Raw genomic sequence first — 72089 nt, 5'->3', positions numbered from 1 at the left:
TAATGTTCTAATTGCAATGCTTTGTCCAAAGGCTCCAGTTGGGCCTCTTTCTCCTCCTTTTCCAGAAGCCCTTTCTACCCATGTTCCATGCCCTGAAGTTTCTCCTGGAGCTGGTTTCTGATGCACAGGGATGTCACTTCTTAACAAACTGCAGGCCTGGCTTGTTGGAAAATATGGGAGTATTGGCACCAAACTCATGCCAGTCCTGGGATAAAGAGAGTTCATAGTTGGAACTCTCAGGGTACCTCCCGTCCCACTGTCCAAAGAATGAGAAATTCATGTTTGGAACTGCTTTGTTCATTCAAAGTAGAGACGCCAAAGTCTTTTTGCCGCAGCTGACCACACTCGATGCAGGACAACCCTTTCCAAGTCCTACAGGAATTAGTTCCACAATGCACTATTACCTGTTCTGGGAGATATATAACGGTCTTCACTCTAATTCTGAGTATAAGATAGAGGTTCTGTCCAAACAAACAGCTTGAAAAACTGCATCTAATAGGAAATCTTTATTCTTAAACCTCTTCAAGGGAAAAAAAAAAAAACCTTACGAGAAAGCATGTTTGCCAATAGAGTCTAAAATGCTCCCACATTCCAGCCCACCAAGGCAACAAGAATCATCAGGCTTGGTGATAAGTGTGCCTAAAAAGCAAAGTAAAAAATTCACACATAGTCTAACCCTGGTTTCTTTCCAGCCTAGCAGGATTCCATCTTGCTGCCCAGGACTAAGTCTCAGGACTTCATGAACCACCCTATCTGTGATCTTGCTCCATAAACAGATGCATTCACCAAAGATTAGCAGGTGGTCCATGCAATGCCCAAACGCCAGCTGTGGTTCAAACCTATTCTATTCCCTTGGATTTTAAGTCATCACCTTTGATCTTAATTTTAGTCCTCGATAGTAACCATGGTTTCAGAATCCTTCTTTCCATTGCTCTGGGCAGTTACATAAAGATGTTGGGTTAATCTCTTAAGCCCCGTCTGAAATGTCCCACTGGTCTGGATAGAAGCTCACACACAAAGAGAAAGTCAGAGCCAGCCTTCAAAGGCACACAGTAGCTGTCCAAAGTACTGTGACAGTGACATAAGGCCTGAACAGCCTTTTCCCAGGTATGGAAATATCTCTCCTTGCCACAAGTAACTCCCCCCTCTCAGGACCCTTGTGACTGTTTTAACACCACTGTTCTTGTAAGAAAATCCATTTTCCAAGCCTGTTTCACCTGTGTCTTCCAGCTTCCCCTCATCTTCTGGCTCAGGCTTCATTTGTGATCATGACCTACCTTTCAAATGGCCAGCTCCTCCTATCGTCCTGGGGATCTTTTCTCTTTCTCCTTCTTCCACTTTCCACTCAGCCCAAGCCCCATCATACCCTGGCTACCATAGTCCAGAAGGATCCCTCCCTGATGGGAGTGATCCCTCTCTGTCTCTAATTCTCTATGTACTTCATTCAATTTCATTTTGCTATTTACACCAATTAGGACCAGTTTGCCAGTCCTTGTAACAAGTACCAGGTGCCAATTATTTTTACCTCAACCCACAGCATTCGCTCCATGAGGGTTTTCCTCCTTATTTGATTGATCTGGTCTTCCTGATGCCCTGATCCTGTCCATCCAAGTAAGAACAGACCAGGACTTCCTTTCCCTGAGATGTTTTCTCATATGAACTGCATCTTTATTTTTTCAGTGATCTTATCTTTCAACACAGTCTCTGAATCTCTTCTGAATCATTTTCTGAATTTCCTATAACACTTAAGTGCTTGTGTTTAGATAAATGGAATACTCTTTACTATATTGTTCCACACCCTCAATTTTCAGAGAGCCCTTGGGAAAATAATGGTGTGTATGTGCTGTGCATGTGTGTGCATGTGTGTGTGTGCGTGTGTGTATGCGTGCATCGTGTGTTCCTAACACTCCCCCACCCCTTTCCTTCTTTACTCATGACAGAAGCCTCCTCCTTCATGTATATTCTAATGCCATGAATGCTCCTCCCCACAGTCCCTCCTTGTGCCACACTGTCAACTGTCCTTTAAAATTCACCTTTGGCATACTCTTCTTTAGTAAAAACTCTATTCCAATACCAAGCACTAAGAGCAAGGCCTGGATATTTGAATTCAAATTTATCAAGCTGAAATATGGTTCCTTTCCAAAGCAGTTGTCCTGGATACATTTCAAGTATCCTATACACACACATGACTAGTGGCTTACCATTTTAGACAGTGCAGAACTACATGTTCACTAAATTTTTTAAGATGTACCTAGAGAAAGGGCTTAGAAGGCAAAAATGGACTGCCACTAAACCTAATGGTCTGAGTTTGGTCCCTGGGACCCACATGGTAGAAGCAGAGAACTAATCTCCACAAGTTGTCTTCTGACCTCCACACAGACACTGTGACATATACATACACACAAATAAAAATTTGACTAAACTTAAAAAAGAAAGAAAGAGATAGAATGATGATACTGACATGGACTAAGCAAGAAACAGAATGAGGAAATAGCAAGAAAGCAATATTGAGTCAGCAAAGACCACCCAATTCATTTCAGAAATGTATGTACCTAAAGTCCTCAGATAAGTAAGGCAGGTCTTCTTCCTGTTCTACCATTTTTAGGAAGAGTACTCTTACCACCCTCTGTGGAATCTATTACAATCAATATGGACAAGAAGCTGTACCTGGAGTCTAAGGCTTGTTTATAGAATTCCTTTGTGGATGGAGGTTTCTATCCCAACTGGTCCTGCAACAATTTGGTCCCAAATAAACACACAGAGGCTTCTATTTATTATAAACTGTTTGGCTGATGGCTCAGGCTTCTTATTGGCTAGCTCTCTCTTAATTATTAACCGATTTCTATTGATCAATGTATCTCCGCATGGTCTTGGCTTATCAGAGAATGCCTGGTCATCTGCCTTCCTGGCAGCTATATGTCGCCTCTCTGGCAACTCACTCTCTGTGTTCCTCTTCCCAGTATTCTCCTAGTCTGCTAGTCCTGCCAATATTTTCTGCTGGCTACATCCTGCCTGACCCAAACAGCTTTATTCATCAACCATTAAGCAAAACATATATTCACAGAACACAGAAGGACACCCCCATCATTACTTGCTTACAGAGAGCAGCTGACCCAAGATCTGTGCATCTTTGGATATCTTGATTATTTTAAACCAGGTGCTGCACATTTGGTTACATCACCTAACAGATACTTTTAAATACATAAGCCAGAGGTGAGCATGCCATCATAGACTTTAATTTATCAATAAAATATTCAGTGGTCCAAATTTGAGATATTCAAAAGTACCATAAGAGAGAAGCCTGAAGCAAAGCCAGAAGAACAAAGAAGACATTCTGAATCCTCTGCAATGTTGGTTCTTTGTGTGTTGACTTTGAGAGTTTGTTTGCTTTGGGTTTGTTTGTGTTTTGTTGATGATGATGATGTTGATGTTGCCATTTGAAAGTTTTCTCTCCCTCTCTCTCTCTGACTCTCTCTCCCTCTAATTTTAACAAAAAAGAAAGACTCTACATAAACTAAGATCTTTGCAATTCATCATTAACTATTCACTTTTTGGCTTTCTCCTCTTTTCATACCATCACCAACTTTGAGAATCTTCCTCCCATCGTTGGCCACATGGATAGAAGAAGTTGCCTGTATAATTTATAGCAATACAGAACTCTGAGAGAAAATATGTTATGGCCCCATCATCATTCATGATGTTGATGTTTATTTCACATGCATTAAGCAAAGCCCCAGAATCATTCCTAGAGTTACTAAATGGGTTTAAAATAACTTAATTTGATCTCTGTAAATGCAACCAAAATCTTTCATCTTGATCCTGGTAAGAAAAATAGTAAATCACACAAATGAAATGAATGTGTTTTCATTTCTATTAACAACACTAAAACAGATCGTACCTATTTACAACCATTGAAATTATTATTTCACCACTAGGAATTCACCAAGGCTCACCACTATTCACTTTCATGCAAAAATCTTATGTTGCCTTTATCCATCCCAAAAAGAATATATCCCAGGGCTGAGGAGATGGCGTGGTGATAATATGCTTGCTGTGCCTGCATCTTCACCTGAGTTCAGATCCCCAGCAACCACATAAAGAGCCAATGTAGAGGAGTGTGCCTGTTACCCCAGTCCTGAGAGGGTGAGACAGAGACCAGCAGATCCCGGGGATCTCTGACCAGCCAGTCTGTGAATTCCAGGTGCACTGGGAGACCAAAATTAAAGTGGAGAATGACAGAGGACAATGCCCAAGGTCAACTCTGTGCTTCCATGTGTGGCCACATGGGTGAGCATACCTGCACATGTGTGAACACACACACACATACTTTCACTACACTCACACTCACACACATTCTTACACACGCTCACACGGACACGTAGAATACTACATTCTTCTTAACCATTTAAATCTAGAAAAGGCAATGCTGCTCTCTCAACCACTTGCATTCAGCCTTGCTCAGCAGCCTCCCAACTGATTATACACACAAGTTCTGACCTTCCCTTCTGAATTATGTCTCAGTATCCCAAGAGTAAAAAGCCTGTGCCTTTGCTTTCTCAAAACAAACAAACAAAAACACCAGCAGCTGCATCTTTCTTGTAGTATATGTGTCTCAGCTCTCATGCCCCAAGTCCTGGCAGCCATATCAGATGCAGTTCACAGGGAAGCCCTTGCTGAAAAGCTATCACAACATTGAGGATTCCAGTCAACTATACGGGTGCCTGCTGTTATTTACATACTTTAATACAGACTCGGGCCATGTTTACAGACCCATCACTGCAGCTGTATTTTTAAGGGCACTTGGATAATTTCTCAAGGAACAAACAGTTGCAAATGTTATAGAAACCCATGGCTTAGCTACCAAAACAGCCCCTACTTCCACCAAGGTCCAATTGGATAGATCAAAATAATGCTGTTTTTTTTTTTTAATGAGCAAATTGTGACTTATTTTTGATGAGCAAGGAAGCTCCACGTCTGCTTTCTTGCTTGTATGTCCCTCACTTTGAACACTATATGTCTTGCAGAATTCTCTGCAGGAAAATGAGCTTGTGGGGACATTTGCACCTTCTCCCTCACACACATCTCGACTTGTTATATCTGAAAATTGGAAAATGAAAGTGCATTCACAGAGCATGCAAAATCTAGAAGTCCATTTATCATTCTCGTGAAAAAATTGTACAGGTGGCTTCTTCTGGGGGAAAAAAAAGCCAGTGAATGAAAGAGTGAGCCAAGTGGCGGTGCTGCTGCTCAGACTCTGAATGGTAGCAACGCCTCTCCGAGTTCTGATTAGAGAAAGCAAGATACACAAAATGTGAGCTGCATGCCAAAGATATGTTTTCATAAGCCAGCAACCACGCCTTGTCAATCAGACCAACATTACATGGGCAAGAGTGTCCAGCTGAGCTGAAGCCTGTGGTACAAACAATAAGCTGATGTCTGGGTGTTTCCCAGGATCCCAAGCAGCTCCTCATGCCCACCTTCCTCCAGTTCATAAGGAAATTGCAAAGGTCCAGCACGTACAGAAATGCAGCAGCGGCAGCTCCCACAAATACAGAGAGCACAGCTCGTTCACACCCAGCCAGGCTGAGCCTCTCTGCCTCGGTGATCACAGTTGTAGGGGACACTTAAACTCCACCCCAGGGAAAGAAGCAGAGACTTCCAGAGGATGGAGGAAATACCTTCCACTCCTTTAGAACAACCCCACTGCCTGGGAAAGAAAACGAGTAACAGAATAGTCTGTTGATTCTGAAATCCAGTCCTGAAGTGACCAGGTATATTTACCTCTGCTACTCTCCAGCAAGAGCTAAACCTTCAAGTCCCAGGAATAGAAATAAGTGAATGTATTCACCCAAAGTTCTAGAAAATGAAGATTGGCCCCTTTTAAAGGTATCTATGTGAGTGGGATGTTGAAGTATAGAAATCTGACATTGACCTGTGTTCCATCTCAGTTCATGGTTCTAAGTGCATTCACCATCTTTAAAAGTCCAAGGGGACAGGGCCAACTCTTCCAGAGTTGAGAAAGCCAGAGAAGACAGAGACTGAGCAGAATCACCAGTTCTTTCAGGTCCAAGTGAAACATATTTAAATACAAGAACCTACACAAAGAGGACATGGGCAAGACACTTCACAAACACAGAAGTGCTGGCAAATCTAGAGTCATGACTTAGTACATTACAAAATACAGAAGTCAGAGCCAGATGATGGTGGTGCACAACTTTAATCCCAGCACTCAGGAGGCAGAGGTAGGAAGATCTTTGTGAATTCAAGGCCAGGCTGGTCTACAGAGCGAGTTCCAGGTCAGCCAGAGCTACACCAAAAAACTCTGTCCCAAGAAACCAATATCTATATTGGTTTTTGGTCTTGGTACAAGTGGGTATCTGATGCAAGACATGCCAACTTACTATGATATGTTTATCAGGTACTAACAAAATCCATGAGATTTATCCCAGCTTTATTCTGAGCTTGTGCTACCAGGATTTTAAACCAGCTAATTTTCTTCGTGAGAGGTTTCCCTGTGCACTGTAAGGCGCTGAGTAGCATCCTTGTCCTCTGCCCACCAGTAGCAAGTATCGATTGTACCAACATAAAAGGTCCTTAGTCATTGCCCACTGTCCCCATAAAATTTCTCCTGGCTGATTACCAGAAAGGGGTCATTATTTTTCAAGGAAGGGGGGACTCATTCTAAAACACATGAAGATGGCTGTGTACCAGCAGCAACCTGCAGGACTCCTGTGATACCCCAAAACCAAGCAGACCTCAGCCTGGAGGAATCCCAGATGGGCCAGTGTTCCAGGACTCCTGTGACATCCCAAAACCAAGCAGACCTCAGCCTGGAGGAATCCCAGATGGGCCAGTGTTCCAGGACTCTTGTGACACCCCAAAACCAAGTAGACCTCAACCTGGAGGAATCCCTGTTGGGCCAGTGTTCAGCAAAGGGTTAAGGCAAAGAGAACAGAAAGGCAGAGGGCTTTAGTGTGAAGGTGATATTTAAGAGCAGGATAATAATATAGGCTTACACCTATATCTAGATCCATTTTCATTGTTCATTATCCCAGTGTCTACCTTATGGCTGGCTTTGAGTTACACCACACGAAGAACACAAAACCAGAGTGAAATGGGTTGGTTTCCTCAACCCCAGAAAACCACAGTTTACATGAAGAAGTCTTGTTAGATATGTCCAACATTAGAATTATAGTCTGTATTTGTATGTGATACACAGACATACAGGGTATGCACTAGCGTGCACTGTGGGATGCAGATAGGGCCCTGAGTACAGTGTGAAGAATGTTACTAGTGATGCCCGACCTTAAGATAAAGAAGAAATGGTTCATTCCAAATGGTTCCTATTATTGAAATGTTTACTACTATAGGTATCTTCTGTTTAAAGGGTTTGAAGGCCCTAGGGTCTGGGCCCAGTCTTGCTTTCATCCTCTTTATGTCAATTACATTCGCTAGACCTCAGCTTTTCTGTCTCTAAAATGAGAAGGCTGGGCAGGTGACTGCTAATGCCTTTCCAGCTGATCTATGACTCTGAGCACTTTGGTTGACTTCAAATGGTTGCATTTAGTGTAATAAGTGGTGTGAGGTCCCACCAACTCTGAGATTCATTTCCCATCCTATGATGTATTTATGCCCAGAATGTCTTATAGAAAATTATATTTCCAAGTTTGTAATAGCTTTGGCTTGAAATAGACATTCTGCTATAAAGATCACTACAAATTTATAAAGCAAAACTCAAAATGTTAAAGAGCCCATAAATGCTTTAAAATTAATTTGGTCTTGAGTGTGTCTGTGAATGAATGGGCTTGACATAAGCTGTTCAATTTTTCGCTCCATTTCAAAGAGCACACAAGTACAAACTATAAATCAACCTACATGATTGCTGATTGTGACCACTAAGCTGAAAAAGAAAGGGGGGAGAGAAAGAGACCTAATGAACTGTTCACACAAGATTTAGGAGCTTGAAAAGCACAGGGCCCCAACTGATGACTTGTCTCTCGTTTTCTTTGAATTAGTCTAGCCTTGGGACTCAGACGGCATGTAGTTTATCCATTTTCAGCAGACATATATGGATCTGAGAGAGGAAGGAAGGAGGGGGTGGGGTAGGGGGCAGAGAGACATAGAGACTGACCATGGAGGGACCTGGGACTGGGGTCAGAAGGATAAAACTAATATCTTTACTTCTCCCCACTCAAGATGGCTTTGGGCAATCAGAATCAGTGAGCCAACAGCTGCAAAATGCCCTTCCAGCAAAGAATCAGTGTTCCGAGTGCACAGGACCAGGAAGCAGTATTTTGATGGTCCTTCCCAGAAGGTGACACAAGCAGAGCTCCTTTGGAGGGCACAGCCAGGTGGTGTCCTGTCTCCCAGCTGCAGGGGTGTTGTGTGATGGTCCTTCAGAAAATCAGAGCAATAGAGAAGTCCACCAGATAAATGGTGGGTGTGGAAAGTACAGCCACTGCAGGCCCATATTCGGACTCAAGATTCAGACCATAGTTTAGTTCAACCCTGGTGCCAAAAAGTAAGCCTAGTTCTCATTCCCCAGGCAGATGGCACAGGATCACTAAAAGACTCACAAAGGGAGTCACTAGGGTCCATCACCAAAAAGAGGCAAAATTGGTGACTAAAAAAAAAGAGAGCAGAGAAAAAATTCAGTGGACTTATTTCTACTGTGGAGAGTGCCAAGGGATCTCGAGCCTTCTAGTCATGAACTGCTGGCTCTCATAAAACATAGAGGAGAAAGGGTGGCTTTCCTTTGGATAGACTGGATATTTTTCCTAGTTTACCTAGGACAGGCCAGGAACTGGTATGATTATTAATAGCACCTGCTTTTGTTCTCAGTTGTTCAAGAAACTTGATTGAACAACAAATGACATAGTGATGCTATTTTGGAAAAACACTATAAAGTGAAAAGAAGAAGTGACTTTTAAAAAAGTTTTCTCCTGTAACTCATGGGGGGGGGGTTAAATTATCTAAGCTATCTTAGGCAAAATAGTATACCACTGAGCCATGCTTTTATTCTTAATGAAAAATGCATTATCCATACATGATGCGAAACTGAAATTTGCTAGAGACTCTTTCCATGAAAGTGTGGTCTGTGCAGTTCTTTCCTCTGGTTGCTAGGAAATTTGATTCAGGAGTTCCAACTCCTGTAAAGAGAGAATGCCGTCAGTCATACACTCAAAACTTTTCTGTACTTAAAAGTATCCTTTTCCTTTAGAACAACAGAGCTTGTTTCTTCCATAAGAAAAAACAAACATGGTAAAAGACTAAGGGGGAAGCAGCATGTACAGCCTGGAGCGCTACGTCACCTTAGGTTTAACCATGTCCTCCGTTGGGAGAACTTTTTTCCACAGCAGGCCCTCAGCTCTCCCGACCCCCCAGCACCACTGCTCACTTTTTCCTCCCACATACCCAACTCCTACCTTCCTCATAAAATTGCCAAGTACCACAGGAGGACTTCCAGACTCTCTGAGGATCTCTTCACACAAGGTTTCTCAATGTAAAAATAAAGACGCCTACAAGATTCCCTGCTTCACAGAAAAGATGGTCAAGATGCAAGGAGCAATGCCTTATGAACACCTTACATCAGAAGATGCTTCCAATGGCATGGGTGGGGCATTAATAAAACACTGTTTGAATCTGAACCCTCACCAAAACTGGCTATGAGTTGGGTAGCCCTAGCTAGTGGACTGAACCACTTTGGGCTCACCGTTTTCATCTGTCAAAGAAGAGGTGATGGTATCTGCTTTCCGGGACATCACAGATGTGTTGACCATACAGGAGCCAACCTCCAGGCCCCCTCTTTGACTCTAAGCTATTGGAAGACTAATGACATAGCACTATATCCAATTTTCCAGCTGCTTCTTTTCTCCTGTTTTTTTTTCTTCACCATTTCAATGCATATTAATGAAACAAAGCTAAAAGAATAAAATAAGTTCAAATAAGTGAAATTCATAGAAATCAGAATTGTCCTTTGTTAATTTCAGCTCTCCTAAGAGAGCTTGATACCCAAATCTAGACTTGACTACTGGGAACACTTGAGATATAAACACACTTAGGTAATTGTCACCAACACTCTGTGGTAGAAAATCTAGCCAAGCAATGGTCACAGGGCACTTAGGAGGCAGAGGCAGGTGGGCCTCTGTGAATTTGAGGCCAGCCTGATCTACAAAATAAGTTCTGGGATAGTCAGGGCTACACAGAGAAACCTTACCTTAAAAAAACAAACAACAAAAAAAAAATCCCTGCACCTTACCTGGGCAGCACGGTAGAGCTAACCCTGTTGGTGGGGGCACAGGTAAGCCAATCCTGAGGGCGTGGCAATGAGAGAGCTGGTCCCATTCCCCCTCATCTGCCTTGTGGTGGTGTGGTAAGGGAAAGAGGCTCTCACCCCACCCCTGCCCCCTTCGTCGGGTGGGAGAGCTGGCCTCAAGGACATGAGAGCAGAAAAACTGGGTTTGCACATGGTGAACTAGCCAAGGCAATGCTTGAGAGTTCGCCCTGGTGGCAATGATAAGGGACAGCTGGTGTGCTGACCAATCCAGCTACCTGCCAGGCCCAGAACCAGGGCAATGAGTTGGCCCATCACAACATCCACCCCATCTATGATCTGCTGGAGCACATGAAGTGCGGGCCCTGCAGACCCAAAACTACAGGATCTCCACGACATGGGACAACAATAGGATATCCAAGAGGAGTCCCCTTGAGGGCTCAGTGTTGATAGTGTAGCAGAAGCCAGAGACATTGAGCCAGACCAATGACTCTTTGCAGTGAACACTTGCAAGTTAAGATGTTTGAACTAAAGTATATACTGTGTGACTCACTGAGCCGCACAACTTCCGTGATAGCATTCTTTTTCTTTTAAATTTTATTTTATTTATGGGCAGGGGCTTGCAAGGGCAGAGAGCAGATACAGAGATGGGAAGGTAAATGGGATTGGGATGCATGATGTGAAATCCACAAAGAATCGATAAAAGGTTACAAATATCTAAGGGTGTTTATATTGGCCATCATTCAAAGAGGAAGTGTTCCATCCATTGAACATAAAGAAAGAAACAACTATAAAAGGCCAACTTTTGGTAATGGGAACACACTCTGAGACCTTAATTTATAGCGCTTGAGTGAGTAAATTAAAAGAGATGGATTTCTCCACAAACAGTAGTCATTCTATCCAAATGCAATACAGATTAATACCCTGTAAAGCATGCTTAACTAGTGAATTAAATCCTAAAGCATTTTCTTCTCTGTTATTTCTCATATAGAAATAACATCCAGCTCAGACAGCTCTTTCCCTCCCGTGGCCCAACACTTTGCCTTAGGATCTTTCTGTTCAGTGCCTCTTGGTGAAAAGGTCAAACAAGACAGTAGGGATAACTCAATCAGCAAGTGGTCCTGACTCTAACAGAGCCCAGCCTCCAACTCCTTCTGAGTCACCCACTATCCCTCTCTTTTATGACTCCCATCCCCTGTTTCTTGACATTGGTATTACATAGCATCATTTACTTCTTGGCATTGTCTGTCTAGGTCTGTTAGACATCACTGGGGTCTGACTGAGCAGGGTGGCCAAGATAGCAAGTCAGACTGCCAGGCAAGAAACAACTTCTTGCAAGTGGGAGCTAAACAAAATCAGTCTTGAAACCTACACCATTCTACTGACTTACAGGTCAACTCACGTGTACATGATCCATTCAGCATGTCCTGGCTGGCCCTGCATGCAAAGAAGACAGCTTAATTCTGATGATAAATTGGATAGAACATGCCCAAGAAATTCCTGTATCAGAAATCTAGTGATGTAAAGTGTGTTCACCTCCATTGATGTTTTCCGGTCACTGAAGATCCCTGTGGCCTTGTGAAGACAGGGATAGATACCCTTTATTTTGATACTGGTAGGAGATACTTATAGCCTAATTAGTATCCTTACATATTCATTAAACATTTAGAGATTTTCATTTTCTTTTTGCCATTTGACCTACCTTGTATTTATTTTTTATTATTACAGCTCCCACTACGATTTCATATAGTAGTCGGCAGTGTAGTCTTTGGAGCCAGATTGCCTATGTTCAAAGCCTGGCTTTTCAATTTATTTGCTATGTGCAGTAGGCACTTAACCATTTAGACATCCACTTACTGATTCTCACTAACAAGAATGAGAACTGCTGCTCCTTAAGTAGTCTAATTTACCCACATTTTTTTCTGTGTGCTCTATCAGTGAAAGAGACTTTCTGGTTTTCTCTCCCTGATTCCCCACACATAGCTTTAGGCAGTTTCTAGCTAGAGCCTGAGAGACTCTACAGACTTGAACAGTACCAACAGGAAGGTAAGCACAGACTGTCTATGATTCTGGAGTGGCATGCACACATTCACTCATGAGTTCATTCATTCAGGTCAGTTCAGTAAATACTAAAACACATGCTATGTGCCAGACATGGTTCTAGAAAATGAGGAAAAAGTAGTGAACCAAATAAATAAACATCTTGTTTTACAGAAGTTTGTTGTCTAATGAGAGAGGCAGACAGTAAAAACATTTGAATGGCAAGGACATCTCTGAGAATGGAAAGTGCTGTGCAGAGACTCTAAGGCAGGTGGCACATCAGACAGTAACCACGTAGTTGCCCAGATTATACTCAGGGAAGACCTTTGAGGTGGCCTCCTTCATCTGAGCTTGACAAGTCAAACAGAAGGAACTCCAGGTAAATGGCAGAGCAAGTGTAACAGGGAAGAAAGAGGAAGGGGAAAAGGACAGTTGGACTGAACTTGGTGGTGAGTAGGAGGGAAAGGGGTGTGGAATGCAGCCAGAACTGGGTATGGGCTCAACACGAGACCATGGTTCAAAAGATAGCAGTTTAGTACCTCAGGACAAATGAAAATTCTACCAATTCTGATATTTGGGTTCTAAAAATGTGTCTGGAAATAACCCCATAGTTCAATGGTAGTAAGATAAACAAACATCTCTCCCAATACTTCTTGGTGCTGAAGATTTCTGTTGTCTGAGGGAATGTTTACTAAGTAGACAATGAACATTAGGTATGTAATCAGGAACCCCGGGGTTCTGACTTCAGCTCTTCAAACAATTGGTTTTGTTTACAGTTTGGAAAAGTACTTCAATTCTGCCAGATCTACTCATCTCTGAGAGAAGGCCCTTGGGCATTATCTTGAATCATTCTTAACCATCATATCTATCACTCTGATTTACTATCACTCTGATTTCCCAATCATCACTTGTAGGATAACAGGGCTGCAGACAGGGACATCTGCTCTACCCAGAGCTGGTCAAACCACACAGGGATTAAATATACACCTTTGGTTTCCTATAACTTCACTTTATTGCCAGTTAAATAAGTTCTTTCTGTAGTGAGGAGTATGGAGCAAGTAGATTTATCTTCTTCATTAAGTTAGACACTTTTTCTTTTGATGTTAGGTATCAAACCAGGTTCTCATGCCTGCTAAGTAAGTGAAATACACCCGAGTCCCTAAACATTCTTCAGGAATCACTAATTACTACAGTAAAATTGACTGTATTTCACATTGCATTTTATATCATTAAATCATCATAATCCATGAAATAAGTGCTAGTATTATCCCCAGTTTAATACAAGAAACTGAACTTTATCAACATTAAATAATTTGGTTCAGGACATCCAGGAAAAATACCAAATTTAGACTGAGGCCGACTACAAAGCCCCTATAATATTTTAGCTGCCACACTCTGAAATAGGCATCACAGTATTTGACAGACATTATTTGAAAACTAAGCAAGTGACATTTTTTGAAACAGGATCCTACTATGCTGGCCTAGAATGCACTATATAGGCAAGGCTAGCCTTGAACTCACAGAAATCCAACTGTCTCTACTTTCCAAGTATTAAAATTAAAGGTATGGACCACCATGTCCAGTTATGTGAGTGATTTTTTTTAATATATAGAATTTTGCCATATAGTCCAGGATGGTCTTAAACTCACAATCTTCCTGTATCTAAAGAAGTGATTCTAGAATAAATGAATGTTTACTCCTAACTTGCCTTCAGCACCTACCACACTGTTTTTTGAGAAGCCATGCAATCTTAATAACTAGAAGTCTTACCCATTCTACCAGCGTGGTGCAAAAATGCTTTTAAAAACAATCCAAGAAATCAGGGCTTAACCCATATAAAGTCTTAAGTTATTAACTTACCTAAACACCCCTTGTCTTTCAGCAATTGGCTGTCTTTCTGTTCTTTGCTGAAGGAGAGGGAAAGGGAGAGATGATACATAGACTCCATGTCTGAGTCTTTTCAATCTTCAGAAAAGCTCCCCATGCCATACTTTTGTTCCCCAATGAATCTCAGCCCTATCTAGATAGGAGAGGATATCTAGTTTGGCAGAGTTCCCAAGTATCCCAACCACATACACACCTCTTTGAGAAGAACCTCTGCTTTAGTGTAAGTCAGTTCTGGCTGTTTATTTAAACAAAGGCTGAACTCTTTGGCTCTCAATTAAGTGATGAGGCTCAATGGAGATGACACGGCCATAAAGATACTCAGAATCCTAAGCTTTGTTCTGGAAATAATTATCTTCTGCATTTTATGAAAGAATTGTGACATGTTCCTATTTCATTGTTCCTTTTTCAGAACTCAATTTAAAGGAATAATATCCATTTTACATTCTGATTTTATTAAAGTGCCATCAGTGTCTTAGAACAGCATTGCCCTGCAGACAATGAGGAAAATCTTCTATATCTAGTCTGCTTAATATACCCAGGACACATGCAACCCTTGAACAAATGACATGTGTCTAGAGAAACATAGGAACTAAAGTTTAAATGGACACATGTGGCTAATACCACACTATTAAAGAAAAAAAAACCCATGTGAAGACAGACATTCTTTCATGTTTTTAACCAAAATCATATAGTCCATTCTCTTTTCTAAAATTGCTTTTGAAAACAGCAATGCTGTAACCGCCCAGAAGAAATTCTAACACACTTGCATTTCCACCAGGAGATGAATTCTGACAGAAGTGCATCCTGACCCAGGAGGAGACAAAAGCAGTTAGCCAGGGAAGGGACATTCCCTCTGGGAGCTCCCTGGCAAGTTCCTAGTCAGCTGTGAGACACAGAACAGAAAGAGACTGTCAAGGAGAAAGAAATACCTCTCAGAGAAAACCTTAAATGTGTTTTGAGCCACATGTCACCCCAAAGAGAGGGCAGGATGGCAGTGTTAAATTGGTGAGATTGTAAAACAGGGAAGTTAACTAACCTGAGCCTGGTGAGATGTTTCAGGTGCATTTTAAGTGACACAATTTCATTCCCCAAACCCAGAGGGGGGTTCATGCCACCTAAATGATGAACTCTAAACCCAGACTCTTGTGTTTTATCGAGCTAACATTTTCATTAAAAACACCGCTTCATAAAGGCAGATGTATGCTGAATTTTCATTGTCAGTTAAATGTTACCATAATCACAAAGTAACCCAAGATTTGGAGTAGAATGGTGGAAACAGATATAGGCCAACAAGATGGCTCAGCATGTGAAAACGCTTGCTGAGCCAAGTCTCTTCCATCTGAAAACTAGGAGCAATGCCTGAAAACTGTACTCTGATCCTGACACATGTGTGTCATGGCACATGCACTCACAAACACACTCAGACATGCCAAGATTAATAAATAAGTGTGATTTTTCGTCTTCTTTATTTAAAAAGATTTCATTTCGTGTATCTGATCATGGTTTTCCCCTAAACTTTTTCTAGGTTTCTTTATCTTACTTTATGTTGATGAGTGTTTTGGGCCTATGTACATGTCTATGAGCCATGTGCATGCCTGGTGCCAGCAGAGGTCAGAAGACAGCATCAGAGCCCCTGGAACTGTAGTTATAGATGTTTATGAGCTACCTTGTGGGTGCTAAGAATTGACCTCAGGTCCTCTGAAAATGTAACAGTGCTCTCAAACACTGATGGTACTATCTGTCCAGCCCATACACGTAAATCTTAACATCAACCTTTAAATATGCAGGAATAGGCACTGTTATAAAAAATGTGAGCTGAACAAACCCATCCCATGTAAGAGAGGTGTCAACTAAAGGAAGAAGTTCACAGAAAAGAAAAGACAACAGAAACACATTCTAGCAAGGATGTGCTCTGGGGGAATAGAGGTGGGTGCATTTCTGTGAGTTCAAGGCCAGCCTGATCTACAGAGTAAGTTTCATGACAGGCTGCAAAGCTACAAAGAAATTTTGCTAGAACCCCCCACCCAAAAGAAAAAATAAAAAGAATGTTTTCTGTTTGGCTTTACTAATGATAAGAATAAAATATAGAGTTTATTTTTTAATGAAAATTCTCAGTTGAAAGTCAGGTAGAGAATAAGACTTTAGACTTGTAAAGTGAATGTTTTTCAAATGCAAGTTGAGAAAACTTAGCAAAGGACTCTAAAGAAGTCTCTTTTGTTCAGATTTTGAATGTGGTGATCTCAAATGTGTGGAGGGAACACCACTCTGCTTTATTTTACTGGAGAAGTTAAGTTTCCTAACTTTATTCTTAGCTTCCTTACAAAGAGAGGAAATCTTTGTAAACTCAGAGGGCAAGTGTGATGTATTTATTACTCATAGTACACAACTGGAACACCCTTACTGTAAATATCTCAAATCCTCCCAAATCTGACACTTGGGAGCGTCAGCTTGTGAAAAGTGGAAAATTCCAGACCAGACCTCTTGAGATGAGTCACAATCCAAACAGGCAAACTAAAAACTATTATGCCAGATTACCTTGGGTTATATGTACATGAAAAACAAATGCATTTTTTAAAGATTACCTTTTTAATTGCTGTATACAGTAATTCACACTTTCCAAGTAGGGAAGACAAACAAAAAAAAAAGTAGTGATCTTTTTAGAAGAGATGAATCAACAAGTCTCCAATTAATATATATAATATATATAATATATATATATAGGTTCATATTTTTCCTGGCCTCCACTCAAAAAACAAATGAATTTTGTGTTTAGAATTAAATTCCACCTCCAGATAGCTCATTATGTACATGGAAATATTCAAAAACAGAAAAATGCTAGTCCCCAGCATTTCTGTTATAGAGCTTTAACCTAGTTACCTGATTTGTATCATTGTTAAATGTTCTTCTACTGAAATTCGGGAAACATTGTGATAGGGAATCCTAGGTCCTAAATTAAGAAGTCTACGGATATCTCTGATCCCAAAAGGGTGTGTCACTTGACTGTCAGAGTTTGTTTCCCACTCTATAAAATAAAGAAAGTTGACAGGATAATTGGTGACCAAGATCTTGTCACACCCTAGGTAGGTCTCTTTAATTCTGGCATTAAATTATAGCACTACCTGTATTTCTTCCCTGAGGGGCCTCTCAACTGAAAACATGTTTCACTAAGATTTTATTTCATGTCTATTCTTTCCATGGCTCCTGTCCACCCGTGTTAACTGAAGGCTGGAGGCAAGGCATTTGAAGGAAAAAAAATTGGTCAACATGCAGCATTCCACCAATTATCTACCAACATCTGAAAAGTGGGAAATTAAACCAAACTCCTAGAGCATACTGTAACTCACCCACATAAAAAAATAAAAATACTCACATGCACCTTTAGGTACTTTTTCTAAAGTTTCAAATAAATAGGACAGCTACTCATTCAGGCTCATGTTAAATCAATGGAAGCATAACACCTGTCTTTTTAATGTCTTGGGTATTGTAAATGATGACATTTAATAAATAGAATTTCATAATGTTAATTGATCCACAACAGTAAGAGTAACTGTTATGTTTAGTGAATCATTTGACTAGAAAAGGGCTACCCGTAAGACAAACAAGACTGCCTGCAGTCTTCACTATGCCTTTTCTAAGAACAAACTAACAAAAACCACCATCTCTCATCTTCCATACTATAGAAAGACAGACAAAACTATATACAGCACTGCCTTTATCTTGGCTGGAACACAGGTGTCCTTAGGTTCGGTAATAAAAATAAAAGATATCTTTTTCAGTGAGAATTCTCAGTCATCTGAGAAATCACTTTCAAGGCCCAAATGGACATTGAAGTTTATTCTGAGGCCCAACCACACGGCTAAGGTAGAACCTTTCTCAGTGACTCTCCATGTACACGCAGCGTAAGCTAGATTCTAGTCAGCTTGCTTTGTCCATCTCAGGAGCATCATTTCTTGTGCCTCTCTTTGTGAATATGCAACAAAAGACTTCAAAAGAAATAGTATAAAGTAGAATGAGACCAACACTGACAGTGATTAATGTCTTTTGTTTGTTTGTTTGTTTGTTATGTTAGAACTGAATTTAATGTCAGAAGCTAATAATGTTTAGTAATAGTGGAGATCAAATCCAGGACCTCCCGTCTTCTTTCTTATAAGCACTGAGCTACAATCCCAGCCCTCTCTGAAGTCTAGTATGTATTGTGTATCGTGCATGCATGTGTTGCCTGCCATGCCATCAGGCAGGTGTTCCTGAGCTCTTAGGAGTCACCTTCCCCACGCAAATCTTCCTGTGTGCAGACCTCTCATTATTATCTTTCTCTGCCTATTCCACAATCTCACTGACCACTAGCTCAATACACTTTCCAGCTGCCTCTTATTGTTAGTGCTAATATAAGAGTGAAAAGATCTTTAAAATAATTTAAAATAACTTCCTATTCTAATTCAAAAGGGTAGTAAATAGGGTGTCTCATAGTCCTGAAAAAGAGTTACACTTTCTTGATGAGGTCCTTCTCTGTGCTATCATTAGAGCACAGGAAAACACTGTCATCGCTTCTGACATCAGAGAAAGCAAGACTTCAGATAAGAAAGGTCAGGTAGGGCTTCATCTATCATCCATCACAGGCAGAGGGATTGCTCCCAGCTCTGCCCTTCCCACATTTACCCTCCCTCTTTCCTCATCTCCTCAGTGGTCCTTCCCTTTTTCACCATGAATGTTTCATCTTTCCTACACTGTACCTTTACAGAGGACTAAGTGTGATCCGTTACTGTTCCCATCTGCCACCAACCACTAGTCCTCTTGGAACACACACACACACACACTCACGCACGCACGCATGCATGCACGCATGCACACGTGCAAATGCATGTGCGCATGTGCGCCTTAGAAGGTACTGAGTCATTATGGAACTGCAGAGATGCCTCGGAGATCTAGAGCATTTGCTACTCTCGCAAAGAATACAGTCAGTTTCTTGCACCCTTATGGCAGTTCTGATACCCTCTTCTGGTTCCATCAGGGTGGGGCACACATGTGGTACATATACATGCATGCAAGCAAAACAAGTATACACACAAAAAACCCTTTAAAAATAAAAAGTCAGCCATAAGACACAGAAGGACTCTCATGGTTACCCAGGCATCAGCACTCCTCTGGTGGTAGAACCTGTTCTATCATTTCCTTCATAGAAACACCCTATGCTAGTTTCTTTTCCAGTTGCTGTAATATTAACATGTGAAAGGAACCTGGCAAAGGCATCTTAAAGGAAAGAGGATTTATTTCAGCTCACAGTTCCAGGAAGTCATAGAGAGGAGGTCATATTGGCAGGAGCTGGAGAGAGATGTTCATATCACAGCCATCAGGAAGTGGCAATAATCAATGCATGGGTGTGTCTACTCGGTTCTCCTCCTCATTTATTCAGTCCAGGATCCCAGAAGAAAATGGTGCCACCCACAGTGTGTGGGTCTTCCTACCCCAATTATGTAATCGAGACAGTCCCCCAAGAGGCCCATCTCCATGAGAATCTGGGTTCTGTCAAGTTGACAGTAATACCTGGGAAGACTCTGACTTGCCTTGGGAATGGATTGCGACCCAGAGCAGAACTCAAAATGGCTACCATTGAACACTTTACTAAAATGTGCTTGGCATTGATTCCAAGAGTTGTCTTCACTGCATTAGGGGCTACAGATTTCCAGGTGTGCCCCTGTGAGCTAAGAAGCAAACTTGATACCACGCCCCCCCCCCCAGGATATGGGACTTATTTGTACCATCCACAAACAAAAGCTTACCTTTTGGCCAAAATAGTGAAAACAAAGGCAGGATGATGCTGCCAGATGAAAACTCCAAAGCACAATTGCTGCTGTCTTGGACTAATTCCCCTTGAAACTGCCTATAACCTAACTATAGCTTGACTAATTGCTTAATAATTCCATTCAAATGTCATCATTTCTGCAAACGTCAATTCATTAGGCCTGGTTTTCAGTTTGAAAAGTCCCTTTGCTTCTTTGAGTCTCCCCTGCCTCTTCTTCCCATGTGCCTGCTGCCTGAGCCATATTCTAATGACACAAATAGAATGCCTTCAAAAAGGTGTTCAGCAGATCAAGGTGTCTCTTTGTGTCTGCAGCATGAGTAATGTAATCCCTGTCCTTGGACAGTGCCTGTGATTGGAGAGCTCTAAGAATGCATCTTTCAAAAGCCAGCTTCCTTGCGGCACCCACGAAGCTATGATCACAGCCACCTTATCCCCTCCCACAGCAAGAGGCAAGCTGCACTTGACACAGTGAGAGGCTGCATGCAAAATCAAAGCATGGATGTGGGGTCCACCATTGCCTAGGAAAAACAAAACTGAAATAAAACCCTTCTCAAAGCAATGGTCTTCTTAGGGTACCACAGTGCGGCCACAGACCCTGTATGGTGGTAGAATATGACTGCTATGTCTGTTTCAGGGAGCAAGTTTGCGTCTGGAAACAGCTGTGTCTCACCTGTTCTGGCAAAGGGGAAGTATTTAGGCCACTAAGCATATTCTAGCATGTCCCCCTTTATCCTTCCCTTCTTTAATCTACCAGCTGAAAATTTACAATTCCCTTTCATTTTGTGTGAAGGATGGTTCGACTGCCCAATTTTCAAAAGTCAAGTCTCTTTGCCCAAATGCTTATATACCAAAAATGAGCCAGCAGGGAGGGAGTTCCAGGCATTCTTGTCACTTTGAGAAAGCTAGAGAACAGACCTAGATCTTCCAGCCTGAAAACTTCCTTGGATCAGTGATATGTAGAATAGTAATAAGAAAAAAATCAAGAGGATCACATGGAAAGCTAGAGGGTGACAGTCTGTAGGCCAGGGTCACTGCAGAGGAAGGAACACAGGGAGCAGACAGCTCGTTACTGGGAGGCCCATGCTGTTTCCATTGGTGTTTTATGAGACCTAGTTTTGAAGGCATGGACATGAACAAGAAGAACACCATTGGGAGGTGGAGAGAGTAGGACTCACTTAAAAATGAAGAACTAATTGCACACCAATCCTGCCAAACCAGCACTTTTTTGGTGAGTTATAGGAGTCTATTTCTGCTTACCCCAGACAGACAGAGAACAACGAACCAAAGAAACAATTCCACCCAAGTTCAGCTTGGTGAGCCAGTTTGTTTCACTGGAGTGGCATGTCATGTCAATGTACCAACAGTTATAAAACCTATGAAGCTTCTCTCCCTTTCCTAAATAGTATATCCTTCAAGGGTCTGGTGATTCTGCCCTTCTCCCATGAGGGAATACTACTGCCCCCAATCTTTTATGTGGGTGGTCACAGCTGTTCTGATTTCAACACAGCCATGCCATGCTCAGAGGACAACGTTCCACCACATGGCCGTGGGTGTGATGAGCAGAAGCACATTCCATCAAGGTCATCCAAGGGCATTTCACTTGAAGGTTTCCTTTAGGCTAAGATGTCACTTCCCTCTCAGAGCTCCATCCTTTCTCTTTGGACCACAACGCCCTGCCAAGTGAGGTGATGCCTCTGCAAAAGGGTGGAGACGACAGGAAGCTGCCCTCTTGTATGGCTGGACCAGTGAGAGGCGCTCACTGCTACTCATCAGTGCCTTTCAGCAGTTCTCAGAGAGGCACAGGATTCAAGCCACAAACAAAATGCAAAACATGAGCATCTCGTCTACCCAGAGCACAGAGCCTGAGGGTGTAGATAGAGCTTGAATTACTGGGTGTGGACCAGGCTTTCGGGCTAATTGATCTATGTGTGTATAATTGATTTCTATTTATCATTCTTCAAATCCCATTCTGAATTGCTTTGGGATAATCTAGAATTTGAAATGATACCCTCAAAGAATAGTAGCACACAGCTATTTCTCACCCCTTGCCTTTTTTACTTCGTCCTCTCCTGAATTAGTTTTCTTACTGAATAGCTAAAATTCTTTTATTCCTCTGGCCTCAGCTGTGTTGCCTAAGGAAGCCAAAGATACAATTAACAATGATATCATTGTTTTTGAATTCTTAGAGAATTCTGGGTATTAACTAGGACTGTTCTGATTGATAATGCCATTGTGTCACTCAATGGCATTATCACCTCATGAGGTAAGTGCTACTGGTAGACCCATTTGTTAAACAGCTAGCAAGAGGCAGGGCCAAGGGATGAGCCCAGCCAGCCTGGTCTTCAGGACTGAGTCTTCACTCTCTATAAACCTCTCCCGGCATCTGAGACCCTGTGCAGTGTAAATGGAATTTCAAACAGGAGTGTTGCCTTTAGTCTTTAAGAAGATAGTGCTGAGCTCTTAACTGACTTTACCTTTAACTATTCTGTTTTTCCCTCCCACACTCTCAGATGATGGAAATGCTTAAGGCAAACTAAGGTAGTGGAGACCTCACCATGTAAGTGTGAGCATGGCTCCTTGTGGGTACAGCTATGTATTGTGCGCTTCTGCCTTCCGTCCCTGCATGTTTGCTCCCCTGTTTTCTGATTCCCGCTTCCAGCGCTTGGCACTTGGGCAGCATGAACTGTTTCTTTTAAGCCATAGATCCTGTGTCTTTGTTCCTGATTTTATACCTGAGCTTTACCCACACACAAAGTCTGGCACAGGGTAAAAACCAGAGAACACACGACTGCCTGGTATCTTTCAGCAAGCTGGAAGTCCTGAGGAATACAATGGGTTATGGTTTTCGAGCAATAAGTTGGGGATCGGAAGCTTCAGGAATGCTAGGCACTTGCCCATGCCTAACTGCAACAGATCACTCCAAGGTGGAGAACTCCAAGGTGGCTGCTGTACACAGGTCATGACCTTCACCAAGTACCAGACCTGTTTGGTGTTCTCTGAGGCCAGGGGTCTTAAATGGATGACTGCTCTGTCCATAGGAGTCCATCACACCAGGTAACAGGAGCTCTGCAGAGGGGTGGTTGCTATTCTTTAGTTTAAAAAGAAGAAAAGAGAAATGCTGAGACATGAGACATGTTGACTATAAGTTTATTATAAGGCCCGGCAGAGTAGGGAGACTAAGAAGAGGAGAAGAACAGGGTAAATGGCTGACCGCCATGGCCGGTCACCATAGAGAGGCAGAGAGAGATCATAGGTGAGAGAGAGAGTATAGGTGAGAGAGAGAGTAGACAGGAAGCAGAGAGGAAGCAGAGAGAGTAAATGGGCAGGGATCTGTCTTTTTAAAGGGGTCCTCTGCACCTGAGTGCAGACTCAGTTCCCATGGAACCTTGGGCTGACCAAGGTACTGCCTGTTCCACCAGGTAACAGGGGCAGGCCAGCATAATGCCTGAACCTTTCAGGGGGAGTCTTTCATTTATGTATTTTCTCTCTGCACATAGTAATAGTGAACACAATACACATGTGGAAAATAAAACAACTGTAAAAGAGAAAGGATAATGACTTTACATTAGGTGTCAGCTAAAGCAGGCCTTCATTGTACACACACACATACACTCTCACACACACACACACACACACACACTCACACACTCACACACACACACCCGCACCACACACCACACACCACACACCACACACCACACACCACACAACACACCACACACCACACACCACACAACACACACAACACACACCACACACACACACACCTGCACCACACACCTGTACCACACACCACATACCACACCACACACCACACATTCACACCACACACACACACACACACACATACCACACACCACACCACACACATCACACACCCGCACCTCACACACACCACACACCACACCACACACCACACCACACACCACACACCATATACCCACAGCACACACCACACACCCGGGGCACACACACACCACACACCACACACCTGACTGCAATTTGGAGCTTGAAAACACCTGATGTTCTCAACTGCACTGACATGTTCAGTGTGTGCTGAAGTTACTGAGTTGTATATTCTGAAATGATAAAATTTAAAATTGAAGATGCTCTCATGACATATGACCAAGAACTGCCCAGTGTTTGAAACTCAAACTATGCAGCGTCACGAACCCAACCCACTATTTAGACATGCAGAGAGCCAAAAGTTATTAGGGATGGATCTTTTGCTCTGAGCCCTTAGTTGACTGGGACCTTACAAGAGAAAATGGTTTGTCCCAGATGGAGTGGAAGCAGATAAAAAACCTCACCCTTCTCTTTCCACCAACGTGTCCTACCAGTACAGGGTCAGCGTTCCTTTCTCCCCAGACAGAATAACACACGCCAGGGCAACTTTGTAAACATAAAACTAAGCAAGTCTGCATCCCCAGAAAGGGTCCCAGGTCCTTTCATGGCTCTGCTACTGGAGAGGTTGGCAAACTGAGGTAATGTGGTTCCCTGAATCGTATTGATTCCTTGTTTTAAAATTCAGAATAGCTGACTACAAGAAGTACACCTGCCATGCTTGCTCATTAATTGCTTTATTAACACTAACTTGCTCATCGGGCTGGTTTGGGGCCAGCTTCCACCTGTATTTTCCACAGTAAGTGATGGAGAAAATCAGTTAGGTTGTGCAAAAAGGGACAAACCAGAGGTATATCTGTTGTTAGCTGAAGAAAAACAAAGCCAAAAGAGGGGAAAGTTGCAAGTGAGAAGTAAGTGTGGGGCTTGCTTTACCCATTCATAACAAGACACGCATGTTTCGGGGTTAGCTGTCTGATTTCTGGCATCTGGAAACATTTCAGAGATTGTTCAGATCACCTGGTGTCTGTTTCCTAGGGTACTGCTCACTGACTGAGCTCTAGAATGCAGCAGGGGAAAGTCACAGCCTCTCTTTTTTAGTTGTTAAATTAAGGAGGCCAGGAACTCTGCAATAGAGAATAACCTAAAAGCCAAAAGGGCAGCCATAGAAACACACACATGTCAGTGTCCCCCTCATTTCTGAGCCACATCCCTTTACGTGTACACAGTTATGAAAATGCAAACGTTGACTAAATATGCCGAGTCCTTTACACAATGGTCTCTTTACCATAGCAAATGCATGGCACCATTTGGCAAACCTTTTATAGAGGACAAAGAATCCTCACTGAATTTAACAATTTGGCCTACTTGAGTTTTCAATGTAACTTTTTAAAAATAGGCTTCAGGAGCCTTCCATGGGCCTACAGTGATTCAAAACTGACTAGGAGGAGAGGACCAGATGTGGGGTGTCACAGAGCTAATGTGGTGTTCATGCTGTAGGTTCAGAAGCCAGTGGGTAAAACACAGAAAAGTAGAAGGCACTGTGATCTAGGGGAGCATTGCCAGAGCAGGATCTGAGCTCCAGAGCATTGGTGAAGAAGAGGCTGGAAAGAGGTCTGGCTGCAGGGAAGTCGGAAGGGACTCCAAAAGCTGTATCTGAGGGCATTTTGCTTAAGACTGGCAATGCAACCTGTTCTGTGGAGAGCAAAGCAACTAGAAGCTGTAGAAATACTCTACAGCCTCTTCCATGTGCCATCAACAACCTGTGTTACTAGTCTTCACCTCAGGAGAGCTGTAACACTTTCTGAAAACAAAAATACCACCTTCAGGAAGCCACACAAAGCCAGTCATCCTATTAAGGGTGTCATCCTATTAAGAGTAGATGTCAGCCCCTTGCCCACTATTTCTTTTACCAGAGTGCTCCCTGAACAAACCAGCCAGCCAGCCGGGAGTTAGGAAGGGGAAGGGGTGTGTTTCGTTTGTCTAAGCTTGTTCCAAATTCATCCTAAGCAGGGGAGGTCTAAGAAAATCACTGTCCTATTGAGACCTCCAGTGGCGAAACTGGGATCTGCAGAGGAAGAAAGGCAAAGCAAAGAAATGACAGGAAGAAAGGGAGGAAAGATGAGCTCCCGTGAGACCTGACCCCACAGCCTCAGCCAAAATTCTCCCTAGATGGAAGAAAGGAGGCACTGTGCCTGAGACCTCTGAAATATCAGGCAGGGCTTGGTAACCTTTCACTCAGCCATTATTTCAGAAATAGATTCTTCGAAGTTAGCCAGCCATGCCACAGAGAGCTCTGCACACCTCAGCATGTACCATTACTCCAGAACAGTTCTGGAACCTACTAGGAAGGTTCTAGATTCGTCCAGTCCTTTGCTTCTTTTTCCTAGGGGAGACCTGTTCTCCGGGTCTGTAGATGGGATCCTATTGTCTTTTGCCCCTGTAGGGGCAATCACAGTGAAGTGTGCCTCTGAGGCCACAGTTGGGAGTGCTGGGTGAACTGCTGGATGAGCAGCAAGCAAGGGATGCTGGTGCCCTGGTGCCTGGGGGTTTGATGTCTGGCTCCTGCCGGTCTGCCTGGTGATAGGGTGGGAGTCTTGCCTGGGCACAGCTGCCCTTTCTTCTTGTTCTCCCCACACCTACAGGTGCGTTCCAGTAGGACTCAAGAGGAAGATTTATTGTAACGCCACTACAATTTTTAAATTAGTCTTTAGACTTTGAAATTCTAGGGTGGTTGGGAGCTTGGTAGAGAGCTTGTCCAGCACACACAAAGCCACGGGTTCAATCCTAACATAGGATAATCCCAGCACTGGGGAGGTAGAAGTTCGGGGTCATCCAAAGCTACACATTGAGGTGGAGACCAATCTGGTTTCCGTGATCAATGCTTTAGTACTCTTGGCTTTTATGGCTGTGGCATTAGTCACACTTTTTATTAAAAAGTTCCTATTGGTGTTGATCTTGTGACCACCTCTCGGGACTTCAGGAAGAAGTCCTGAAGTGGAAGTCCCCATTGTCTTTCTGTCCCATGGGATTCCACCTCACCCCAGTTCTCGTCAGACATCTGCACCTACTCAGAGCACTAGTTTGTCAGGAGGGGCTCAGAACATAAGTGGCCACAATTTCAAACATCCAATGGTGGGCAGAGCCACCGAGACTGCACCCAGCCACAGCAGGGCAAAGCCCCGGCAAATACAGCAAGTGAAAAGCTGCGTCCTCCATCAGAACCCTTCCTCCCTTCAATTTCCTTTCCTCTTTGTTCTCCCTGCTCCCCCTTACCGGTTCTCCCACACTTCCTCCTCTGCTTTAGCTTCTTTCCTTCTGCCTTCCTCCTGCTGGGCTCCCTGCAGCCCCAGGAAATGAGCACTCCCCCCACACACCCAAATGGAAACCTCCCCGGCACTGAGCGCCGAGACTGCTAACTTCTAAACTATAAACCGATAATGAAAAGACAGAGAAAGGGGGAAAGGAGAGGAGAATAGCAAGATGCAGGGTCCAGAGAAGCTGCAAATGTAGGATGGGGAATATTCATTGTGGAAAATTTATCTTTGTATCCAGAAAAGCATCCAAATTTCTACACAAACACACACACACACACACACACACACACACACACACACACACACACACTGTTGTGCCCAGATTGTGGAACCCCAAAAGAACCCGCCAACAAGGAGACGACTCACCAAATGTAAGGACAAAGGTTGCTTTATTGGCTCAAGGATACGAACTGCAGCAAGGACCCCATATGTTTGGGGACAAATGAAGTGCTCACTTTCAACTGAGGGGTGTTGTTATAAGGAAAAACTGTAAGGCTGGAAGCCCTAAAAATTACAAAATTTCCGTGGTTACACAGGACAGGACAATGATTGTATGCTTCAGGCAAGATGCAATTAAGCAGGATGCTGCAGAGGAAATGAGTTTGTTAATTGTCTCCTGGGCCAGGGACTTCTACAATTGATAACTATCTGATCCTCTTTGCCTAGGAATGTTGACACTGCTCAAGGGTGTGATATCTGGTCTAAGGCCTTGAGTCATGTGGACCTTCGTTTAACCTTGTCTGTTGGGCTGCCTTTTGGGAACTCAGAGAAGCTTTAGAGTTTTTCTATTTGGGCTTTGGAGTCCTGGTTTTAGACTTTTATTAATTTTCCCCTTTCATATCTCTCTCTCTCTCTCTCTCTCTCTCTCTCTCTCTCTCTCTCTCTCTCTCTCTCTCTTTCCTGAAAATGATGAGTCAAGGAGGGAGGGAAGGAGAGAGGGAACAGAATCATCCCATGGTAAAAGCTCCTTTCCCCACCTCCCCTGCTTCCACAGAGCAGGTTTCTGCCTACTCTCCTGCACTCTGGACCATCCATCAGTACCTACCTGGCCTCTCTCCCCATCTTCCTCGCACTTGCCAGAAAGCCATTGCCGCCCATGGCCCCAGGCAGGAGTCTCAGGAGTCTGGCAGATACGGATGCTAGACCTGCCCTGCAGCACCTCAGGACAGGGCTGACAGCAAAATGGCCATCCCTACCTGATGCTGGCAGGGCAGCAGTCTGTCTGGTGGACAGTGGCCAGGATAGTGCAGCTCAGTGAGAAGCAGCCCACTGTTTACCTCTGACTTTGCAATGTCTTTGAGGGAACCTATCTGCTATGGGTTGGAGATACAACGTGGGGGGGAGAGGGGGCAGAAGACTTCCTGAGGGGGAGGGGTCTTCCAAAACAGGGGACAATGTGTTGGACAGGAAGGTGAATCTGAAAGGCCAAATGGCCTGAGCAACAACCTATGAGGCTCGTTATACTGAGCCATGTAAAGCATTCCTGACTAGTGTTCCAGAGCCTCTCTGCCCCTAGAGGGCGCTCATTCCTCCTTCTGCCCTCACTGAATGTTTTTTGTTTTGTTTTGTTTTGTTTCCCTGAGTTAGATCCTGCAGGGACAAAAACATATATATATATATCACCACTTGAATGTGAAGATAGACAGCAAAATGATGCTAAGAAATTTTTTATTTTTTTACTTAAAATGACATTAAATATAAAAATTAAAGATCTGTGACAAGGTGCAAGAGCACTTGAGAAGGGAGGGAAAAGGTTCACAGTTTGGTTCTTCCTCAGCACTTTTTCCTGTTCTCTGAAGTCTTCATTTAGCACTGGCTCGGTTCACTTTGTAGCTGGCACACAGGTCCGGCCTTTGCCCAGCCTCCTCCTATCTGAGAACGACCACATGTGCCCCGACACAGTGCTAGAGATGAGACTGTAATCCTGGAGAGATGGATCCTTGTAGGGAGACACCCTAGTCCCGCCCAATAGTCATGGGACAGGTGCCAGGTGGACCCGGGACTCGCCCATAAGGGCGTGGTGAAGGAAATCCGGTATGACGTAAGGGAGCTTTTTAAGGGCTGCACCGGAAGACCCTAGCCCTCTTTCTGGCCATGCTTGCTGGGTTATAACCCTGAGATTAAGAGTCTCATGCTCTACCGACTGAGCTAGCCCGGCTGCCTGGCGGAGCTGCTCCTCCAGCCTCTGGATCTCCTGTTGGAACTCTTCTCGCTAGTGCTCACGCTCAGCAGCCTGCTCATCCATGAACTGACGCTGGCTACGTAAATGCTTGTCTAGGGCAGCCAGCTCCTGCTTCAGTCAGCTGGGCACAGCCCCAGTGCTGCACAAGCTGGTCTTCCAACTCGGACTCCAAGACTGGCATCTGAGAGAGCAGGGTGGCACCGTCCTTCTCAGACTGCTTCCTGGCCTCCCACTGGTCTCTGGACAGAGATTCCACTTCCTTCTGTAGCGCCGCTTCTTGTTCTTTTGCTTCATTAGTGAAAGTTTCCTTCTGGTTCCACAAGACAGAATTTTCTTCCCTCAGAGTGACCAGCTCCTGGGCTGCTTGCTGCAGCTGCTTCTGCAGGCTCTCTAGCTCCAGAATCAGCTGCTGTTCCGACTCCTCCTTTTTGTCCAGTGCCTCCTGCAGCTCTGCTTTCTCCACCTTGAGTCCTTCCAGGAGACCCTCTGCCATATGCAACTCCAGTGTCAGCCCATCCTTGGCTGCACTCTCCTGCCTCAGGTGTTCCAGCAGCTCCTACTGCTTCTGCACAGCCTGTGCCATCTCCTCGTTCCTGTGACAGAACTCTTTCTCACCACAACAATGGAGCTGGCGGGGTTCCTCCAGCTGTTTGGAGGAGTCCAGGGCCATCTCCAGGAGGCCATCCACGGCAGTGCTGAGGCTCCGGTAGACTTTCCTAATCGGCTGCTCACATTCCAGTGTGTTTTCCGGGCTCATAAAAAAGCTTTCACATACATGACTGCTAATTTCAGACATTGAAGATGTCTCTGCCCCTTCAGGCAAAGTTCTGTCTATCTCAAGTAGACCCTCATCAGACCACATATCGCCAAGGGCTGCGGCTGCTAACTGGGCATCACTTGTATCTGTAGCATCCACATGGTCCAGGAGGAGCCCCGCATGCTCACTGATTCGGCTCTTTAGGGTGACAGCTGCCTTCAGTGTTTCTCCAAACAAATCAAGCAGTCTCCTCAGAGCATCTCGGAGTACCTTCCCTTCACTCTGAGCCAGGTCTGCATCAGCCCTGAGCATGCAGATGAGAGTGGCGTCCTCCTGGTTCTCCAGAGCTCTCTCCTCTGCTGCAGCCTCTCCAGCTCAGCTGGGCACTCTTCCACCTCAGCCAGAAGACCTGGCCTTTCAGCGGTGCAGCCTGTTCCTGAAATGCTGGCAGCTCTTGAGATTTGGCCAACTCTGCTTGTGGCTTCTGAGGCACAGCTGGGTGCAGCAGGACCTCAGCACCCACGCTACCCAAGGCTGCATTTCCATCTTTCCCTAGCAGGTGCCTTTGATTGTGCACAGCCATAGCCAGTTCCTCCTGCTCACTCTCAGGTGTGTGCTCTCTGTTACCTCTGGTTGAGTTTCTGGACCCCTCGAAGAGCTGTCCTGAGAAGGTTTAGGGCACTCGGCTTCATCCAGCCTACACTGTGACACAGGTGGCAGCAGTAAGTCACTCATGAGCTCTTGCTTTAGTACTTCTTTATCTTTTAACTCTTCCATGTTTTTTTTTCTGTTTTTCCAGTTCTTCCTGGAGCTGGGTCACTTGTCTTTGTATGCTGACATTTGTCTCTTCAAGACGTTTAATTTCTTTTTCTTGGATTAACAATTGTTGATCTGCAAAATCTTTCTTTATGACCAATTCATTAAATCCATCTAATTTCTCTCTCAGTTTTTCTTGTAATAATTCCACCTGGCTATCACGGGGCCCAGGAGGCCGTGGCCGCAGGTCTAGACAGGCAGACAGGAACAGGAAAATGGTAGCAGCATGAAGTGGCGGGGGCGAGCAGAAGTGCAGTGGGGAGGAGGGGTGCTTTCCCTGTGGATGAAAGCTGAAAACCCTCTGCTGTGCCCGCAGGCAGCTCCTGCGTTCAGGCCCTAAGCGCACACATGTAGCTAAAGTGAGTGCGCAGGAGAACTCTCCAGGCAGCCGGGGAGCCAGGCAAGGCCAGAGTGAAGGCGGATGGGCGGGCTGGGGGAACTCACGGTGGTGGTGTGGAAATACCGCAGCAGGAGTCAGAGGTCCTGGCCTGGGCAGTGAGAGCGCCAAATCCTAACCACTAGACCAATGGTGGCTTCAGCTGTGCCCAAATCTAGGAGCTGCAACCTATTGAGGCTTCGTCTGTCTTGTTTTGGTTTGTTGAGTTTTATGTTTTGTTTCTGAGGGGGGCTTGCTTTGTTTTTGTTTGTTTGTTTGTTTGTTTGTTTTAAACTGGATCTCTCTAAGTTTCTCTGACTAGCCTCAAACTTACTATATAGCTCAGGCTAACATCCAACTTAAAAGCCTCATTTTAGCCTCCAAGTGCTGGGACTGCAGGAAGGTGTCACCACACCTAGCATATATAACTAAAAATGGCATTAAATTTTAATATCTTATCTATTCACCTACAGAAAAAGGAAAAAATAAAAATAAGAGGGGAAAAACTAGAAATGACAGAACAAAGAGACATTGGCATTTAGAAAAGCTACAAAGAGAAATAATTCCTTTTAGCACCCTGAATTTTTAGCTGAGACACACCTGCAAAGAAAAACACAAATTAACAAACAAAACATAAACATGTTTATTAATTTTTACACCTGTGTATATGTGGGAGCTACACAGAGACCCGAGAAAAACTCAAAGACATGGTGGTGATGAGATCAGTCTAAACTGGAAGGCAGTGATGAGGAGATGACCAGAAATTTAGTAAAGAATTCTACAATGATTTCTGTGCAGTTGTCACCATTGATGTCTCCAGTGTTTCGATGCATCTTTCTCTTCCCGTTGCAGAGATGTGATTCTTTATCCACATAAACGACTTTAACAAAAGATGGCTTCCATTCTCCAGAGCTTCTCCTACACTGAAGTGTCAAAATAATCAACTCAAAACCTCTCCCTCCTCCATATTTGCCTCAAACTAAGAGAGCCACCTGTCTCTGCCTCCCAAGTGCTAGGAATAAGGTGTGAACCACCACTGCCCACCCACTCAAAGCCTTTCTTATGCCAAAGAGGTATATCTGGAATTATATACTCAAGTCTTCTGCAACTCACTTCTTTCTTAAGGTAGCCCTCCTCCTACTGTTGTGCCCAAACTCTGAACCCAAAAATCACCAAGAGACCTATCTGATGCAAAAGCAGAGAGTCTTTAATTTTACAAGTTAACTCACTCCAGCCCCCCCCCCCATCCATCTGACACAGAGGGAGACCCTGAGCAGCAGTGGGACAGGTCATATATTGGAGTAGAGCAAGGGGAGTGTCTGAAGGTCCACTAGGTGCATAGCAACAGTCTCAGGATTGGTGCATCTCCATGTTTGGACAATCTGTCCTGTGTTGATTGGTCAACTGCAGCTGCAGGAAGGTTGCTATGCCAAGAGGCCCTCCCATGGTGGTTGCTATGCTCTGCATTCCACTGTTATCAGTAAAGCACATCCAGAGCCCTCCAGCTAACTTCTGATTGGTTCCTTACCACATGGAGGGCAAGATCAGGAGCTCAGCACATGAGTCAGGGGCTTATGTCTTGCTGGGTCTTTCTGCAGCCTGTGACGGCTGCCAAGGCAGGGGGCTGGGTGAGGGTCTGGGCCCTTCACTACATGCAGAGAGCAGACAGAGTAAGTATTCCCATTCCAAAGAGAGCTCAGTTCATAGACCTTCTTCCATGACATAATTTTGGGATTTTGGGTTATTGAGGTTTTTTTGTTTATTTGTTTGGTTTCATTTGGTTTGGTTTTGGGGGGTTTTGTTTCATTTGTTTGTTGTTTTGGGGGAGTTGTTGGGTTTTTTGTTTTTTAATTTTTATTTTTATTCATTTGCTTGTTTGTTATTTTGAGACAAGGTCTTTCTCTGTAGCCCTGCATGTCCTGGAACTCACCAACAACACAAATTCTTATACCTAATACAAACTATATATTTTCAACATATCACAAATGATATAGGTCATTCATCACCCTCATGTCTGAAGTCTGGCACCCCAGAAGACAATGTTTCTACATGAACATAACTTGAGGAAGGAAAAAGCATTAAGTGCAAAGAACATCAGTATATACTTATCAAGTGCTATTTGCTAAATAAAACTGCACAGGGCTACATTCTAAATGAGATTTTGAAAAGAGAAAGTGAAGTGATTTAGCCCCTCTTTCCAGGTCTACAAAATTTCATTTAAAGTAAGGCTCACTCTGGTTTCTAAATTCCTCTTAATTATTCTCCATTGCTTAATAATGCATCCACCTAAACGCACCTTTCTCTGCACCTACAGAAGCCTCCCTAAGCTCTTTAGACAGCATGGGCGGCTTAATGTATTTCCTATGAAATTGTGCCCTTCTCCTTGACCAGCTTATCCCAGCTTTGCAAATTGAAAAAAAAAAATCATTCCTGGCACCAACAACCTAAATGGGTTCTGATTAATAATTGAATCTTAAGACCCTTTCAAGGCAGCATTTGGAAGGGCAGCTTAGTGGAGAGGGAAGAGTTGTGCCACAAAGTACCATGTAATGATGGAGCAGGGCAAATGCAGAGTCCAGACTCTGGACTATGGGGAAGTCATAAAAATGCATAGGAATGGCTCCCCTGCCGACTGCTGGGCCCCCCACTGGCTTTCTGGTAATACAGGACCTGGATGCATTCTTCTTGTACTTGGTGAGTAACTGCAGGTCACGTTCTTGATGGTTCACAATAAGCTCTGTTAGGTTTTGAATTATTTATGGCAGTATTGAGGAATATTTCTCCCTTTAATCCTGAAGCAGAAAATATAGTCCTCCCAAAATGTCACACTGAGAAGCAAGAGAGGTCCCAAGCTTACCAATCCAAAAGAATATCCTTCTGGATGCTTTTCAAACAAATGTGTGTCTAAATAATTTGAGATTTTTATGGAACCATCCAAGTGTGTCAATCCTGTATCATACCACACCATGCCTGTTTACTGCTGTGGTTAATTATAATTCTATCACCCTTCTATCCACAGAAGGAAAAAGAAGGAAATGATATTTAGATGAGTGACTGCTCCACTCTTATATCACCCTAGCATTTCTCAGAGGCTATCTGGAAGCTTCCCTGAAAGTCTATCACTATAGCCCTTTAGGGCAGGTGATGAAAGTGATGGTGCCTGAATTCTGCCCGGAGCTAAGGAGATTGTTAATTCAGCACAATTTGAGAAACAACAAACTGCCAGACAATCTCATTAGTTACAGTGATAATTGTATTTGCAAAAAAAAACAAAAAAAATCTAAGACTCTAAACATTCCATTTGTTACATGTGGAAGATCTTTGTGATTTGTATGCCTCAAAATAGCCAGAAGTTGAGAGCATATTTTTTCGACAGTTCTCTTTGTAGTCTCTGTGAACAGTGGTCTCCTACATGCTTGATACACTGGCCAACCTCAGGCAGAACTAAAGGGAAGAAAATGTTTGAAAAGAGAAAGAGAAAAAAAAAGTGAGGCTGGAGAGATGGCTCATGATTTCAGAGGACTGACTGTTCTTGCAGAAGACCCAAGTCACATGGCAACTGTTCCAGGGAAACCAGTGCCCTCTTATGAACTCTGTGGGCACCAGGCTTGAACATGGCATACAGACAGACACAAATTCAGGCAAAACACTCACACACATATATATCTTTTGTTATGCCCTACCACAGGATCTAATTTCTTTGACAGGTAGGCCACTGGTTGCTTCCAGGGGCCTAGGCTTTAAGTTAGGACCCCTTTGGCTATCCCATTATGCTTGCCTAGGAATAAGGTAAAAGGCTTAGTGATATCTGGCAACTCCAGAGCAGGGGCCTTCAGCAGGCAGCTTTTTAGGTTTTCGAAGGCTTCTTAGTTTACTTCAGTCCATTGGGCGTCCTTTGTCTCCTTGGTGACCTTATACAATGGCTCTGCCAGTTCAGCAAACCCTGGGATCCAGAGGTGGCAGAAGCGAGCTGTCCCCAGAAACTTCCTTACCTGTCTGGGGGAATTAGGTGTTGGAATCTTTATCACCATTGCCTTGTGGGCATCTGAGAGCCAGTGTTACCCATCCTTTAAAATGTAGCCCAAGTAAGTTACCTGTTGTTGGCAGATTTGGGCCTTTTGGCATGGTACCCAGCACTCCCGGGGTCCACAGGAGATCCTCAGTCCCAGCAAGGCAGGCTTCCTGATCAGCAGCCCCTATCAGCAGGTCGTCTACAAACTGTAGCAGAGTGAACTCAGGGTTACGTACCCGGAAGTCAGAGAGATCTTTATGTATGGCTTCCTCAAAGATGGTCGGGGAGTTTTTGAATGCCTGGAGTAGTCTGGCCCACGTAAGTCGTACATTGACTCCGACGTCAGTGTCATGCCATTTGAAGGAAAAGTACGGATGGCTTTGGGGAGCCAGAGGGAGGCTGAAAAGGGCATCTTTTAAATCTAAAACAATATACCATTTCTGTTCAAGCGTTAGGGACCGAGCTGAGTATATGGATTTGGCACTGTGTAGTGGATAGTTCCAGCAGGTCTTGGACTGGCCGATAGTTGTTGATATAGGGCTTTTGACCAGCAGGAGAGGTGTATTCCAAGCAGATTGGACAGGTCTTAGAATCCCATGGTCAAGGAGGCACCGGATGTGGGGGGTGATTCCTCGTTTAGCCTCTAGGGACATGGGGTACTGACCGACATTAGCAGACCCGGCTCCTGGTTTTAGTTCCACCAAAATTGGAAACTGGTGCCTGACCAGTCCCATCTCTGTCTCTGCCCATGCCTGAGGGTATTTGAACATCCATTTGGAGACGGTATGTTCTGGTGCTGCCTTTTGTTTGTTTGGTTGGTTGATTTGATTTCTTTGTTTTGTTTTTTGTTTTTGTTTTTGTTTTTTGTTTTGGTTTGATTTTTTGGTGCAATCTATATTCTTTTGAGAGACTAGCATTCAGAAGAACTTGTATTGAAGTACCGTCTGCATGTCTGAGCTCAGCCCCTTGTTCTGAGCAAGTGATCTAGGCCTTCGTTTTGGAAAGTAGGTCTTGTCCCAGAAGCGGGTATGGGCACTCTGGTATAACTAGGAAGGAGTGGGTTACTGGCCGGTTCCTAGGTATACCGATCTTTGGCTAGTCCATTCATTGGTGGGGTTTAGTGCCCATAGCCCCTAGTACCCAGGTGGTCTTGGTGGTCATAGGACCCTCAGCTCTTAAGAGGACAGAGTTTTCTACCCCTGTGTCCACCATGAAATCAATCTTTTTCTCCTCCACCTCAAGGTTCACCCTGGACTCGGGGAGGGGAACTGAACCCCATCTCCCCTAATTGCTATCATCCCCCTGAAGGAGGGCGGGAGGCCCTCAGGAATCTGTGCTTGCTGCTTTTTCTTGGAGCAGTCTTTGACCCAATGTCCTTCCTCTTTCCTTACCCATTGTCCTGGTCGCTGTCTAGATTTCAACCAGAGGGTGTTGTCCCTGGGTGGCTTTCCCACACCAGTAGCCAAGAAGATTTTCTTCAATTCTGCAGGACGGTGGGCCTGTTGTTTCTCTAGGACTTTTGCAGGACTTTTCTCTTTCTTTCTTTCTAAGTTCCTTATCCTCTAAATTTTCCCTTTTGTCAGAAACCTTCTCCGCCACCGCCACTAAATCCCTGAGGTGTTTTTCTCCTAATCTGTCTATAGACTGTAACTTTCTTTTGATATCCTGTGCTGCTTGATTAATAAAAGCAAACATCACAGTTGTCTGAGATTCTCCTGCCTCAGGATCATGTGGGGTGTACCTGCGGAAGGCCTCTTGAAGCCTTTCTAGGTACACAGCCTGACTTTCCCCTGGTCCCTGTCTGACATCATAAACCTTAGACATATTGGCCATTTTGAGACCCGCCAACAGAGTTTGGCAATAGACCAGGAGCCTCTCCTTACCTTGTGTGGCATTATAATCCCAACCTGGATGGGTGGAGGGGAAGTGAGCATTAACGACCTCTGGGTCAGTGGATGGATCTCCTGTTGGTCTGAGAACCAATTTCCAGGAAGCCTCCAGGATCCTGTTCCATTCCTCGGTGGTGAACAGAACTTTAAGAAGCTGCTGACAGTCATCCCAAGTGGGCTGGTGGGTAAAAAGAAGAGTTTCTAACAGGCTAATCAGGTCTCAGGAATTATCCCAGAACACAGCACTCTGAGAACCTCAATTGTGTAAGTCGCTGGTAGTGAACAGCCCAGCCCACAGTGAAAAGGTTGGTTTCCTGCCACATCTGGGAGCCCCCGCAGGGCGGACAGGGAGAGCCATGGTCTCTAGCTGCCCTGTGACGATGTGTGGCTTGAGCGGGGCCTCCCCGGTCTCTGGCTGGGTGTCCAGCTGCTTGCAGGGGCTCCTGTGAGAGCGGGGGAACATAAGGAGGGGGAAAGACATCAAATTCATTTGCTTCCCTTGGAGAATAGGATTGGTGTTGGGCCCTGTGGGTGTCTTCAGCATGACCGCCATTACCTGTGGAACAGAGGGAGAAGGGCGTGAAGAAGGATTGGACCCATGGGAGGGGACCTTCTATGAGGCCCCTCCAGTGACTACTATGGTATCTGACCTGGTTGCCTGAGCGAGGTCGGAAGACAGCATCCTCCACCCTGACAACAAGATCCAGGTGGAAGGGTCCCTCAGGTGGCCAGCCACATTCAAGGTGGGCCGCTCGGATGTACAGAGAGTAGCCCATTTGTCCTTGCAGACCTTATGCTGCTGTTGCGGGCCACTGTCTTCACATCTTTCCAGTGGGTCAGGCAGAGATCTCAGGGGAAGAAGGAGTCTGCCCCATGTTAGATTTCTTCTGGGGGTGTCATCCGTAGGATTGAGGCAACAAGGAGAAAACGAGACAGACAAATATTACAGTAAGAGGAAGGGCTCGCCTCAGGGACTTGCAAGTATCCTACTTCAGACCGCCAGACTCCCCTGGGTCAATGGGGAGGGGGGCTCTAATAGGCCAAATACAGTCCAGATAGGAGGCAGACTCCCCAGTAGCTATTCAGATTCAGATGGCAGAGCCCCCGCCGGGATGAGGCCTGTCCTTCTACAGAAGTGTGTCCACTTGGACTTGATCCGTACAGCTTCAGATTGTCCGCCAGTGAACGGAAAACAGAAAAACACAAGACCACCTGACCACACGAACCTGACGAACAGATACAGATCCTTCGGGGTCTGTGGCGCTGGGAGTCCTTGGGGGTTCCCAGCCAACACATCAAATGTTATGTCCAGTCCACGAGACCCCCAAAAAGATCACCAAGGAGCCAACTCACCCATTCAAACGCACAAGGTTTCTTTAATAGGATACAAGCTGAGACAGGGACCTCATCCAGCAAGCTAAGGCAACAGCCATGGAGAAAGGTCCCAACCCTCTATTGCAGGGAGCTTATATAGGAGTTGGCCAAGGTTAGGCAAGGTTAGGTAGGGGCATGGGGACACAACTTGGTTAGTCATTTATCTTGGGAGGGGATTGAAGAATTTCTATCATCTTACTTACAGGTGTGCTCAAAGTCAGGCAGTTACAGTTATCTACTCTTCTGAGGATAAAGAGTTATCATTGGGCATTGACATAGCTAGGGGGTGAAGTCCTTTCTTGAGAACTGGGGGTTTAGGCATGAGCCATTTGTCACCACATACACAGATCAAGGGGTCAGGCTCCCCTAGCCATCCTTTGTATTAAGCAGCAGAAATTCTGACCTCATACTTTAAAGACAGAAAGTGGTATCAGCTGGGCCACTCTGGCTCGCTCATATTACTGTGACTTTTCTGTGTTGTGGATTATGATTACTCCCAGAATAACACATGAAGGACCGTCAAGCCCGTTGTCACCTCTCATAGATGCCCAATGCTCCTGGCAGTCTGTCTCTAGCACACAGGCTCAGTTCACCTCACTTCTGCCTTCACAGGTTTCCCTTCCCAAAGGAGTAGCTCTAGGACATGATGCTTTGACATGCAACCATTGTGTGACTCCTGTGGCCTCCAGTTTTCTACTCAATGGCAATCCATCCTGTCTTGAATCTATGAAGCAGGCAGTATGTGTCAAGCCTTGCCAGGTTCTGACACAAGATAAAGAAACATATTTCTCAAGGTTTCAGTTACAAAGATGTTCAGTCCCATGGGCTCCTGAGATAGACCTTGGAAGTCCAAAGCTTTCCCACCAATCCTGAGACTGTTTTGATGCCAGTCTGCCTTCCTAAAACACTCCCGAGCATTTCCTGACAACCCTGCTACACTCCTTTGATGTCAGAATAATTCTGCCAGTTTGGTCTCACTCAAGAAAAATCTCTCCTGAGTCAGTGAATTTCACAACTAAATCCCCTCTGTCATGAAATCTGAAGGAAAACAACTTCTTCGGCACCTTTCATTGTATTAAGATTTTATCGTTTTCCTCCTTTCTTGGTGATAGGAAATTTTAGCAAGCTCCCAAGACTGGCACCCTCAATATAATCCTCAATAAACAAGAAGTGAAACCATTTACAAGAGCAACAGGAGTTGGCTAGCTTAAAATTCTTCAGGAGAGGAGCCAGGTGTATGATTTACAATCATTACCACACAGCTGCTTCTACAACTAGAATAAAGTTGGTAAATTACAGCTGTGTCCCCTGGACTCTCTCCTGTTACAATAGATGAATCCATTCCAAATCTCACTATTAACTGGAATGCTGTTTATGATGCCATAAAGACCTATTACAGTTGTCCTGAGGAAGACGAGCCAGGGAGATTTCTTTCCATCCAAACCAACCTGGAAGGAATCTAGTACAGAATCTAGGACTGCTAAGAGATTCGTAGGAATAGAACAGCTCCCAACCCAAGAGCTCACTTCCAGTCTGCAGGATCTGCAGCAAGCTTAGCAGATTTGCATGCCTCCTACTCCTCAAGCATTGATCCCTAAGATCGAAACTACTCCCAAGGGACACCCAAACATCAACATAGACTATGTTTGACCTGCCTGGCATGGATTGTGCCAGCACCTTGCCACCTTGCCACCTTGCCACCTTGCAAGTCCTCAGTGCAGTACCACCACCCATACCCAGACTGTTTGCCACTCCTGTGCAGCAGAGCATTGCTGGATAAAGGCTCTCTTGGCTTCCACACTTAGCTCAACCAGCAATGCCTGTCGATTGACACCAGTTTCATTCATTCCTTCTGGGCACCTCACATGTGACTTCCAGAAGGGACTACAAACATTCCTCTCTTTCTGAGCCTGCATGCAATTCACTTTCGCCTTCTGGTAAGACTTAACCAGTAAAATTCTCCAAATTCTCTCTATTGCTTTACTTTTTGTTTATTTGTTTTTACTTCTTAATCACTTGGTCTCTCTTTCAAATCCTATTTGTACCCCAAGTCCTGCATTTCCTTCTGAGTTCTTACAGGGATTAATCAGCCATATATGGTGCTACTCACCAGCAATCCCAACACTTGAAAGGCAAGAAGATTGGTTTAAATTCAAGAACAGATTGGGCTATATAGTGAGTTCTGAGTCAGCCTAGGCTACAGAGTGAACCCCTGTCTTTTGAAAAAAATCTATTTTCTATACTTATACATTGCTATTTTTTGTTTTGGTTGGTTTTTTTGTTTTTTGAGATTGTTTCTCTGTATTGTTTTGGAGCCTGTCCTGGAACTAGCTCTTGTAGACCAGGCTGGTCTCGAACTCACAGAGATCCACCTGCCTCAGCCTCCTGAGTGCTGGGATTAAAAGGCGAGCGCCACCAACGCCCGGCACATTACTATTTTTTTGAGAAACAAACATACTCCTTACATTTAAACAAATATATATAATCTAGGTTTTATGGTACGTGAGAGCAATCCTAGTACTTGGGATGTGGACGTAGGAAGATGTGAAGCTCATCATCAACTGCCCGTAAGTTTGAGGCCAGCCTAGGTTAGAAGACTGTCTCAGCCTCCTGATGTACCCTCCCAAAAAGTACAGCTAGATGAGGGAAGGGACAGAGCACATAAGGATTTTAGGGCAGTGAAACCACTTAGCATATGTAATGATGGAAACATATCATTGGAATTGAGTCCAAGCCTATAGTGCTGAGAATGAGCCCTAATATAACCTATGGGTCCACCACTTGTCGAAATGTACTGGTTACAGATGCTGAAAGCTGAGGAAGGTGTACATGTGTGAGAACAGAGATGTGCAATATCTGCATACTTTCTGCTTGACTTTGCTGTGTACCTGCAACTACTTTAAAAAGAAAGTTAGGTATGAATCGTGGTGTAATGGACAGCCATCGTGTGGCCTGAGGAAAAACAGCATCGACAGTATCCTAGATGGACTAGGATTTAATTTTGTTTCTAACCCTTCTATCATAACCACCCAGACATGTACAGACATGCACATGCATGCGTGCAGCATGATCTTCTACGCACAGGCACTCTCTGCATCTTCATCAGCTCTTCCATGAAGCCATCTTTTCTCGTGTTTTTGGCCCTGGGCTGTTCCCATCCCCCACATGTGATTCCCTCTCTGCTGCCTTCTCTAGCTCCTTTCGCCTTCTCTGACTTCTGCCCCGTTTTTTTCTATTTTCTCTTTTCTCTATATTACCCATGTCCCCTGGTTTGCCTCTCGCTGATTCTCAGCTCTCAGATCTCCTAAATCTAAATCTTCAGCCTATTTTACCCACACTCTACTTGCAAGTTTCCATTGCACCATGTCATCCTAATAGCTCCTTAGACGGGCACACCTCAGGACTCTGTCCTCAGCTCTGTCCTGTTTGTCATTCTCAGTAGTGACTCAGGTGGAGTTAGGGGCTTACCAATTTCAGAAGGACAGAGCTGTGTAGAGAACTACTGAATACCTACATAACTGAATAATTATTTTTAAAAATTAACAAGTTGAGCTAATAGGATAATATTTTACAAAAATCAATGTAAGAACCTGATCATGGTCCTTAGTTCCAAATCAGAGGGGTCATATGTCCTAAGTTACATAAAAAAAAGCCACAGGAGTTAGAGTTAAATGCCAAGGTCATTGTGCCAACACATGAAAAGGCAAATCAGGGCTAGAGAGATGACTCAACTGAAAATGACATTTGCCTCCAAGCCTGAGGACCTGAGTTTGAGTCCTAAGACCCATATGGTGGAAGGAAAGACCCAAATAGCAAGAGTTCTCCTCTTACCTCCATGTGTACACAGTAACAGTGGCAGGCACATTTACACACAAGAAGGAAAGAAAGAAAGAAAGAAAGAAAGAAAGAAAGAAAGAAAGAAAGAAAGAAAGAAAGAAAGAAAGAAGGAAGGAAGGAAGGAAGAAGAAAGGTTTTTGTTTTGTTTTAAGCAAATCAAATCCCAGGCTGTGAAAGGTGAAATATGTGACCAAGGAAGCAAGTGTCCTTAAGTAACTGCATTTGACTTGGAACTATTGCTCTGATTTCAGTTCTTGACACCATATTCAAAGAAAGACTTTGTAGACACAAGTAGGACCATGAAAGTAACCCAAACAGGTCCCGTGGCCATGTCCAGAGGGCTACTGAAAAGAGCTCTCAATGCACCAGTGGCAGGTTTCATGCTGTACTATTCCAGCATGGATCCACAAGAAGTGTTCCAGCTCTCTGAATGTAGAGTAAAATATTCAGGAAAGCAGTGAGCAGCCAGTTCAGTGGATGTGAAGATGGAAACCCCGGTTCTTCCCATCAAATCTGCCATTGGTATCCATACTTGTAAATACATGTCCAAATAGGAACTTGTCAGGAAACGCCACAGCCAAAAATCCCCCATAAACTCTTTTTTTGATTTTTAGAAAAAAAAAATTTCTTTTAATCTCTATTTTATTTTTTATCATCTTTTTATTTGAATTAGTAACAAGTTTGATTTACATGACAATCTCAGTTCCCTTCTCCCTCCCGTCCTCCCTTACCACCCTGCAACTAAAACCCTACCTATCACATACCCTTTCTTCTAATCTACACCTAACTCAACCTTTCTGTTCCCTCATGACCTCTGCATCCTTCCTCTTCTCCCCTTCTCATTCTCATAGCTCCCTCCCCCCTCTTCCCATGCTCTCAATTTGCTCAAGAGACCTTGAGCCTTTCCCCTAATCCAAGGGACAATGTTTGTCTCTTTTAGTGTCATCCTTGTTTACTAGTTTCTCTGGCAGTGTGGATTGTAGGCTGGTAATCCTTTACTCTATTTCTAAAATCCACATATGAGTGAGTACATACCATGTTTCTCTTTTTGTGATTGGGTTACCTAGCTCAGAATGGTTTCTTCTAGTTCCATTCATTTTCCTGCAAATTTCAAGATTCCATTGTTTTTTTCTGCTAAGTAGTACTCCATTGTGTAAATGTACCACATTTTCTCTATCCATTCTTCAATAGAGGGGCATCTAGGCTGCTTCCAATTTCTGGCTATTACAAATAGTGCTGCTATGAACATTGTTGAACAGATGTCCTTGTTGTATGAATGTGCTTCTTTTGGGTATATGCTTAGGAGTGGAATTTCTGGGTCTTGTGGAAGACTGATTCCCATTTTCTTAAGGAGTCGCCATACTGATTTCCAAAGTGGCTGTACAAGTTGGCACTCCCACCAGCAGTGGAGAAGTGTTCCCCTTTCTCCACATCCTCTCCAGCATAAACTGTCATTGGTGTTTTTGATTTTGGCCATTCTGACAGGAGTAAGATGGTATCTCAGAGTTGTTTTGATTTGCATTTCCCTGATGGCTAAGGATGTTGAACACTTTCTTATGTATCTTTCAGCCATTTTAGATTCCTCTATTGAGAATTGTCTGTTTAGTTCTGTACCCCACTTTTTAATTGGATTGTTTGGTATTTTGGAGACTAGCTTCTTGAGTTCTTTGTATATTTTGGAGATCAGCCTTCTGTCAGATGTGGGGTTAGTGAATATCTTTTCCCAGTCTGTGGGCTGCCGTTTTGTCTTGCTGACTGTGTCCTTTGCCTTGCAGAAGCTTCTTAGTTTCAGGAGGTCCCATTTAATAATTGTTGATCTCAGTGTCTGTGCTACTGGTGTTATGTTCAGGAAGAGGTCTCCTGTACCAATTAATTCAAGGGTATTTCCCACTTTGTCTTCTAATAGGTTCAGTGTGGCTGGGTTTATGTTGAGGTATTTTATCCATTTTGACTTAAGTTTTGTGCAGGGCAAAAAGCTTGGGTCTATCTGTAGTCTTCTACATGTTTGCATCCAGTTATGCCAGCACCATTTGTTGAAGAGGTTCTTTTTGTTCCAATGTATATATTTGGATTGTTTGTCAAAAAACAGGTGTTCGTAGGTGTGTGGGTTAATATCAGGCTTTTCAACTCTATTCCATTGGTCTACCTGTCTATTTTTGTGCTAATACCAAGCTGTTTGAAGTCAAGGATTGTGATGCCTCCAGAAGCTCCTCTATTGTACAGGGTTCGGCTATGATGGGTCTTTTGTTTCTCCATATAAAGTTGAGAATTGTTCTTTTAAGGTCAGTGAAGAATTGTCTTGGGATTTTGATGAGGATTGCATTGAATCTGTAGATTGCCTTAGGCAAGATTGCCATTTTTACTATGTTGATCCTGCCTATCCAAGAGCATGGGAGATCTTTCCATTTTCTGACTCAAAATTCTTATGGTACAGGTCTTTCACTTTTTTAGTTAGTGTTACCCCAGGGTATTTTATGTTGTTTGTGGCAATTGTAAAGGGTGATGTTTCTCTGATTTCTTTCTCCACCAATGTGTCATCCATATATAGTAGGGCTACAGATTTTTTTGAGTTAATCTTGTATCCTGCCACTTTGCTGAAGGTGTTTATCAGCTGTAGGAGTTCCCTGGTAGAGTTTTTTGGGTCACTTATGTAGACTATCATATCATCTGCAAATAGTGAGTGTTTGACTTCTTCCTTTCTGATTTGTTTGTATCCCTTGATCTCCTTTTGTTGTCTTATGGCTAGAACTTCAAGGACAATATTGGAGAGGTATGGAGAGAGTGGACAGCCTTGTCCCTCTTTAGAGGGATTGCATTGAGTTTCTCTCCATTTAATTTGATGCTGGCTGTCATTTGCTGTATATTGCTTTTCTTATGTTGAGGTATGTTCCTGTTATCCCTGACTTCTCCAAAACCTTTGTCATGAAGGGGTGTTGGATTTTGTCAAAGGCTTTTTCAGCATCTAGTGAGATGATCATGTGTTTTTTTTTTTTTTCCCTCAGTCTGTTTATATGGTGGATTACATTGATGGATTTTCGTATGTTGAACCATCCTTGCATCCCTGGGATGAAGCCTACTTGATCATGGTTTGTTTGATATGGGGGAGACTTTAGCTTTTTGCCCTCAAGGGCAGGGATGAGGAGAGCCATGTGTAGTGGTGAGGCTGGGGTTAGCAGCAGAAGGAGCCAGTTGCTAAAGAGAGTGGCTCCCCCAAACAAGCAAGAGACCAACTGAAGGGACATGTGTGACTCTGACTTAGGAGCAGCCCCGATCTGAGCCCTGCCCTCAGGAAAGAACAGCCACCATTCTGTGGCCCTTGGGAGAGGAAGTATTCCAACAGTTCCCTTTCATTGCTCCTTCACCTATTTTCCTTTTGAGAGATGCCCCAGAAGAGTCATATTTTTGAAGCTGGAACCTGTAGCCAGGCCAGGTAGTACACACCTGTAATCCCAGCACTTAGGAAACTGAGGCATGAGGATCATGAGTTTGAGGCCAGCCTGGAGTGAATTTGAGATCAAGCTGGGCTGGCTGTATATGGAAACTTTGTCTCAAAAAAATGAATTTGTAAATAAACTGATAGATCTTAAACATTGTCATTGTCTTAGTTAGGATTTCTAATGCTGTGAAGAGACACCATGATCACAGAATTCTTCTAAAGGAAAACATTTAATTGGGGTGACTTACAGTTTATTTAGTCCATTGTCATAATGATGCTAGAGAGGTAACTGAGAGTTCTACATCTGGGTGTGCAGGTAGCAGCAAGAGAGAAACAGCCACTCGTCCTGGCTTAAGCATTTGAAACCCCAAAGCCCACCCCCAGTGACACACTTCCTCCAACAAGGCCATACTTCCTAGTCCCTGTTGAGTAGTGAGAAGTGCCACTCCCTGATGACCAAGCATTCAAATCTGTGAGCCTATGAGGCTGTTCTTATTCAAACCACCATAAACATCATCCAGAAGAAATGTATATATGCGTGCAAAAGAGGACCTGGTTCCACTTACAATAAAATATGCATATGTATTCATGTATATGTAGTTTTTAATGGAATGAAATGTACTAGATGACCAAAAAAATAGAAAGAGAAACTGAACTAAGGAACGGAGCATACCTGAAATACACTAATCATAAAGATTACTCTAGTTGCCGTGGCATCAGATTTGAGTCTGAGAACTTTGGCATCCTCTGGATACACAATTCTCATTAAGGGAAATGACACTGAGCTATTTCCTCATGGGCAGAGGGGATGTTTCTGGAGATGAATTCTAAATGAACTTCTCAGGGAGGGAACTTCTTTGTATGTCACACATGGAGTGACGTAATGGACACAGTCACTGACAACAGTTTTACAACTGATAAAAAAGAAGTGTTTTCCCTTGGCTTTTCCTTGACCTCAGGGAGTAACATTCAGGTCTATCTCAGTGAAGGTGATTCTGGGAGAACTCTGACTAATAGTGCCACGATCGGGCTTTCTCAAACTCAAATGTGGACAAAGGAGGACCTTGGGGGAGGTTGGAGAAAGAAGGAGACCTTCCTTTTTAGGTGACCTCCCCTAAACAGGACTACTATGGGGATTGACTCTGCAGACATCCAAGAGTATTCTTACCTCCACACCCCAAGCCTGGAGTGACAGCTTTTGCCCCACATTGCTTACCCTGGGAACTCTGGGGCTTCACAGAGTGGACCTGCAGATAGCAGGGCAGGGTGAGGCAGGACTGCACATTCCTAGGATATGCACCTTTGGAGCTCGCCCAGGTGGCAGAGGCTAGAGTCACTCTTGTGATTTGTTCTCAGCTATCCAATAATAAGAGGAGACAAACCAAGTCAGAGGCAGGAAGCACTCTCTCAACGGCACCTCCTTAGAGTTGAAACCTCAACCACAGTTTACTAAATGGGCTCTTTTCTGTCAGTGGAAAATAAAGCTACCCATCTGCTTGCCTTCTGCTGGAAGTTAGAGACTCTGCTAAGTCAGAGTCTTGAGTCCTAGGCTGAAGATGCAGCTCCATGGCCAGAGTCGATGCTGACTTCCCCCACCACCAAAACAGAAATGAAAAGAATCACGCTGGGCGTTGGTGGCACACACCTTTAATCCCAGCACTCGGGAGGCAGAAGCAGGTGGATCTCTGTGAGTTCGAGGCCAGCCTGGTCTCCAGAGTGAGTGCCAGGATAGGCTCCAAAGCAACAGAGGGAAACCCTGTCTCGAAAAACACCAAAAAAAAGAGAGAGAGAAAAAAGAAATGAAAAGAATCTGAACCCTCTTCATTGTAGAGAAGATGAAATGACACAAGATGCACTCCGGCCTGGCAGTAAGGTTTTCATTTGCAATTTATTTTTGCTTTTTTTCTCTCTACCCCTAGGGACCAGGAATATTAAATATAACCTCTAATCCTTACTATTCACCTTCTATGTGGGTACTATTGTCTCCCGAATATTGTTTTTAGATAAGAAAGTAAAGTTCTGAGATAAGTGACTGCCCAGGACAATGTTAACAGAGTTTAGTTCCTGCTCCTCAGCCCTACAGAGTAGAGAATGGGCACAGTCCAGATTTGTTGAAATCTAGGAACAGCCTCCACAACCAGAGAAGCAAGCAGGAAGTGAAGACACAGAGGCACACCTGTGAGTGCAGCTGCCACTGTGCCCAGCAGGGTGGCTCGGCCCCCTAGTTTGACAGGAACTGAGAAGCAGTCTGCAGACAGCCTCCAGCTCTCTTTGAGGATGCAGCACTGAAGAGATGTTGTCACTTGCAAACGAGAACTATTTGGACTAGGAACTGAACCGGTGGAATACAGATGAGGGAAAGGCAGGTAATGGGGGTGAATGGAAGCAAAGACAGTGACTTATACAAAACCCACTATTTTACACACTGTGGTGGTTTAAAAGAAAATGGCCCCCAAAGGGAGTGGCACTGTTAGGAGGTGTGGCCTTGTTGGAGAAAGTATGAGAAGGTGGAGGCAGACTTTGAGGTCTCCTTTGCTCAAGCTTTGCTCAATGTAACACACAGTCCACTTCCGGTTGCCTTCTGATCAAGATACAGCCACCACCACGTCTGCTCACCAGCCGCCATGCTGCCTGCCATGATGATAATGCCCTGAACTTCTGAGCTATAAATGAGCCACCCCAAATAAATGTTTCCTTTTATAAGAGCTGCCATGGTCATGGAGTCTCTTCACCGCAATGGAAACCCCAACTAAAACCTAACTAACTAAAATAATTAATAACCAAATAGATGAACTGTCCCACTTCACTGTTGTGGTTTATGTTGTTATTTGTGGTGCTGGGAGTCAAACCCAGGGCTGTATGAATGCTAAGCAAGCCCTCCACCACTCAGCTACATCACCAGCTCTTGACTGGTGAAATAGGGTCTCACAATAGAACCTTGGCTGATCTCAAGTTGTAAATTCTCCTACCTCTGCCACCCAAGTACTGAAGTTACCAGTACACACCACCATATCTAAATTTTTAGTTGTACAAATTTATGGATTATACAGTGTGAAGATTCAATATATGGATTCAGATGGATAATCAAATTAGAATACTTTACATTTCCAGCTCCTTAAATATTTTTTATTTCTTTCTCTTTTTTTTGTTTTTTGTTTTTGTTTTTGTTTTTCAAGACAGAGAAAATCTGTGTATCCTTGGTTGTCCTGGCACTCACTCTCTAGACCAGGCTGGCCTTGAACTCACAGAGATATGCCTGCCTTGCCTCCCAGGTGCTGAGATTAAAGGTGTGAGCCACCACAGCCTGGCTAAATTTTGTTATTAATACATAATTGTATGTTCTTCCAAGGTACAATGTGCTATTTCAATACACATGTGCATGCGCGCGCGCGCACACACACACACACACACACACACACACACGCACACGCACACGCACACGCACACGCACACGCACACGCACACGCACACACACACACACACACACACACACACGGGGGGGGGGGGGTACTTATAAAATCATAGCGATTAACATTCCCTCTCAGGATTTCTTTGTGTCTGGAGTCTTTAAGTTTCTGTCTTCTAACTATTCACAAGATACACACAGCTTATTATAAACTAGCCCAGCCAGTGTGCTGTGACATGATAAGACCTGTCATTTCTGTCTGTTTTCATACCTGTTGCCCATTGTTTTGTTTGTTTGTTTTTGTTTTCTCTTCTCTCATGTATTACATCCTGACCACCACTTCCTGTCCCTCCCCCATGACCTCCTCTCTCCCCCAGATCCACTACTCCTCCACTTCCCTTCAGAAAACAGCAGGTCTCCCAGGGATATCAACCTAACATGGCTTAACAAGTTACACCAAGACAGGCACTCAGAGAGAGGGGTTGGAAAGAGAATGGAAAAATAAAAAGTTCTGTTTACAAGACATCACTGGTTACCAAGAAGCCATGTACTCTAACGGCTATCATGACATTTGGTACTCATTACATCTGGTGACTCATTACTTCACAGCATAGCCATGTGAATTATCCTTTCTGTTTTGCACAGTAAAATGCTGATTCCACATTAATACAGCAAGGCTCAGGCACAACTGGAAAGTCAAAATCTGTCCGTGGTACCCTTCTTGGTTTCTTCCCGTGTGCTTATCCATGTCTCTCTGTCCCCACTCCCAAATTCTCATACCCTCTGCCACCCAGACACAAAACAGTGATGTCTGCTGCATTCAAAACATTAGACCCATCTAAGTGAATCCATTCATTGTAACATAACATATTCATAGTAACCTAACAGATAATTTCTCTTTAATTCCTTCCAGGTAATTAGTCCCATGTTAACCAAGACCTTTGAAGGCTTAGGCATGCTTAATGGTGACACCAATGTTAGTTACAATAGAGCCCCTCACCTCAGTTTTAACAAGCCTCTTAGAAGTTTTTCAATCACATGATGTGTAAAAATAAACAACTTCATACTCAACAATCCATACCCATATTCCTGAGTTGACCAAGTGTTGGCTCAGTCTTTATTTCAAATATTATCTCCACTGTGACAAAGTAGTTAAGTACTAAAGATACAGATAGACTTTATATTCACTATGCACTAGAAACAAGAAGGACCCAGAATATCAGTTAAGATGGGAGCTGGGAAGATGGCTCAGCTAACAAAAGTCCTTGGCTAACCTGAATTGGACATCTGAGTCCCAGGTAAAGAGAATAGATTTCTGAAAGTTATGCTCTGATATACACACACATACACACAGACAGACACACACTAGACAGACAGACAGACAGACAGACAGGTAGGTGGTAGAGCATTCTCAAAGCTATCACTAAGACTGTGACAAGGTCATTTTAGAGAGACCTCTTCATAGCATTCTAATATTTGTCAAAGTATTTGTTAAAGAGCTCTTATTGGAGAACAAAAGAAAACTGGCATTCATAGTCACTGGATTGTTGCTCTCAGAGTTTGTGTTACTGGTGTCATGTGTTCAAGGCTACTTCCCACTTTCTCTTCCGTCAGGTTCAGTGTAACTGGATTTATGTTGAGGTCTTTGATCCACTTGGTCTTGAGTTTTGTGAATGGGAATAGATATGGATCTATCTGTAATATTCTACATGTTGACATCCAGTTGTGCCAGCACCATTTGTTGAAGATGTTTTCTTTTATCCATTGTACAGTTTTGGATTCCTTTTAAAAAATCAGGTGTTCATAGGTATGTGAATTGATATCAGGGTCTTCAACTCATTTTCATTGGTCACATCTGTTTTATGCCAATACCAAGCTGTTTTCATTACTGTAACTCTATAGTAGGTCTTGAAGTCAGGGATGGTGATACCCCCAGGTTATCCTTTATTGTACAGGATTGTTTTGGCTATCCTGGGATTTTTGCTTTTCCATATGAATTTGAGTATTGTTCTTTTGAGGTCTGTGAAGAATTGTGCTGGGATTTTGATGGGGATTGCATTTTGAATATGTAGATTGCTTTTGGTAGGACTGCCATTTTTACTATGTTGATTATACCTATCCAAGAGCATGAGAGATCTTTCCATTTTCTGGTATCTTCTTCAATTTCTCAAAAAATAATGTGTTTCTTAAAGGGATTTCATCATGGATAAACTTAAATTACATTAACGTGGCAGTGGGGACATGCTGAATGCTTTTACAAACTGTTCTATTTTTAGCCCACTGTTTCTCCAGCTCGGCTGCTAAACATAGAAGGCAGCCTAATGGAGAATAGGAGCCTGAAAAATTTTCCTTACTGGTGAACAAAAATGAAGTGGGTTCTCCAGCCTTGACCGCAGGAAAGGTTTGTGCAGCAGTGAGCTGGTTACCAGACCGAGTCTTGGACTTGGGAAATTACAGTGCAAAGTGTCAGGGAGGCAGAGGATGGGAAACAGTTCTCTCGGGAGCTTCCTCTCATTGTTGAGGTCCTCAAGGTGATATTCCTGAGCTTGATCCTGGTGAGAAAGAAAGAAAGAAAGAAAGAAAGAAAGAAAGAAAGAAAGAAAGAAAGAAAGAAAGAAAGAAAGAGGACAGGAGGGAGGGAGGAATGGAGGGAGAGAGGAAGGAAAGAGAGAGGGGGAGAGGAAGGGAGGGAGAGGGGAGAGAGAGGGGGGAGGGAGGAAGGAAGGAAGAAAGAAAGAAAGAAAGAAAGAAAGAAAGAAAGAAAGAAAGAAAGAGGAAAAGGGAGAGAAAGAGAGAAGTTTTCCTCTTTCCTTGGAACTATGACTCAGTTCCTCATTGAGGGGTCTCACCAGGACCCCTTTGCGCCCCAGACTAGTGACCACCAGGGGGTGCCAAAACAGCCCATCTTGGGGGAAAGCACTGCCAGGGGTGAAATCACTGGCCTCCTCTCTTTCATGTCTGACCCTAAGCATCCATACCTTGGCTGTGCTCACCATGGCTGAGCTGAGGACTGAGTTCCAAGGCTGGCTTCTCTAGTATGCAAACACTGATAAGGTCCTCCTTCAGTCAGGGAGCAAGCACTCCCAGATGCTGTCTAGACTTGGATTACTCCTCAATATTATATCTGTTCCTGCCTGTTAGCTGCTCAGCTCTGAAGAGTACCCTATAAACCTGGAGCTGTAGAGGGCTCATGGTGGACCAGCATCACCACAAAGAAGATATTTGATTCCACTCCTTTCTGTGGCCTCTCAGCTCCTCTCTGCTTCCTCGGGATCATCTTCAGACCTGCTTGTTCCTTTCTTGGAAAGTCTTTGTTTTGGCGCCTTCTCATCCAGGTCCTCCCCACACAGATCCCCAAAGTTCCATCTGTTCCTTCCCTCCCTCACCATCCCCCAGTACAGTCTACAAGCCTCTCTGTGTCAGAAACATCTGTGCCTTACAGGTGAAATTTCTAGAGACACATCTAGGAAACTGTGCTTATTCTATCTTTTTTGTTTTTGTTTTTGTTTGTTTGTTTATTTGTTTTTGTTTTTTGTATGTTTCTGAAATTTTCTTTTTTTTCTTTTTTTCCTCCTTGTTTTATTAGAAAGAAAATTATTTTACATGTCAATCCCAGGTCCCTCTCCCTCCCCTTCTCCCCTGCCCCTCCCCTACTAATGCCCTACCTATCCCATACCCTTTCTGCTTCCCAGGGAGGGTGAGGCCTTCCATAGGGGGTCTTCAAAGTCTGTCATATTCTTTGGGATAGGGCCTAGGCCCACCCCCTTGTGTCTAGGCTCAGGGAGGATCCCTCCATGTTGAATGGGCTCCTAAAGTCCATTCCTATGGTGGTAATAAGTATTGATCTACTACAAGAGACCCCATAGATTTCCAAGGTCTCCTCACTGACTTGGGGGTCTGGATCAGTCCCATGCTGGTTTCCCAGCTATCAGCCTGGGGACCAAGAGCTCTCCCTTGTTCAGGTCAGCTGTTTCTGTGGGTTTCACCAACCTGGTCTGGACCACTTTGCTCATCAGTCCTCCTTCTCTGCATCTGGATTTCAGTTCAGTTCAAGGTTTAGCTGTGGGTGTCTGCTTCTGCTTCCACCAGCTGCTGGATGAAGGCTATAGGATGGCATATGAATTAGTCATCAATCTCATTATCAGGGGAGGGCATTTAAGGTAGCCTCTCCTCTATTGCTTAGATTGTTAGTTGGTGTCATCTTTGTAGCTCTCCAGACATTTCCCTAGTGCTTTTTCTAAATGAGTCTTACACATGGGAAAGCTTGAGAATCTCTGCTATATCTATAGTGAGTTTTTTTAATCTTTTATATATTTGTGTTCGAGAGTATGGGTATATGTGGATAGCACATGTGCCCAGTGGAGTGCATGCCCGAGCACATTTAAAGGACAACTTGTGGAAGGTACAACTTTCCTTCCACAATGTGAGTTCCAGGGATCAAACTCACATCATTCAGTTTGGTGGCAAGTGCCTTTTACCCACCCAGTCACCTCACGGGCACCATAATAACATTTTTAAAAATAGAATGTAGGGTAGGCTAATCCCAACCAGCTGTTAGCTGGGAAATTAGCTGATTAACTGATTAAAGTAATTCACACTGAACTGTGAACAAGTAAACTCCACGTTTAAGGGAATTTGCATTTTGACATTTTACAAGCTGTAATGAATTTCCAATTAGTGAAATGTGTGGGATGGATGTTTAAAGGAAAAACAAAAAACAACCGTATGTGTGGCCCAGGCCTCCATGAAGGAAGCCTTCCTGAGAAATGGAAAGAAAATTCTGGAACTTGGCAGCACATAAAGGCTGCCCTCGGCCCTCTGGACATTCAGCTCCAAGAATGCTCACTGACTGAGAGAAGGCAGAGTGAGGCCAAAAGCCAATGAGGGGTAATACATAAAAGAATGGTGGAAAGAGAGAGGGGACAGCCCTCTCAGTCCCCCAGCCCCACACCAGCACTTCTAGCCTGTGCAGCTGGGAAGGATCCAGCAGCTTTCCTTCCCACTGTGGCCACACGAGGTTAGATCCGAAACATTCATAGGATGTGTTGAATCTGCTGAGCTGATGGAGCGGCACAAGTCTCGCCCTTTGCTACCCCTAAGCCACTTCTCCTCCCCACTACGGTTCAGCAAGGCCACTTTGATTGGTGCCACCTCTAGCCAATGTATTTTTCTTCATGTCACTTCCACCATATGTACTACTTATATTTGTTACTGTTTTGCCAATTTGAATATGAACTCCATGAGAGTTAAGACTTGATCTCTTTTGTTCTCCACTGGATGTCCATGCCTAGAACATGGACCTGTTGTGGGTAATCAGTTAATATCTGTTCAAGGAATGGGACAAAACTAAGAGACGTAGCGATGGCTGCCAACTGGAAAGTCACATGAAAGTTCTATCGGGAGATCGGGAAGAAAGAATGAAGCCACGGTTTGCTCTCTATAACCCTGTTGTGTTTTACGGTACATGAGCTATAAGGCATGTCCCACTTCATTGTAGTCAATGGTCATTTCAGAAGTTCTGAATCTCCTCTTTGCACACATTAGAGAAAAAAAAGAGAGAGAGAGAGAGAGAAAGCTTTCTATTCCACACTGTAAGTGCTCCAAATTATGCATCCGAAATTACCGAATCGGCTTTTACCCATTTACTGTACATTAAACAGAACTAATAAGATTAGGCAATAGGAAGCTTTCCTATTGCAAAATTATATTAATGGAATCTCCTGGTATCTGAATTGCTCTTGCTGAAAGTTAAGCACATTCCAGAAATCCCATTAGAACTCTCTCAATCCTCCGTGGGTCTCTGGGGTCACGACAGAAAAGGCGGAGGACACTCCACAGGGTAGCTTAGTTGCTTTCAACACATAGCATGGATTTGGCTGACTCTGCCTGTGGATTTTCTCCCCGTGCCTCAGAGAAAAGCCATGTGTTTTCTCTTTTCATACCTGTCACGCTGGCAGCCATTTCCTCACACACGTTAGCATAGAGATGGGCATTAACCCACCACCATTGTCATTTGTTGCACAGTACATGGCAAGATGCAAGACGCCTCCCTCAAAGGAAATAACTGAGGTGACAGGTCAGTGGCTGTCCAGCTTGTGACATTAGAGCCTTATCAGACGGGCAGGTGAGGATGGAGAGACAGACTCACCTGCATTGGCCAGGCTCAGCCGTGATGGCCGCAGCAGTGGCTGGAGTCCAGAACAGTAGCCTCACCATGTGCTCGGCGACAGGGAACTCTAACCCATGGCACATGGCAGAGGAACTCCTGTCCCGCATGCCATGTGCCCAGGGCAGCAAGAGAAGACCCCTGGCCCACACATGCCATGTGCATGGGCGGTAAGAATAGAGAGATACGCTTAACAAACACACAGCACAAATGTGAAACTTGGACAGACAGCATAGTAACACAGACTAGGGCCCTGTTCATAATTTCAGATGGCTAGCCATATGGAGAACAACTTGGTCCACAACCAAGTCTCCCCCTACAGATGGGCGACCCTACGTCAGTTCCATGCAGGCTCCCTGGTTGTTGGTTCAGTCTCTATGAGCTCCTATGGGTCCAGGTTAGTTGGTTCTGTAGGTTTTCTTGTGGTGTCCTTGACCCCTCTGGCTCCTACAATCCTACAATCCTTTCTCCGCCTCTTCTGCAGGATTCCCCAAGCTCTGCCTAATGTTTGGCTGTGGGTCTGCATCTGTTTCCATCAGTTGCTGGGTAAAGCCTCTCCAATGACAATTGGGATGGCACCAATCTATGAGTAGAGAAGAATATTGCTAGGTATCATTTCAGTGACTTTTTATTCCATCCTAGGTCTCTGGCTCATCCAGCCTGGGAGTCCCGGTGCTCTAGGCAGTGTCAGGGTTGGGCTTCCTCTCCTGGAATGGGTTTGGTTGGCCACTCCCTCAATCTCTAGGCCACCCTTGACCCAGCATATCCCATACACAAAATAGACCATGTCAAAGGTTATGTGGCTTTCTACCCCCTGCACTTGCAGTCTTGCCTGTTCATAGGAGACAGCCAGTTCAGGCTACAAATCTGGTATTGCTAGGAGACTTAGCTAGGGTCACCTTGTATATTCCAGTGTGCCAGTTTTTTAACCTCACCCCAAAATGCCCCCCTTGCCAGCAGTCTCTTTCAGTACTTTCCCCTCCCTCTCGTCCCACAAACTGATCGCTCCTGTTCCCATCCCCACCCACCCATAGTCCACTCAGGCAATCTCTTCTATTTCTCCTTTCCAGGGAGATCCCTAGCCTGTTATTGGTTGTTTTACTCTTTTTACTCTTTAGCTCTTTTGGGAGCCCACCACCCAACTCCCAAATAAATCCATGTAGAGTCTTACTATTACTTATAAATGCCCAACCTTAGCCTGGCTTGTTTCTAACCAGCTTTTCTTAACTTGAATTAGCTCATCTACCCTTTGCCTCTGGGCTTTTATCTTTCTCTATTTCTGTATACCTTTTTCTCACTCTTACCCTGTGGCTTGCTGTGTGGCTAGGTAGCTGGCCCCTTGAATCCTACTCTCCTTCTCTCTTTCTTCATTCCTTCTTGCTTCTCCAGATTTCTCCTATTTATACTCTCTGCCTGCCAGCCCTGCCTATTCCTCTCCTGACTAGCTATTGGCCTTTCAGCTTTTTATTAGACCAATCAGGTGTTTTAGACAGGCAAAGCAATACAGCTTCACAGAGTTAAACAAATGCAACATAAAAAAATGCAACACATCTTTCCATCACTAAAACAAATGCTCTACATCATAAACAAATGTAACATATATTAAATTAATATTCCGCAACACACACACCCAAATTCTCCTGGAAATTATTCTTTAACTACAGAAGCTGTAACCTACACAAGACAAACAGGAACTGATTTTAACTGTCTTAAGTGCAAACAGAAACCTTAACCTACAAAGCATATTTTTCCTGTTTGGGTGTCCCATTACTTTGCAAGGTATATGGTTCCTACTTTGGTCTCATGCATACATGTATATAACACACACAGCAAGCAGGGCCTACTGTATGCAAAGAGCTTAAAAGATGAAATGTCAGTAAGGAAGACACCCCTGTAAATAACAGGTATGTCATGCTACAGTGGAGTCACTTTCATATGCATAAATAATCATGTGTAGACATATAAAAGATAGATACCTTAAAATAACCTGGGTAAAATTTTGAAAACTTTCTCAGGAGATAATTGAATATTTGCAATGAGTCTAAGGCTTCCAGAAGGAAGAAAAGGTATCTGTTCTGCATTGTTTTCACTGATTATTCTGCCCAAATGTCCACATAGATAATCAAGACTTAATTTTGTTTTCTTTTGAGAAGTTCATCTGGTGTGTGTGTGTGTATGTGTGTGTGTGTGTGTGTGTGTGTGTGTACTAGGAATCAAACCTCACATATCTTGGGCAAGCACTCTCCATTAAGCTACACCCTTTAGCTCAGAATTCAGAAAAATCAAGTTAAAACTCTTGTTACATGAAATTGTGACACTTTCAGGGACAGAATGGATGAAACTGGAAAACAGGGCCAGACACAGAAGGACAAATACAGAAGATTTTCTCGTATGTAGTGAAAGACCCCCGGAAGCTCAGGCCCCCAGGATCTTGGTCCAGGAACACTCCAATCACCAGGCGGAGGTGAAAGCTTGATGCAAACTGCATGAGGCTTTATTGTAGTGGTTTAACAAGCTAACCCCATGTTAGCTCAGGTCTTTCATCCACCCACCATGGCAGATGGCTAGGAAAGACAGCTCAAAGCATCTGCATAGAGATCTTATAGGGCAGTATAAGAGGAGTGTCTAGGGGTATGCACAGGCTCAGGATTGGTGTGGCTCCAGGCTTGGAGGGTTTGCCCTGTGTTGATTGGTCAACTGGTTGTTATGGCCCATAGGCCCTCCCAGGGTGTTTGCTATGCTCTGTGTGTCATTGCTGTGCACTTGTCCATAAAGCACACCCAGAGCCGTAAAGCATAATACCATCAGCTGACTTCTGATTGGTTCCTTGCCATGAGGCAGGCATCTGTCCTCCTAGTGACTAAGACAAGGTCAGACAAGCACGTGTTCAGCTGTTATGGCTGCCAAAATGGGGAGCTGGTCCCTTCAGTAGAACTGAAATTTAAATTGTTTTGTTTCTTTGTTTTGTGTGTGGTATAAAACTGGAAAGCACTCTTGAAAGAGCCCTCTTAGAGAGGTGGGTGAAAGCCATGGGAACGCACTTGAGAGGAAAGCAGAAGAAGGAGCTGACTGAGGGGACAGATGTGGGAGAGGGAAGCAAACAAGAACCAAGTATGAGGACAACACCTAAGAATGGAGACGCCATAACAAACCCAGTGCTGTGTGTGCTAACCCAAAACTCCACTTTAAAAATTCTTTTTAAAAGACCAATAAGAAGTAGAGGATAAAGGAAACAGTCACATAATAATGTCACCCCAAACAGAGACATGCTGAGCCTGCCAGAAGCCAGAGAGAGTAAGAAAATAAGATAAAGGCATGCAATTATTAAAACTCCCAATGGCAACCAATTCAAACTTGAGAGAGAATGAAGACAAGGAGGCAGAGAGAAGGATCCTTAAATCTCTAGTTGAGAATCAACAGAAACTATCTAAAGTTGACAAGTGAATACTGAAGAGTAACATATTCTTAGACCATTGAAGTAGCTAATGTTACAAAGCTGGAAAATATTAAAAGAAATCATGTCCAGTGAGCAAGGCTGCTGCATTGGGAAGCTGTCTTAGTCAGGGTTCTATTGCTGTGAAGAGACACATGACCAAGGCAACTCTTATAAAAGAAAACATTTAATCAAGGCTTGCTTACAGTTTCAGAGTTTTAGTCCATTGCCATCAGAGTTTAGAGAAATAGTAAGAGTTCTACATCCAAATCCACAGGCAGCAGTAACAGCCCAACTCTGGGCTTGGAATGGGCTTTTGAAAACCTCAAAGCCCATCCCCAGTGACACACTTCCTCCCACAAGTCCACACCTTCTAATCCTCTCAAATAGTGACACTCCCTCGTGATCAAGTATTCAAATCTATCAGCCTATGGGGACCATTCTTATTTAAACCACCACAAAGGGTTGTACAGTGTGACATTTAAAAATGTACACATCACCTTGTAAATGGAATTCTTAAATGGTCTGAGTAATAAAAACTCAGAGTCAGATATGGAAGAAAATGCTGAGAGATTAGAGTGAAGGAGCAAGTCATGGCCACACCTTACCTCCTTAACACCTCTGCAGACAAAAGAGCGAGTTTCTGTTTCTCCCTGCTTATATACTGTTTCCACCCAGCCATCTCACTTCCGGTCTGTCTGTACAGACCTCCAGACCTCCATGGTTAGCTAATGGCAAATTCCATTCTCTGACCTTCAGACAGGCTTTATTTGTACAAGCAAAATATCACATCACCTTGATAAAATAAATATTTAGAAATTCAAGTTCATAAGTGCTACCTAGTACATTATACCATCTCAATGTTCAGTCAGTTTGCTCATTAAAGAGCAATCCGAGAAAAAGAACGAAAGAAAAAAAGAAAGAAAGAAGAGAAAGAGAGAAGAGAAAGGAGGAGGGAGGGATGGGGAGGGAGAGAGGGGGTAGGAGAGAGGGAAGGAGGGAAGGAGGGAGGCAAGCTGGATGGTGGTGGTGCACTCCTTTGATCCCAATACCCAAGAGGCAGAGGCAGGTGGATCTCTGTGAGTTCAAGGCCAGCCTGGTCTACAAGGTAACTTCCAGGACAGCCAGGGGAACACAGAGAAATCTTGACTTGAAAGAAAGGAGGAAAGAAAGAAAGAAAGAAAGAAAGAAAGAAAGAAAGAAAGAAAGAAAGAAAGTCCTGATTTTACTTCCTAGAACGATTACTTTCTTCTCTCTTCTCTCATTGTTGGCTCCTTGGGATAATGAGAACTCCAAGAGGAAGCTTCCATGCCCACCCTACAGAGCAGACCGGAGGCCCTAGGGTGGCTCTAGTAGTCACCAGGCTACTAGACACTAGAGTGTCCAAATCATCGCTTCACCCCTTCCTCCCAGAGTCTGCAGTGCAACCCGCTGCAGAGCTCAGGCCTGATGCCTTGAAGATAAGTCCTGACCAGGAGCGCCTTAGTTTACATGTGGGGAGAATCTACTAAAGTGCTGTGCTTGCCCTTCTGTAGTCAATCCTGCCCCCTCTGCTGTGCCTAAGCTTCCAAAAGATAAGAAGTGATTCAAGCTGGTGATCACTAGAAAACACTGAGGTTACAAGGCTCTTCCCTTGCTTGGGGCAAAGCTGACACTAGGTCTAGGTCACAGCCAGAATCACTTTTATAGTTTTCATCTTTTTCTCTGAAATTGAACAAGGCCCTTGGGACAAGGCCTGTAGAGGACCTACCCCAGAGAGGCAGTCGCTGAATTTCATTATTCGCTTTTGTTGCTTTTAAATCTCCCATAGTAGATAATTTCTATGTTTCTCAGGGCCCTGACACATATATTGCAGAAGCAGCCACAAATCTGTGGATTCAACAGTTCTAGGCCCCAGCTCCCATGCCTGCCTCGCTCTCCTATCAGAGGCATCCAGTTGCCAACTTGAGAGTCTGGTTTTTGCATGATCCCTTAGATGCCCTTCTCATTCATTGGCAAAGACAGTCCCCTGAGTCATTAAGGATGGGTTAGACTTGGAGGCCTCTCTGAGAACAAGGCAGCTGTTCCCATCTTTGTGAGAATGTCCAGTAACAGTGAGCAAACATCTTTCCGTGTGCAGCCATCCATTCACCAAGAATGTATGGAGAGGCAAGGGGTACGGGCCCATGGTGGAGCACACCCAGCTTCAATCACCAATATACACTCCTGAAAGTCTATTGACGCATGGCCACACACAAGGCTGGCCTTTAGTTATGTTCAGTTTTCAGAGTGGTTCTTAATCACTTGCTTAGGAACCAGATCCAAATCCATGAAGACTCTGAAGACACTGGATGTTTCATTCTATTTTCTATTTTCTTTCCAAGGCACAGAATTTTGAAATGAATGGCAGTGATACACCTGTTTCCTAGTTATGAAAATAACACGTACAGGGGCAGGGATTCCTCACAGTTCAACTGCTATATATTGTAGGACATAACATTTTTATGTTCAAATGTATTTATGAATATAAATATATTTTATTTTCAAAAGCAGGATTACATTCATGTTATTTCATATTCTTCCTTTTCATTTAGTGTCATGAATGTCACTTATTTTATTTTTACTTATTTTAAAATGTTGTGGTTCTGGCATTGAACCCAGGACCTTGCACAGCCTAGGCAACTGCTGACTATTGAGCTATAATCACAGCCCTATAAACTGTTTTGTTTTACTTAATATCTTGAAGTAGATATTGCCGCATAACCTATCCTGGCCTGATCCTCCTGCCTCAGGCTCCTCCATACACCAATCCACATACATTTTAACAGCTGTATAAAACTCTCATAGCTTATTTAACCAATTTCTTATTTAAGCTATTAAAGTTATTTTCAACTTTTTTGGCTGTGATAAGCAATCTCGTGTTTACAACCGTGCTATGTTTTCTCATGAGAATTATCTCCCGTGTTTTTGTTTTTGTTTTTCAATTCATTAAATACTATTCATTAGACTTCATGCTGACACTTGGTACTAATTAGAAACCCATTCTTCATCTATGTAAAGAGACAGGACAAGTATGGGTACCGTCACATTCATCCAAATCACGTGGGGTGAAATCAAATTTAAAAGCTCCAGAACAGGGAGGGAGAGGGAGAAGGGATTGACATCTGAAGCAAGCTTGTTCCTAATTTGAACTAATAAAATTAAATTAAATTAAATTTTAAAAAAAGCTCCAGAACACAGCAAATCCAGAGCTTGTCTGCCCTTGGCTTCATAACCCTCGAATGCTTTTCTCATTGATAAAATGGGGTTTCCAGGACCAGGTGGGTAGCACCATGCTAGAGCTTTTGCCTAGGAAATATGAAGCACTTTGCTCAGTTCTCAACACCACAAAAAAAAGGTAAATAAATAATTAAAAAGAGAAATAAAATTAATGTTATCACCTGCTATCTAGAAGTTGTTTATAGGGATTGCATGTTATACACAAGGCACCTGGGTTAGCACCTGGCTATGCTTAGCAAAGAAAGCAAGAATTATCATAGAGAAACCTTAGCAATTGCCTTGATTTCTAAACTGAGACATGACCTGACTCGCGATGTTCATATCCATAAAACAGAAAAGAGGCTGGGTATGGTAATTCACCCCTGGAATTCTAGAATGTGGGAAGCCGAGGTGTGAGGATCACAAGTTCCAGGCCATCTTTGGATCTTTGGGTACACAGTGAGATCCTGCCTTAGAGAGAGAGAGAGAGAGAGAGAGAGAGAGAGAGAGAGAGAGAGAGAGAGAGAGAGAGAGAGAGAGAGAAAGAAGAAGAGGAGGAGGAGGAGGAAGAAAGGAAGGAAGGAAGGAAGGAAGGAAGGAAGGAAGGAAGGAAGGAAGGTAGGAAGGAAGGAAGGAAGGAAGGAAGGAAGGAAGACTCCCCCTAAGGTAAAATGTGTTAACACCTGACTTCCACCTTCCAGTCAGAGGCTTGCCCCCAGATGGAGGTGTGTCTCTAGCCCTGGGCCATTGTCCTATAAAGGCCTCCCTCAAGAGTTACGTTCAGGTGCTTCATCTCAAATAACCCTGAAAAACTCAAGAGATTTTCTCATTTGTTGACATAAACACTTCCCAGGGAAGGCTGATACAGATGTTCTCAATTCTACACTGTTTTGTTCCCAGCCCTTCTCTTTTTACCAGAAAATATTCCAAACGCTAATCTTGCTTCCTCAAAGCACTGTATGAAATGGGTGCCAGGTCCATTTTCCAAATGAGAAAACAGAAATTATGCTAAGCAAAATACCATGGCCAACCCAGGATCCACATCTCCATTGAATTTTCTAAACTCAAAGCGCCATAAATACTGAACTTGAACAAGCATCCTCCAGGGAACTTGCTACTGGTCTAGTAGGCTGAGCTGGAGCTCTGAGATCTGCAGAGTTACAAGTACTCACTTAACTAAGAGCTAAGATGGTACAGGGGGCATGATTAGAAAAGCACTGTCTTTGGCTATGAGTCTAGTTTCTAAAAAAAAGTTTCCTACAGACAAGGATGAGTTTTTTTATGATCAGCGTCAAAGACGTTCCAAAGATTCAATACAGCTGTTTTCAATAGATGTTAACTTACAAAAAAAAAAAAATTCAAGATTAGGTTTGAGTCATCCATGGTTTCTAGATGATTCTACTATATCTTGTTTGATTTTAGCTTTTTTTGTTTGGATTTGCTTTGCCATGCTGGAGATCCAAAACTTGGCAAGCATTCTACCACCAGGCTGCATGCCCAGCCTGCACTACCCTCAGGATAGAGTCAATTCCACAGCGGTGCCGTTGCTTCTCTGAAGGCCTAATCATGCATGCCCCATCCAGCTTGCCTTATCATCTACTAACACAGTTGGTTTTGCTACTTCTCCATAGGTTTCCAACGCCATGAGTCAGTGTGAGAGCACTCGATAACAGGGAAGCCCGTGAATCTGGACTGAAGGCGCAGTGTGGGGCAAAGTAGTCATTCTCAAAATAATTCCCTCAGCTCTTAGCAGCAGCAATGCAATGGGAAGCAGGGTGGAGGCCTGGGAAGGCAGAGCTCCACACCTTAGTTGGAGTGGTTGCTCCCAGGTCTGTTTTATATGCAGAGCTGGGTTCCTCAAACATGTGCTTTAGAAAGTGGAATGAAAAGTTGTGCTGGAGGGAGCATTGTTTCAAGGAGCTGGATTCTAATCTCAGCCCTTTATCTGATTGATCTCTGTCTGTGTTCTGCCTACCACATGCTGGGGTACAGATGTATCTAATATGGCCCTTGCTGTCCTGGAGGCTACTGTCAAGAGGGTGAGGTGGGCTCTGAAAAGGAAGGACTGGACACAATAGAAACCCTGGAAAGGGAAGGGAGTAGAGCCATCCAGGAAACAGTTTGGGGGAGTTGAACCACATGTAACATTTACCCTACATTCCCAACAGAAGGCATCGGTGCCTGAATTGGGACATGACTGAGTTGGGGTGAGAAGCGGGTTGGCTTAGTAAATAGAAGGCCACAAGAGGCTGTGCTAAGCAACTACACTATCCAGGAGGAAAGTGTTGCTGCTAGAGAGTTTCAAGATGAAAAACAATCTGTCACCTCTGTATTTTAGAAAGCCTCAAACATCTGTGGGTTAGCCCATCTCAGGATGCCTTTGACTGCTCCATCATTTGCCGTTAACCACTGTCAGTTCGACAGAGATGGATCACACAGCTACTAAATGCCTTCATTCTTGACTCCATTGCTAGGGAGGCCCAGGTGGTAGATTTTGCTAGATCTTTATTATAATTTGCCTTCCAGACTCTGCAGTTTAAAGGGAAAGTATACATCATACTTAAAAATCATATTTCATTATAGAAAAGACTCATACGGGCAGTTAAAAACAAGACTATTTGTGGTTATAAAAGCATGTAAAACCTTATGATTCTGAACTCTCTGTCCATTTAGACTTGTTCAAGATCATAGTTGTGTGAACTGAGAAACCTTCCAGCTTCCTGAAGGAATGAGTGTGGGGTTTTTAATGTTCTTATTCAACTAGAATCATACCTGACTTTCAGATCCCTTTTCTCCCTTTCAGCCCCCTCCAATGACATTCCCTCAAAGACCTCCCATTCCCGTCTCCCAAATTGATAGTCTTTTTCTCTGATTATTGTTCATTCATGTGTATGTGTGTATGTATATCTGTATATGCATACACACATCTACATAAATAGATCCTGACCCCAGCTACATCACATCTCCTTCATAAAGGAGTGTATTTCTGAAGAGTCATATCTTACCACAATATCCCTGAAGCTAGGAGAATAGTTGAAAGGTAGTACATCATTTGGGTTGTTATGGGTATTTCTTAGTTATCTGTTTATTGATAACACTGATTCTATAGCTCTCTAAGACATTTTTCTTTTCCTTTTTTTCTTTTTTTAACTCTTCTCTCATATATTACATCCCAACTGCAGTTTCCTTCCCTCCTCCCCTGCCCAGATCCACTCCTCCTCTATTTCCTTTCAAAGAAGTGACGGCCCACCAGAGATAGCAATCAAACACAGCATAGCAAGTTACGATAAGACTAGACATAAACCAGGGCTGGATGAGGCAACCCAGGAGGAGGAAAAGGGTCCAAAGAGACAACCCACCCCCACTGCTGGGAGCCCCACAAGAACTGTAAGCTACACAATCATACAGTGTACCTTATATGCAGAGGGCCTAGCTACACAACCATACAGTGTACCTTATATGCAGAGGGCCTAGCTCAGAACCATATAGGTTCCATGATTGCTGCTTCAGTCTCTGTGAGCCCTGTGAGCCCTGGTTAGCTGATTCTATAGGACATTTTCTTGTGGTACCCTTGACCCCCTGGCTCCTACAATCCTCCCTCCCTCACTTCAACAGGATTATCCAAGCTCTGATTAATGTGTGGCTGTGGGTTTCTGCATCTGCTCCTATCAGTTGCTGATGCTAGACTCCAGTCTACAAGTATAGCATTTTGTTAACTTTTTTTGCCTGTCATGTTTGGTCTATACTAGGTCTCTGGGCTGCCCAGCCTCTGGTTCCTGGTCTATACTAGGTCTCTGGACTACCCAGCCTCTGGTTCCTGGTCTATACTAGGTCTCTGGACTATCCAGCCTCTGGATCCTGGTCTTTCAGGTCTCTGGGCTATCCAGCCTTTGGTTCCTGATCTTTCAGGTCTCTAGACTACCCAGCCTCTGGTTCCTGGTCTATACTAGGTCTCTGGGCTGTCCAGCCTCTGGTTCCTGGTCTTTCAGGCATTGTCAGGCCTGGGCTCCCTCCTTAGAATGATAGCAAGTTAGATGACTCATTGTAACACTCCCATAAGTTCTGCACCGCCTTTACCCCAGCACATCTTGCAGACAGGACAAATCGAAGGTTGAAGGTTTTGTGGCTACATTGGTGTCCTGATGGCATGAGTTACTTTGTGAGAAAACACTGTGCCAAGCACCCAAGTCTAACTGTCCATCACGTAACAAAACAGCCTACTGTGACCCAGCCCCAGCCCTTCCCAGCAAAGTTCTTGCACAGTGACAAGATCATTTTAGCACATACTCTGCTTACACTAATGTTAGTACATCAGATTTCAGATTCAATGAGAATTGGGAGATAAAGAAACTGTGACAATGAAGGGGCAGAAAAAATAAACAGAAGCAGGAGGAGGAGGAAGGGCTGGTAAGATGCCTCAGTATTAGGTAACAGTTTGAGTTCTCAACCCCCAGAACTCACGTGGGGAAGGAGAGAACCAGCTTCACAAGCTGCCCTCTGACCTTCGTATACATGCATGGCATGTACTGCCCTACACCCTCAAAAACAAATAAATGCAATATTTTTTAATTAAAAAAATAAACCTGTGGGAAGAAAGAAATGTCATAGGACCATCTCAGAGGCACACTTCTAGCCCATTTCTTCAATGCCTGTCTATGTACACTGAGAAAAAGTTAGTGTTAAAAGCAGATGGAAAAAAATCTTTCCATGTAGACCCAGGATGAGACAGCACCCCACCAGTTTTGTTCCCTTGGCTCTGGACATTAATGGATGTGGACGGAATTAAAAGTTCCAAAGGTTCGGGAACAGCAGGTCTCTAGCAATTGCTGAAGGTTTTCATCACTAGATTGTTGTAGATCCCTGTACATTTGAAAATTCCTTTTTGGGGGTTGGGATTTTGTGGTGGTTGTGGTTGATTGGTTGTTTTGTTTTTTTGTTTGGTTTGTTTGTTTAGAGACAGGTTCTTACTATGTGGCCTTGGAGGGCCTGAAACTCTCATGTAGACCAGGCTGTTCTCAAACACAGAGATCTTTCTGCCTCTGTTTCTAGAATTATAGGTGTGTGCCACCTCAACAGATATGTTTTGAGCACCTGTTGTTTATCAAGCACTTTATTAGGCTGGGGTTTCCAGGTGACTAGTTCATCCTGCCTGGAAAAGCTAAGTCTACTGTCTCACTTCTCAGAGCTACACCTGGAAGATTATTAGCAATCTAAGGTCTCAGACAAGGCCTCCAGACAGGCCAAGTCAAAATCACACTTTTATAGGCTGTCCAGGTGATTTTCACGAGTGCTGAGGCATGGGAAGCACCGGCTTAATGGGCTGTTACTGATGGAAAGAGTCTTCTGTTTCTACTTTCCTCAATTTGCTCAGCAAGCACTTAAAGATCACAGGGGCTTAGAGCTGCAGGATTGAAGCACAGAAGACCTTGATGGGCAGATCAAATTCTGCTAATGGAAAAAGAGAAATCATGTGAGATTGTGACTGATCATGAGGGATTGCAACCTCCCAGAGATGAAGGGAATCACAGGTCCCCGTCAGAAGTGGACACAGTTTCAAACAGTGGGGGGGAGGGGGGCAAAACTTGATGAGAAAAAGCCGGCGGGAATCCACCACCACCACCACTTACTCATTTTCACACCTGGGATTCATTAGCCATTGCCCCTGAAAGCCTGGCCTCTCTCACTACTCGGGCATTACCTGCCCTTCCTTCCACTCCTAGCTGTCCTGATTGAGGGGGGCTCCAGAACCTAATTGTACAGGTTAGAGGGGAAAAATCAGCAGGAAGCAACTGTCAGGAGACCCTCCTTTCAGCATTAGTAAACACGTAGAAAATTCAACAAAGTAACACTTAAATGGTCTGGACAGCGACGCTATTGTGCATGCTACTCTCGTGAGCAGTGATTCAAACGACAGCCTCACAAAGGATTTGTGAAGAGCTCCTTGACAATTAAACATGGGCAACTCACAGCCCATGACATGTTACAAGGTCAAACCCGACAGAACAAAGATCCAAAGCAGCATTAAATGACTTATTTATTCAGCCCTGCTCTGTACAAACTTGGGAGAATGTGACATCTTTTAAATTACCTCCCTGATAGGTAATATCCATGGTGCATGAAAAATGTTAGCAAAATTTTTGAAAAGAGCAGAATGTTTTACAAGGCAGTCATTACAGTGTAGCCATACTGAGGTTCCTAATTAATTCTGCAAACTGCCCTGATAGCTCATACTCTTAAGACACAAGGAGGAACAGTCACAAGAGGAGAGGAAAGCCTGGCCTTTTATTCTTCCCTTCTCCTGATGCCCTTCACAATCCTGTTTGTATTCACAGGTTTGCCAGGCTTTCAGGTGGAAACACCTCACTGTGCACACGGTAGGCACAAGAGTAATAACATTCTAACATTACCCTCAAGCAAAGTGGCTTCCTAATGTTATATGGGGAGTGTTTGTGTTCTGAGCCCCACTGGAACCAATATTCTGGTTATTTTCAGCCTAGTGATATACAGAACTCTTACATGCCCCGAGGTTGTCATTGCATGGTGGTGTCATGCACTAGGAAGAAAAACTACCAGGCATAATGGTGTCTAAGTAATTCATACTCAGGCAAACATGCTCAGAAAACCTTGTAATGACCAGCCTGCAGAGAGAAGCAGGGCCAGGACCAAGGGTGGGCAAGTATGACCCCTGATATAAAACGTAAGGATGTCCTTCCCTCAACTGACATGGGCCAACCCTCAGAATGCAGTTGCTTACATTTGAAATTTAGACACTGAACTTGCTTTGTCTCAATAGAAACCCAGCTTCCTGCTATAATTTTCCTATTCATTCCTCAGCTCCTTGATACCCCGGGTTAGAAGACCCAGTGTCCATCAAAGCCAAGAAAAAAAACAAATAACAAAAACCAAACAAAAAAAAAATCCAGGCCATTTGGTAGGAAAAAAAAAAAAAAAAAAAAAAAAAAACTTGAGTGATCAATAGTGAGCTGATAGTGAGGAGTCCAGCGAGAGATTTAAATGAATGATAGCCATAGGTGACCCAGTGATCTGTCCTGGTCAGGCCTGGGGATGTGGGCCCAGAGGTTGAGGAGATGGACATGGCTCTTACGAGACTGACCACAAGTGCTCTGTTCCCACAAGAAGGCTCGGGATCTTCACAAAAGAATGCCTCCCCTGCAGGCAGGCAGCTCCCTCCTTGTGCAGGCATGAGCATACTGCTGGGGGGTGGGGGGGTGATGGAAATCCTTTCCCATAACTCATTTCTCCCAATCCAGTCCAGTGAGATTGGATCTTACCCTGCACACTTCCTGCCTGATGACCTCGTGTTCTTGTTTCATCCTGTGATGCCATAAACATAAAGCCAATCTCTGCAGCTGAGAGATAAAGAAAAAGAAACAATTGGTCTCTAGTTCATGGTTATTCACAAATGCCTCAGAGCAAAGCATGCTTTTTATAGTGGTTAGTGTCTCTGAGACCATCAAGGGGGAGGGGGGTGAATCTTGTAACTCTTCTTCATCACACACAAGTAGAACCCTAAGCACTTCAGTGTGCTATCCTCTCCTCCGTGTGGCTAGTTGCTTTTTAAACATTTTTTTCCTTTTTTCATTTTTTGGTTTTTTAAGACAGGGTTTCTCTGTGTAGCCCTGGCTATACTGGAACTCTGGCTGACCTCGAGCCCAGAGATCCCCCTGCCTCTCCTCCCAAGTGCTAGGACTAAAGGCTTGCCCCACTACTGCCCAGCTACAATTTTTTTATATATATGTTTTGTTTGTTTTGTTTTTGCCTGTATCTGTGTCTGCACATCACATTCATGCCAGGTGCCCATGGAGGCCAAAAGAGAGCATTAGGTCCCCTGGGACTAGAGTTACAGGTGATTGTTATGTGAGTGATGAGAATCAAACCCTGGTCCTCTGGAAGACCAGCCTGTGTTCTTAACCCCTGAGTCATCTCTCCAGCCCCCTCTTTTAAACACCCACCTCCATATTGTCCTTCCTACATTTCATTTTCTCTCATCCTTGGCTAGCACTTGGCATAACCGGACTGTAGAACTCAGGCATTCATCTGTGTGGACTTCAAATAGAAATGCAGAGTAAGGCATTCAAACCTAGCAGAACCCTAAACCCACAAACCTACAATCTGGGCTCTGTTCAAAGTGGCCCAGCAGGCCATTTGAAGTTCAGGACCACCTAAAGCACTGCATAAAACCCACTTTGGTGATGTCTGAAGATCAGAGGGTGGAGCCAGCCCCTAGCCAACAGACAGACAGGAAGTGAGAGGGCTGGGTGGAGATGAGAGGAATACAGGCAGGAAGAAACAGGAACTCGCTCTTTATTTTTGTTTTGTTTTGTTTTGTTTTTCCGAGACAGGGTTTCTCTGTGGCTTTGGAGGCTGTCCTGGAACTAGCTCTTGTAGACCAGGCTGGTCTCAAACTCACAGAGATCCGCCTGCCTCTGCCTCCCAAGGGCTGGGATTAGGGATTAGGGATTAAAGGAACTGGCTTTTTAAACTGGGAAGTTGGCCAGGTAAGGTGAGGCTGTGGCTTGCTCCTTCATCTCTCTGATATTTCAGCTTTAATTCCTATATCTCATTCCCGGCTTTTATTATTAAGACCTATTAGAACTAGCATTACTGATACCCACCATTCTTTGTATAATTTTTAACACCGTCTGAAGACAGCATTCCTTTCTGTAGGGTTTCTGCCAGCATGACTCAATCTCACAAAACTGTTATAGACAAGTCATCATTATAACATGTACATATTTAAATTATAATCTGTGTGCTCTGGGCACATTACAGTTACTAAATTGTCTTGCTGAGGCAAGTTCATTAAGATCTTAACATGACCAAGATGTTTTAAGTGTGGCAGAAGTTGAGGGAGAAAGCATTTCAGATAACAACAGAACCTTTCAACAGAGTTTCTAGCATTCGGAAACCAGAAGCTCATCTTGTGTTCTAAAGTGCTGTGCTGCAAAACCAAACAGCATATGTGGCCTTTGCTACACCACAGTCAACCAGTCTGTAGACCCAAACTCCCATTCTATACAGTATCTTTGAGCCAAAGTCTATGATAATCATCCCAAGAAAAGAACTGACCATACATCTGAAGATCTAGTTATGGTAACACAAACATAGTGTTCAATTTATTAGAGAACATGAAAAACATCCACTCCCTAAGACTCTGTCCTAAAGATCTGTAGAAGCAAAGAGGTCCACTGTTTACAATAACAAACAAATAAAAATCAATGCCAGCTGGATATACAGGTGATTGCCTGAAATTCCAGGACTCAGAAAACTGAAACAAGATGATCAGGAGTTTGAGACCAGCCTGGGCTGCATAGTGAGACCCTGTTATCTCAACAAATATCATCCCCTAAGATGAAAGAAATCAAAATCTGCCTAGACATCTGAAAATAGTGAAATTGTGGAGGAAGGAATGTTAAGCATGAATGTAGAATGACAGGGGCTGAGAGATGATTCATTGGTTAAGAGCACTGGCTGCTCTTCCAAAGGACCCAGGTTCGATTCCCAGCACCCACAAGGCAGCTCACAACTGTCAATAACTCCTGTTCCAAGTGATCCAACACCCACATACAGAAACACATGCAGGCAAAACACCAAAGTCCACAAAAATAAATTAATTATAAAGTTGTCAGGCTTGGTAGCAAGTTTCTTTTTTTTTTAACAAAATAGAATGGAATCTTACACAGACATTAGAAGTTGATATAATGATAATGATTGTTTAATTCAATGTTAAAAATATTAAACAGGTACTGTGACTCCAACTTTATAAAATAAATGCATTTGCATAAAAATATAAAGAAACATGGGAAGGAAATGGTTGGTATTAAAAGTGATTGGATTTGTGAATGATTCATATATAGTCATTTTTTTGCACCTGTTAACGTCATGTAAAATAAATAAAACAGAAAGAAAAGGAAAGCAAGTGAAACATGGAAAACCTTTTCTATGCCAGGCAAGATAAGTGACACTTGAAGTGACCTTGAGTCCTCTCTC

This window comes from Cricetulus griseus (genome assembly GCF_003668045.3).
Source record: "Cricetulus griseus strain 17A/GY chromosome 1 unlocalized genomic scaffold, alternate assembly CriGri-PICRH-1.0 chr1_0, whole genome shotgun sequence".
Taxonomy (NCBI): domain Eukaryota; kingdom Metazoa; phylum Chordata; class Mammalia; order Rodentia; family Cricetidae; genus Cricetulus; species Cricetulus griseus.
Note: the sequence above shows the minus strand (reverse complement) of the source record.